Genomic DNA, 71,481 nt, shown 5'->3' on the forward strand with positions numbered 1-71,481 from the left:
TCAACGTACCTCTTGGCCACTTTTTTTCTCATTCATTCGTCAACATAGCAATAAAGTGCAGATTGTCCAGTCTACTCTTCACACCTCGAACACTACTGATCTTTAGCCAGATATTTTCCTGGAATTTTTTTATTCATTTAATTAATTTCACAAACTGTTTTCCTTCAGACATATTAAATGGAAAACAGTTTGCGTGAATCTAGTCGCAATAAATCTTTTTATCTAATTTTATTTTTTTCTAAAAAAATAAAATAAAGAACACGCCCAACTTTTTTGTTTTTCTGTTTTGTTGTTAAGGCATTGGAAGATTTTTTACCACTCCTCCCTCACTCTTTGCCCTACCGGTCATCGAAAAGTAAGAAACCGGCCGTGTTTGAAATATCAAACCCAATTTGTTAAGCTTCTTTGTTTATTTTTACTAGTCCCGAGTTATGATATCATAATAGAATATTCGAGTGTTATGATATTATAATAGAATATTTAAATTATCATCTAGTTATTTATTGTTCGATCTCTAATTATGATATATTTATAAAAAAAAATTCAAAATAGAAGGAGCAATCAAAAGATATTAGACTTCTGAGATGATCGTCACATACACTTTTCGATTTATCCTGGTGGTCGGTGGAAAATTTCAATGAAACTGGACAATCATTTCAGGGATAGTCAATGATACTAACTGAGATTATCATTTTTTATCCCCGAGGTCATGGTGCCGCGATAGGATATCCAAGTTGTCACCCAGATACTCGGGGTTCGATCCCTAACTATGACGTATTTATACGAATTTTTCCTCAAAGTGGAGGGAGCAATCAAAGGATGTTGGACTTTTGGATAACTATCGCGTGTGATTTTCGATTTATCCTGATGATCAATAAAAAATTTTAATTGAAATTATTATTATTATTTTTTAATTTTTAGTAATGGCCATGTTGAAAAACTAAAAATTCATCCACCATTGGAGATGCCCTAGGCATCCACAACGAAGGTTTTTTACGACTCTTTTATTTTTATCGTTCCTTTGTGCATGTCATCACAAATTAAGAAATTGGGTTCATTTTTCAAACTATTTTCTTGATCTCTCTCTTCAATTTTGGTGGAGTCACACAAAAAGCCAAAAGCCTTCCTCACCAATCGAAATGTTCTAAGACCATCTCCAATCATAAAACTCATTTTGGTACATTTTCACCACTAATTTAGAGTGTTTCAGCCCCAAATATTTTTCCACTCCAACTAATACATGTCATTTTCTGCCCTAAATAAAATATTTTTTAGGATATTCTATTTTTTCATCTTATAATTATTATTCAAGATACATATTAATATTAATTTGTTAAAACACTAATTTTAAATTTAAAAGTAAAATATGTTGGATCGAGAAGCGCTAGGGGGGGGTAAATAGCGCTCGTGGCTATTTCGTTCGATTATCGAAAAACTATCGGAGTTAAAACGTGCAGCGGAATAAGTAGAAATAAAATAAAGAGACAACACAAAGAGACAGGTCGATTTTACTTCGTTCGGAGCCTAAGTCGACTCCTACTCGAAGGCCCGCGATCCTTGATCGCTTCCGATGGGCAACAACTATAAGCTCGTTAAAAGATAGCGTCTTTTAGAGCAGCGTGTTGATGAAGGATCACTTAGAATTCGTTGTATCTTGAAACTGCACCTCAACCCTCCTTTTATATGCGGTTCCGGGCGCCTGGATCCCTTCCGAGCGCCTGGAGTGTGACGTGGCCAACCAACCAGGATGCTCCACGTGGCGAAGTCGCGCAGGGGATAGAATTTGGTCCCGGGCGCCCGGACAGCCTTTTTCCAGCAGGTTCCTCACCTGCAAACAAAGGTTAGTCCGAGCAAAATACCCTGCAAGACAATGTTAGAATATGATAAAACACAGTAAGTAATAATTGACAGTCTTCGGACTGTCCGAGTCTGACTTTGGATTTCCTCCCGGAAACCCTAGGTCGACCCGACGCCTACTGTTCCCTCTGCGGGGAACGCGTCCTCACCTACTCCACTCAGGAGATTACCTGTTGCCATTCGATCCTCCAGATCGACTGGACTTTTGCTCAGCACTCGATGCTTCCGGACTTTCTGCTGGACATCCGCTTCCCCGGCTAGTCCAGTCTTTCACCTGGTTCGCGACACCAGGACTTTTCACCTAGGGTTACCACCCCCTAGGACTTTTGCCTGAAGCTATCGACCTGCCAAGACTTTCTGCATAGGGTTACCACCCCCTATGACCTAGGGTTACCGCCCCCTAGGGTTTTCCCTTTGCCTAACCGCAGCTAGGACTTTCCTGAAATCCTCAAGTAGACTTGTTAGACTAAAAAACATCTTAACTTTGAATTCTTTGTCGTTATCAAAACACGAGTTCGATCGTCGGATGCTTCCCGCACCAACAATCTCCCCCTTTTTGATTATGGCAACACAAATTCGAAGTTAAGTAAACAAGCGAATAGATAGTCATTTTAAACACAGACAAAATTTGCCAAGTATAGATGAACAAGGTAACTAAAGTAAATTTTTCCCTATATACTCCCCCTTAACTTTGGCTCCCCCTTAACTTTTGCTCCCCCTTAACTTTTAACTTGAATTTTATGTTTACATTTTTGCTATTCTCCCCCTTTGCCATAACTCAAAAAATGGGCAATGTATAAAGAGTTGTACATGATTAAAGTTAGCAATGTTCAACAGAGTTTGGAAGTTAAGGTCAATTGGAATTTAAGTTTTTAGGACAAGATTATTCATTTAAGTTCAGTTGGTCCTTGAGTCCAAGCACAAGTCATGTTTATATATTAGGTATCAGAGCCATAGAGAACAAAACATTCTTGAAAAAAGAAGTTGAGTATCTTTTGCCAACTGTCTAACCTTTAGTTACTTGCTGATTGTCTATAGGACAATAGCTTTTACTAGGTTAGTCAAGTTAAGTTATTTAGGTCCAGATAGACTTGACTAGAGCTGGAGAACTTTAACTTGATTAATGTTTATTGCGTATTTAACGCCCGGACTCATATTGATGCACAGATATAAGCATTCTTGAGTCCAGGCTATACCCTATGCATCTCACGCCATTCTATGTTTTTCAATCACAATCAAAGTAAACCTAGGTGTTTTGTGAGATGCTCTGTTTTAATTCTAGGGGAACATGATATCTAGGGGAAATCCAACTTTTGAAAGTCTAGTAAAATTGGAGTTTTGAAAACTGTTTTTCCTAGAAGTTATAAAAAAAATGTGACTAAAGGCTAATTTATTAGATTAAGGTATAGTCAATCAAGCCTGAAAAGAGAACTGTCCATTAGACTAAAAAGTCGACATAGATAAAAGAGTCATAATAGAGCTGCTACAAGTTGTAATAGAGTCATAATAGAGCAACAGTAGGAGCTACTGAGATGATGAGGGAGGTGGTCCGGAACCCAGCGACCGGAGTAGTGTCAGGATCTCAGTGTGACGAGCCCGGTCGTCCTCTCGTAGATCTCGGCGTAAGTCGGAGAGCTCCTGTCGTACGTCTCGTCGTAAGTCGGAGACCTCCTGTCGGACCTCTCGTCGAAGATCGGAGACCTCTCGTCGCATGGACTGATGAAACTCGGAGTTCTCGTGCTGGAGACTCGACATAGCCCTCTCTAGTCCGGAAACTCGATCAGCGAGAGTGCGGGGAGCTGGGTGTGGTGCTCGAGGTGGTGGTGGGGCAGGAGCAGCCTCCTCAGGAAATAGTGCCAACATGAACTCATCATGCTCTGCCTCCTCCGCTTGCTGGTGCTGTGCCCCCCTACGCCAGGACATGGTACCCTCATCGTCTATATGGATATTTACTAGGGAAAAGTTCCTAGCTCCTATGATGTCAAACTCGGTCATGTAGCGGATATCACCTCTGGTGACATCAATGTCTAATGAGGACATGTAAGCTGTCAGAATATGACAATAAGGCATATGTACTCGTCTGCTGGTCACATATCCAGCTGCATAAATAATAGTGGAAAAGATGTGAAGACTGATGTCTATGTCTAACCTCTGACACAGGGCATAGAGCAGGAAGGAGTGAAATGGACGCATCACTGTAATGTCGTGAGTGGTTAGCGGTAGAATACAAAGTACTAGAACCCTATAGAGGGCGTAGTCCTGAATTCTAAGGTTAAGTGACCTAAACTGGGTCTCAGTGGGATCCCGCTGGTCCTCAAAGAAGGACGAATAGATCGTATCGAGGGTAATATGTGAGTAGGGATCTCCAAAAGGTAGCTCCCTAGGAGGATAACATAAAAAGGTGCAGGATGACTCTCGTAACCCTAGAAACTCACGAATGGTGGTGGGAGATAATGTGATATCTGTGCCAACTGCCCTAGTGGTATAGGAGTAGTCGTCTACTTTCACTAGGTTGTTGTAAAATTCGGCACATAAACTTATGTTTACTGCGCTGGTGCACTCAACTAGGTTTCGCAGCCTATAGTGGTTTATAGTCTCGAAGATTGGAATACAAGAGCGTAAAAAGAACGATCTGTCTATACATTTGGTTCTGATGGCCATGTAATTTGTTGACATAAACTTAATCCTAAGTTCGTCGGTGGGAAACCTAGGTCAATGCTAGGGGTAGAGGGCCCAGCACCAGACTTAGTACGCTTTCTAAATTTCAAACTAATATTATACTGAGAAATAAACAAGCATTATAAGAAATAAAGTTTAGGAGGGGTTAGACATTTTACCGAGGAGCCATTGATAGAAATTTTAGAACTGACGACCTCGGTTGAGTCACGACTCCGTATTAACCCCGAAAAATTTAAATTTTGAAAGTCTTCGCAGGTAAGCCAAGAAGCTTTAAGGAAAACTTGGGTGCAAGGGTAGGGGACGCCTCCTGCCCCCTATTTATAAGGGAGTCCGGGCGCCCGGACGTGCGCCCGCCCCCGGTTTTTGACCTTGGTATTTATATAATTATTATTTTTATTATTCTTATTAATGTTTTAATTAACTTAAAGATGCTTAAGTAAACTTGATTCTTAAACATGTTTAATTGAGAATTAATTCAAATTTTGAAATTAATTTTGAAAGGATTTTTACATAATTTTGAAATTAACTTTGAAAGGATTTTTAAAAATGATTTTGAAATTAACTTTGAAAAGATTTAAATAATTTTGAAATTAATTTTGAAAAGTTTTTTAAATAATCTTGAAATTAACTTTGAAAAGATTTTTAAATAATTTTGAAATTAACTTTGAAAGGATTTAAATAATTTTGAGATTAACTTTGAAAGGATTTTTTAAAAATGATTTTGAAATTAACTTTGAAAAGATTTTGAAATTAACTTTGAAAAGATTTTTAAATAATTTTGAAATTAACTTTGAAAGGATTTAAATAATTTTGAAATTAACTTTGAAAGGATTTTTAAAAATGATTTTGAAATTAACTTTGAAAAGATTTTGAAATTAATTTTGAAAAGATTTTTAAATAATTTTGAAATTAATTTTGAAAGGATTTTAAATAATTTTGAAATTAACTTTGAAAGGATTTTTAAAAATGATTTTGAAATTAACTTTGAAAAGATTTTGAAATTAATTTTGAAAAGATTTTTAAATAATTTTGAAATGATTTTAAATAATTTTGAAATTAACTTTGAAAGAATTTTTAAAAATGATTTTGAAATTAACTTTGAAAAGATTTAAATAATTTTGAAATTAACTTTGAAAAGATTTTTAACTAATTTTGAAATTAATTTTGAAAAGATTTTTAAATAATTTTGAAATTAATTTTGAAGCGTTTTTTAAATAATTTTAGTTATCTCACCCGATCTAAATTGTCAATCAGGGAATCCTATAATTGATGTGAGATGATTTATTGTTGAATTCAAGGGTCTGGTTTAACTTTGTGTTAGATTCAGGTTTAGCTTTGGGTTCAACAAGTAAGCATTCTTTGGATAAACTTCTGGGCTATGGTGAGTCACAAGGAGCTCATTAAAGTAACAATGCCTTCGAGGTTTCCCAAATAGTCCTACCCACTGAACTTAGTACAAAACCTTGGTCTAACTAGTTAGGATCCATTTAAGGGTAGCTTCGGTCAGTTCCACTTGGCCAAATGCACCAGGTTGAAGCCATATCTTCCTAGACATGCGATGCCCAAGCTTCCCTAACGTACCATCATCCAAAAACTTCACCAGTACTGTGGTTCAAGTTAAACTTATCCCGTTTTAATCTAAGCTTAATTACCCTGCCGGGTAATCTACTCTTGTTTTACCCATTTCGGGTAGATTAGGTGCAGTTACCCTGTCGGGTAGTTCAGTTGGGGGTGCCAGCGAGTCTGGATCCTCCATCTATTTTTATTTTTGAATTAATTTCGAATTGAATTTCAAATTTAATTTAATTTCAAATTTTTATTTAATTTAATTTTGATTTTTGAAATTTGAATTTAGTTTATTTTGGTTTTGAGTTTTGAATTTTTTTTTTTTAAATTTTGAGCTTTTATTTAATTTAATTTTATTTTGAGTTTTGAATTTTGAATTTAATTCATTTTGGTTTTGAGTTTTGAATTTTTTAATTTAGTTTAATTTTGAATTTTTAATTTAATTTCAAATTTTTATTTTGGTTTTGAGTTTTGAATTTTTTAATTTAATTTTGAGTTTTTAATTAAGATCGTTTTCATTTTAGCTTTTCCTGGATCACGACCTCGATATGGTCTGTCGAGGTAGTATATTTGATCCTTCGGAACCCAGTATTGGCCAAGTCTAATTTGATTGATCAATTTGGACTTGGGGACCCATGCTTGGACTGATTTACTACTTTGTTTGTTTATTAAGGATAAATAAGATTTATATTTCTTTTTACTTTTATATCCTAGCCCAGTTTTATTGTAGGCGGCTCTTTGTGTCCCAAGAATTAGATCCAAATTCTTGGAGCCCAGAGAGAACTTTTCTAAAGTAATTTTTAAATCTTTTAACTAATTTTTTAGATTTGAATTTTCTTTCTCAAGTTGTTGTACTTGAGTTGAATCTTCAGTTAGAGATTTTGAGTTAGTTACTCCTTTAAGAATGGTTACTTCTTTTAAAAGTGACTTAATTTTCAAATTTGACTTGGCTAATTTGCGAAGTAAATAATTGACTAAATTATTAAGCCTAGGAATACTTACAGCGGAGTCTGGCCCTTCGGAAACGGATGTGGATCCGTGGCTTTGCTCGGAGTCAGCTTTTGACTCGCTCTCGGATTCGTTGATCTGGTCCCGGGCCATCAATGCGAGTAAACTCGTTTGGTCGAGTTCGTCCTCCGAAGAGGATTCGTCCCAGGTTGCCTTTAGGACTTTCCTTCTTCTTTGCTTCTTGGCTTCCTTTTGATTGGGGCAGTTGGCTTTTATATGCCCCTTTGGTTGCACCCGTAGCAAGTGACTTCGAACTTTGTCTTTGAGTTCTGTTGAGCCTCCTTGGATTGAACTGCCTTCTTCAGATCTTTCTTGTTGAAGCCCTTCTTCTTCTTGTAGAGTTTCTTTACAAGATTCACAAATTCTCTGGCCAGTTCATCTTCTGAATGTTCTGAATCGGGTTCGTCTTCTGATTCCGATTCAACTTTTCGCCGTCCTCTTGATTCCCGTGTTCGACTCGTTCCTGCAACCAAAGCAATCCCTTTCTTGGATGGCTGTGCATTAGTTTGTTCATGGAGTTCGAATTCACTAAATAATTAGTCTAATTTCAAGGAGGACAAATCCTTAGAGACTTTATAGGCATCTACCAATGATGCCCATAGTGTACTCCTAAGAAATGAGTTAAGGGCATACCTTATTATATCTCTGTTTTCTACCTTCTGCCCGATTCCATGTAAAGAATTCAAGATATCTTGAATTCGGGCGTGCAAAGAGCTTGCCGTCTCGCCTTCCTGCATTTTCAAATTGTATAGTTTATTTAGTAACAAATCACGCTTACTTACCTTGGTTTCCGAGGTGCCCTCGTGTAGTTCGATCAGTTTCTCCCATAGTTCCTTTGCGGAGGAGAATGGACCGACTCTGTTGAGCTCTTCTTTGGTCAGACCGCACTGGATGGTGCAGGTAGCTTTGGCGTCGGCTTCCACCTTTTTGATGAATGCGGGCTCCCAGTTCTCACAGGATGTCGGCTTACCGTCTGTACCAGTTGGTAGTTGCAGTCCTGTTTTGACGATCATCCAAGTGTCGAACTGGATCTTTAGATAAATTTCCATTCGCCCCTTCCAATATCCGAAGTCTTCTCCGGAAAATAATGGGGGACGAACGGTGCTAAATCCTTCTTGTTGGGCCATTTAGATCTAAAAAAAACAGAAACAACAAGATCTATTCCAAGACTAAGTCTTGGATTAGTAGTGCGGGAGTAAGGAGAAAATAACAGGCTCAAGTGGTATTGACCAGCTTTGAGCAGAAAATCGATTCGTAAAAAGAAATTAGAATATAGCTATGAGGCTAAATTCTAATCGACTCCGAACAAAACCACGAAAAAATTGTCTCAAATAGTGATTGCACTGATTCAAGACGACCCCGCTCTGATACCAATTGTTGGATCGATAAGCGCTAGAGGGGGGGGGGGGTAAATAGCGCTCGTGGCTATTTCGTTCGATTATCAAAAAACTATCGGAGTTAAAACGTGCAGCAGAATAAGCAGAAATAAAATAAAGAGACAACACAAAGAGACAGGTAGATTTTACTTCGTTCGGAGCCTAAGTCGACTCCTACTCGAAGGCCCGCGATCCTTGATCGCTTCCGGTGGGCAACAACTATAAGCTCGTTAAAAGATTACAATTATGAGTACAAATAAAAGCTATCAAAAATTATACCGACAACAAGAGATGCTAATTCTGAAGCTTCGGGTCGTCGGGTACTTGTAGTAGCACTTTGGAGCGTCTTTTAGAGCAGCGTGTTGATGAAGGATCACTTAGAATTCGTTGTATCTTGAAGCTGTACCTCAACCCTCCTTTTATATGCGGTTCCGGGCGCCTGGATCCCTTCCGGGCGCCTGGAGTGTGACGTGGCCAACCAACCAGGATGCTCCACGTGGCGAAGTCGCACAGGGGATAGAATTTGGTCCCGGGCGCCCAGATCCATCCCGGGCGCCCGGACAGCCTTTTTTCAGCAGGTTCCTCACCTGCAAACAAAAGTTAGTCCGAGCAAAATACCCCACCCGGACCTCCGGGCGCCCGGACAGCCTTTTTCCAGCAGGTTCCTCACCTGCAAACAAAGGTTAGTCCGAGCAAAATACCCTGCAAGACAATGTTATAATATGATAAAACACAGTAAGTAATAATTGACAGTCTTCGGACTGTCCGAGTCTGACTTTGGATTTCCTCCCGGAAACCCTAGGTCGACCCGACGCCTACTGTTCCCTCTGCGGGGAACGCGTCCTCACCTACTCCACTCAGGAGATTACCTGTTGTCATTCGATCCTCCAAATCGACTGGACTTTTGCTCAGCACTCGATGCTTCCGGACTTTCTGCTGGACATCCGCTTCTCCGGCTAGTCCAGTCTTTCACCTGGTTCGCGACACCAGGACTTTTTACCTAGGGTTACCACCCCCTAGGACTTTTGCCTGAAGCTATCGACCTGCCAAGACTTTCTGCATAGGGTTACCACCCCCTATGACCTAGGGTTACCGCCCCCTAGGGTTTTCCCTTTGCCTAACCGCAGCTAGGACTTTCCTGAAATCCTCAAGTAGACTTGTTAGACTAAAAAACATCTTAACTTTGAATTCTTTGCCGTTATCAAAACACGAGTTCGATCGTCGGATGCTTCCCGCACCAACAAAATAATGTACCAAAATTCATACATAATTAAATAAAAAAAAACATCCATTTTAAATTTAAAATATTTATAATATTAAATAATATAACAAATATTTTAAATATTACTTATTTAAGTTAATAACTAATATAAATTTATAATATATAAAATGCACATAATAAATTTAATTAAATTAAATAATATTAATTTATAATATTTAGGAATATTTTAAATATAAATTTAATATTATAATAGATTATATTGAAGGAAATAGTTTTCTAAAGTAGAAAAGATAGGGAAAAAAACTCGCACTTGTGACGTTTAGTTTAAGGGTTTAGGAATGAAGGAATCATTCCCAAACTTTATATTTGGTTGATGGGAATGGAATCAAGATTTTGAAATAAAACCTAAAAATATATGTATTGATGAAACTCACTCTTCCCTTGGATTTTAATAGGAATGAGAATAAAAATTAAGTTTTGGACAAAAATATTTTTAATATATTTGTTCAATTTTACTTTCTCTCTCCTCATTCTCTCATGATATTTTCTCTCTCCTCATTTTCTCTCATCATATATTCTCTATCATTTTCTCTCTGTATTTTCTCTCATTACTCTCTCTCCTTATTTTCTGTCTCTTTATTCTCTTCTATCATATTTTCTCTTTCATCATACTTTCTCTCCCATTACACATTCTCTTCTCATTTTTTTCATTTCACTTTCTCTCTCATAATACTTTCTCTTTCTTCAATTTCTCCTACCACACTTTCTCGTATCATTTTCTCTCATCACACTTTCCCTCTCTTCATTCTCTCCCATCACACTCTCTCTCCTCATTTTCTCTCATTGCATTTTCTCTCTCAACATTCTCTCTCTCCTCAATCTTTACTCATTTTCTTTCGTCACACTTTCTCTCTCTTCATTTTTTCTTATCATACTTTCTCTCTCAACACATTTTCTTTCTCGTCATACTTTTGCTCTTCTCAATTTCTCCCTATCACACTCTCTTCTCATTTTCTCTCACCACACTTTCCCTATTTTCATTTTTTTTCCATCATACTTTCTCTCATCATTCTCTCTTATCATATTTTTTTCTCCCATTTAATTTTCTCTCACATCTAATTCTAATTTCTCTTATTTTTCTCTAAAGATAAAAAAAAATTAAGTTCATTTCCATTAAAAATATTTAATTAATTAAATATTATTTTTAAAAATAATACCTAACCTTATACTTATTCTTATTTTATAATATTATAATATCTATTCTCATTCTAATTTCACTAAAAGCCATCTAAATTTAACTGACACAAAAAATACAAATTTAAAGTATGTTTAGTGGCTTTTTTTATATTAAAATGGTGTAAAAACGGACTGTTATAATTACTGCAGCCAAATGTATAATTACTGCAGCCAAAGGTAGGGTTGTAAATAAGCCGAGTCGAGCCGAGCCGAGCCGAGCTTTACGGTGTTTAAATTTATTTGATAAGATAATCGAGTCGAGCCGAGTCAAGCTTAAAATGAACCAAGCTTTTGAAATGAGTGTTCAAGCTTGGCTTGGTTTATTTTTTATGAGCTTGAGCTTGTTTGAAACTTGGCTTGAGCTTGGTTCGTTTAGATGTTATCAAGCTCTCAATTAAAGCTTGGTTTGAGCTTGGCTTGAGTTTGGTTCGTTTAGATGTTATCAAACTCTCAATTCAAGCTTGGGTTGAGCTTGGTTCAAGCTTGGTTCGAGCTTGGTTTAAGCTTGGTTTGAGCTTGGTTCGTTTAGATGTTATCAAGCTCTCAATTTAAGCTTATTTGATTGTTTGAAACTTTTAATTGTTTGATTGGTTATTAAGATTGATAATTTAAATTTATTTATTCATTTTATTTTATTATTTATTTAGCATATTGAAAAGAATTTTATTAATAAATATTGTTCGTGAACATTGTTCACGAATGTTGTTCGCGAACATTGTTCACGAACGTTAACGAACTGAATACATATGTGTTCAAGCTTGTTTGTTTAGCTTAACGAATTGTTCAAGATTATTTGTTTAATTAATCTAATGTATATTGAACGAACATAAATAAATTTTTATCAAGCTGAACACTAAATTTGTTCATGAATACTTGATTCATTTATCGCCTAGCCAAAGTTCCTGCGCCACAAATGTATGTCACCACCTTTTTTTTATTATTATTTGATAAAATTATTATTTAAAGAAAAATCTAATAGTGCGAAAAAGGACGGACGCACTTTGTTGATGTTTGGTGGCTGCGTGGCAGAAAAGGGCAGCACTTTTCGCATCTAGTGGCCAGAAATTTCTCTCTATCCTGCCCAATTTCTGTGGTTCCAGATATTTTCTTTTTACAGATTTTTTTTTTTAATATAATTTGCCCTCCCAATTCAGCAATTTTTTGTGGCTGCAGATATTTTGTGGAGATTTTTTATTCTTCCATCTCCGTCTGCCATTTAATTCAATTTGACATATAAATTTAAATTATTCAAAACTAATTAATATTATTAAATGATATTAAATATTTTAAAAATCCATTCATATTTTATAAAATTAAATATAATAATTAAAAGAGGTTATGAGCATTTTGAGATCCATCTAAAATTTAACAAATATTTTTAAATTTTTTAATAGTTATCTATCCAATGATAAATCTCATCCATATATTAATATATCAGTTAATGCTCACTCTAAATATTAAAATATAAAAAAATATTATTTAATTTACATGATTCTTTAATTATTTTCCCCCTTCCTTACTAATTTTACTAATTTTTTAAGTGGAAGAGTTTTTAAGTGTAAGAGTAAGTGTTGGTCGGGAAACACTTTTATCATATAGAAGTGATTATTGGTAAAAAAAAATTTTAAGTGCATTCAGACTCTAAACTAAAGAAAAGATGTTCTATGGAAATAAATCGAGCTAACTTTTTTCTTAATTTTTTATCATAATACATAAAATAAATTGAAATCGATGTCTCCATTAGTCGAAAAAATATAGATAATTGTATTTGAGAACGTTCGATTCCATATTCCATAGGGTGTTTCATTTCTATGTGTCGTTTCAATGACCCATAGTCACCCTTGATTGAAATTTATAGGATGTTTTGCAATATTTACATTTTACACGTAATTCTCCGAACTGAAGAGTGACATTCTCAAAATATTTAGTAAAAATAAATAATTTTAAAGGAGTATCTTGAACCTTAAAAGTATCACCATCAATACTTCCTTGTGTCTTGAGTGTCAAAAGTTGCTGGAGCTATAAATTAAATATTGTGATCTACATTTAGTTTGATTATTTTCTTGCCCCTTCGTGAAAGAAATGATGAACCTTCTTCTATTATAATTATAGAATTGAAGGCGAAAGTGATCAAAATTCTAGAATTGAGAATGAGAGTAGAGAAAATAGTGTGAAAATGATGAAATGAACTACTTATTTATAGAGTTTGGAGAGTAACGAACACTAAATTATATGTTGGTACAATTGTTCTCGGGTCAAGATTGACCAAGTTGACTAAGCTGGAATTAACTCGAGTTTGAGTTTGATGTTTGCCAATATGTGGGAGAGAAGTCAATTATGTCAAGGAATGATCGAATACTTGATTGAGAAAGTCCTAACTAGAAGTTAGACAAGAGAAAGTTCTAATTGAAGGTTAGACAATAAAAAGTCCTAATTGGAGGTTAGACAATAGAAAATTCTAATTCGAGGTTAAGCAACGGAAAGTCCTAACTGAGGTTAGGCAAAGGAAAGTCATAACTAAAGGTTAGACAACAAAAAATCCTAACTAAAAGTTAGGCAAGAGTAGGAAGTCTACTGAGTAACTAGTTTTAACTGGGGGTCAAGAGAAGTTCTAACTGAAGGTTATGTTGCAAAGGTGAGTAATCTACCGAGTAATTAGTCCTAACTGGAGGTTAAACAAGGAAAATCCAATGAAAAGGTTGGCAAGAGAAAAATCCAAGTAGGTCAATAATGGTCGAATATTTGGTGAGAAAATCTAAGTGGCCCAAAGGTTGACTGAACACTTGGTGATCGGAAGTTGGCAAGGAAAAATTCAAGTGAATCAAGGAGGACCGGACACTTTGTGAAGAAGCCCTGACCGATCAAGGTTGATCGAATGTTAGGTAACGATAAGTTCCAATGATTCACGAATGACTTTAGGGTTGGGTAAAGGAACCCTAAACTTGGGTTTATATTTTAAGATTGAGCAATCGATTAGTTCAATCAATTATGAGCTTTGCAAGAGCACAGTGAGGATCGGAATCAATTGGGTGATGTGTTTTCGTGAGAGCACAGTGAGGGCCGAAATCGATTAGTCAATCGATTGGGCTTAGGCCAATCTATTGAGTCAATTGATTGGAGTGTTTTTCGCGAGAATAGAAAATTTTTGAATCGATTGGGTCAATTAATTAGAAGTTGTCAATTGATTGATATGACTCATCAATCGATTGGACGAGCGAAAAAGAGCCATTTTGTAGGTTTTGAACGATTGAGGTAACGTGATAATTGATTGGGGATGAGACTAATCGATTAGGAGACATCGAAAAATCCTAGAAAAGGGTTTTCCGTGGAGTTTCTTTGAAGCCAGTTCTTGAGAAGTTTAAAGTGAAGTGTTGTTGCATTTCCAACCGATCAAGAAGCATTTCCAAGTAAGAAGAATGTAAGATTCATGTAAAGTTGTTTGTATTTATTGTATTTGCTTACATTTCTTGTTGTATTCCCATGCTCACGTTTGTACGAGGCTTCTCCACCTTAGAGAAGAAAGTTTCAAAGTAAAGCTATGAGTAAGTAGACCCTTGAATTAGTCAATTCAAAGAGGTGGATACCAAGAAAAATCCAAACATTAATATTGTGATGATTATTCATTTCAAGTTTTCACGAAACGAGCTATTCATCATCCCCTTTAGTTCATACATGTCCTAACATTATGGTCATTGATAAAAAAAATGATCAAATAATCTCAACTATACCAAAAAAGAAAAACCCTCTCCTTAATGGCTAGAACCACCCGTTAATCGATGGTTCAAACGATTATAATTAAAAAAAAAATTGAACGGCCGGTTTATTTTAACAGTTTGAACCGCAGATTTGAATTGACTGTTAACCACTGGTTCCGATGATTAATTGGGCCCCTAAATCATAATCGAACTGAGTATAGTTCAGATTCAGTTAATCGATTCGATCCATCCATCGATCCATTCATCGTCCACTTCTTAAGCCGACGTGCTTGATCAACTCCCACACAGAATGGATTAGCCCTCCTCATGGTACTTTTACGAATGTTCAGTCGCCGTCATGTGTATTATTGTTGCTTGCCTCGTTCCTTCCCTTTACTTTGTCACCTAGCCTTTGTCCCCTAATTACTCGCCCTGCTTCTCGTTGACCCCACTTGGTTCGACTCCCTCGATCCAATTTGCTCCTCAATAATCGGCATAGAAAATAAAATTAAAAATCCCTCTTCTACGCAAACCTTAAACTAATGTTAGTTTTCTTTTTTCTTTCTTTTGTAGTGTTGTTACTTAGATTTTGAGCCAATAATATGCTTTAGAATTTTTATTTTTTGCTACTTGATTAATAACATTTGGGATGAAAAAATAATTGGTTTCATAGCTCATCTATTTGTCATCGAGTCATGACTTCAGTATTTTCAAGTTTAGATTGTTAGTTTTAAAACTTAAAAGTTATTTATTTATTTTTTATTCGTGATTTTGGTTAGATTATGACTTGATTTAGAAATTATATATTATTTTTTACCAATTTGATAATAATTACTAATTAGAAATCTTAAATTAGAGGTTTTATTTTTTACTTGCGTGGTAAAGTTTGGGCAATTTTTTAAAATACATTTATTATATATATTCTTATAATTTATTATTGTTAATCAAAAGTTCATTTTTTTTATTATTTCATTAGGAGACACTATATTTAATGGACTATCATGCATAGATTTTTAAAAAAAATCCAGAGCTAGAAAAATAAAATAATAAGTTACAGTTGAAAATTTTGATTTTTAACCCCTACTTACAAATCCTGAAATAAAGATTATAACTTATGCTTATATAATGTTGACATTGGGATTAAGTTCCAAGGATATATTTGTAAAAAGGTCTATGTCAACTTTTATGCTATGAATTATCAAAATAAAAATTCAGAGAAAGTCAATTTAAATGGTTCAATCTTTCATGATTTAAGGAATTTGATGATTGATATATATAATATAGAAAAAGATGTTATATATTATTTGTATTGCTATATCTTCAAGATATTTAAGGGAAAATAAGTGGGAGGAGAGACTTTTGCTAGTGAAGGATTCACAAATTAAAAGAGTAAAGATAACTTAAATATTCATTTGGCCAGCATAACAATAAAAACCTTAAAACTATCATATTCGTTCAATGCTTGGATTGATTGTATTAGAGTTTTGTTGTGAAAAGAAAATTCATTTTAGGGCTACAACAAAACTGAAGGTAGGTTCTGTTAATCCAGATAACTTTTTATCGAACTAGAGTTTTTGAGTGTTGAGATTAATGATTGATAATAAAAAAAACTCCTAAAAATTACAAGTTAACATCACTTGATATTCATAATTAAAGATATAGTGAGTGCTTGTGCAACTAAAACAATTAATGTTATTGTTAGAGATATTGGCGATTCATTGTTGATCTCTATTTCAGTTGATGAATCTTGTGATATTTCAAGAAAGGAACAAATACTAGTTTTTTTTTTTGTTGGAACAAACAATCTATTGCCGGAGATTTTTGGAGATTTAGTTGAATTTAAAATTACATAGAATTTAAATTCAACTTACAATAGAAATGACATGAGCGGATAATCTCAGGCTGCCAGCAGAGGCTGGTTTCTGCTACGTGCACGAAGAGCGACAGATCAGACTCAGTCGTCGAGTGACCAGATTTGTGTTACCAAGCCGAGCAGTCGAGAGCATAGAGTCCGATTGGACAGAGTAGCCGTCCAACCAGAGAGATCGACCGAGTAGTTGGTCGGACGGGCAGTTAGGTCGGTCGGGCAATATGGCCGAGCGGGCAGAAAGGCTGACCGGGCAGTACGGTCGGGCAGTAAGACCGATCGGGTGATATGGTCGGGTGGACGGACATGCCTGGCGAGAGGCAGGTCGAGCGAGCAGACAGGCATGGCGCGAGGTAGGCAGGCTGGGCGGACAGACAAGTCTAGTGAGAGGCAGGCCGGCGCGGCGGGAAGCGACATGCCAGTCGAGTGAAGCGACGGGCTAGGCGTTTGGGCGAAGCGACAGGCCGGGCGTTCAGGCGAAGCGACAGGCCGAGCGATCAGAGAAGTCGATCGGGTGGACGAAGAGACCTACCGAGCGAGTGGAGAGGTCGGTCGAGCGAAGGAGCCAATCGGGCGGACGAAGAGATCGGACGAGCTGACCGAGCCCTGCGAGAGTCGCAGTTTCCTTGAAACAGATTCGCCCCACCTCTGGTTGTGTTTCGAGACTTACTCGGGTAATCTGTTTCCCAAGATACAGTGGTTGACTGTGATTCCACCAAACACTAGTGGTCACGATGAACTGAGTGACACTCGATGTAGGTCCCTTTGGAGGCCGGTAAGAGGGGAGGGGTAAATTGTCCTGAAAAATAAATTCAACCTTTCTCGGATTTTCAAATAAATAGCACTTGTAATTAAAACAAAAGGAGACTAATAAAAAGAGAACAGACACAAAAGAGTTACTTGGTTTGCAATTAAAGGATTGCTAATCCAAGGAAAGTATGACGCACTATCTGACGATCTCCTTCGGGCGGAGTAGTCTCTTTACAATGTTGACAGCACAAAAGAAAATGTAGAACTAAAAGAACTGGATAACAAGTGAGTTAATTGAATTGTGACAATTAGTGCTATATTTATAGCATTGTTCGGGGCGCTCCGAAGGGTTCCGGGCGCCCTGGGGGAGATAAAACTTTATCCCGGACGCGTCGGTTAGCGTCCACCTCATTCGTGATGAAATTAGGTTTCGGGCGCTTGGAACCCCAAAGTCAACTCCGATTGACTTTTTCGGTCGGGGTCCTCTGTTCCGTTTCAACTCGTCTCGGTCCAGGTCTTCAGCTCCGGCTCCATTAGCTTAGGTGATCTCGGCCATTCGGAATATGGCTCACCCGAACCCAAGTTCCGGCCTTCTCCTCGAGCAGCCTTCCTCCCCCATTTCTCGTCCCTCAAACGTCGCGTGCGTTCTTCTCGTCCACGGATATACTCTTCCGCGGTACCACGTCCCTTGGACGCACTGAGCCCGTTGGCTCTCTCCCGTGCCGTCCTTCTCGCTAACCTTGTCTTCCGCTCGACTTCCTGTGCTCCTAAGTTCCTGCACACTTTGACACAAGGGTTAAACCAAACATGACCTAACTCAACTTGTTTGATCACATCAAAACACCTTAGGGTTTCAACACTCGATTGCTTTCACAGACACTCCGTCGAGCAGGAGTTGGAGGGTAACGAAGCTTTCGCCTCCTTATACAGGAGCTCAGATCTAACAGTAGCAAAAATATTTACGTGCGTTCTTCTCGTCCACGGATATACTCTTCCGCGGTACCACGTCCCTTGGACGCACTGAGCCCGTCGGCTCTCTCCCGTGCCGTCCTTCTCGCTAACCTTGTCTTCCGCTCGACTTCCTGTGCTCCTAAGTTCCTGCACACTTAGACACAAGGGTTAAACCAAACATGACCTAACTCAACTTGTTTGATCACATCAAAACACCTTAGGGTTTCAACACTCGATTGCTATCACAGACACTCCGTCGAGCAGGAGTTGGAGGGTAACGAAGCTTCCGCCTCCTTATACAGGAGCTCAGATCTAACAGTAGCAAAAATATTTACGTGGCAAAATGTTGGTTGTTCCACTTGGGCAAATTTTGCTCCTACCAGTCCGGCATTCGGCGTGCGCATGTCGTGTCCGCACATGAGTCAACATGGTTTAGTGCAATTCTAGCCCTGAATTTGCACCCCACCCTCTACGCACCCACGAGTGTGAGAGAGTCTCTCCCCACCTCTCCCCATGCTTTTGTTCACATTCTCAATGTATGTGAATCAATATAAATCAACCAACATGCCATGAAACTCCCAATGTGGGACTAAAGCCCCATTTACAATGGAACTTCTTTGCTCTTCCACCTCTTCTCTATACACATCACTTATATCCAACATTTTTTTGAGTTATGTGAATAGTAGTGGCGTGTAAATGTATGCTTTATTGGAATTGAATATGTTACTTGTACTATAACACTCCTATTGAAAATTATCATTGATAAGATATTTTCTAAATATAATTTAAGTATGTCTAAGTTGAGAGGATAGAACTTTGATGGAACAAGTAATATGTAAGGTAAATTTAAAGGTCTTAAAATACCCATTTTAAATGAGAGCCCGTGCCCATTTTACATATATTGTTTTGCATATCAACTTCAACTAACTCTATAGTTGTGGCTAAGAAAAAATCTTCTGATTTCTAATTTCTATCGTATTATTGGTGATGTGGTAAATATTGTTAGATCATTTTGCAAACGCTCTGATCTTATTTAGGAGAAAAATTTAGATTTTATTATTGAGACATAGGAGAAAGGTGATATTTAAAGTGGTTGGACATTTAATCAAGAAACTATCCTTCAACGTGCTGGAGATACACATTGAGAGTCATATTATAATTCTTTGATAAATTTGATTTTTATGTTCTCTGTTGTTAGTGATGTGCTTAAAATAATTTTAGAAGATGATTATAGTTCTCCTGGTATAAGTATGCAAACACCGACTCTAAAGTATGAGAAATGATGATTGATATTCATTTTTAGAAATAGTTAACTATTTTTCCAACAACATTATATTAATGTTCTCAAAATGGATGATATGCTTGTACATTAAGCACCACATGGCCATCCTCATCACAATCCACCAAAAGTGACAAGTTTGCATCATTATCATGTTGATATATTCTATGATGTTATTTGATCATGTCCGGAATCTGAGTCAGATGTTAGCCGGATGAACTGTTGCGGGTGTTGACGGAGGGGCTACTAGAACACCCTTCTCGTATGCGCCTACAAGAATGGACTCCCACATGGCACTGACAGACGACGATGATTGAGCCGGCGGTACTTGAGCTCTACGCACACTCAGACAAGTACACAGAATGTTAGAAGCACGAAACTAGGGAAAAAGTCCTCTGAGCAGACCCTCCGACGTTTAAGTCAGGTACTTTTTCCCTAGAAGAACAGTGTATAAAAAAGAAAGAAAAGTAGAAGTCAAGTGGGAATGTGCGAGAGAGCGTACCTGCACAAGGGAAAGGACCTCCCTTTTTATATGACAGTGCATACCTTTGGAGGCTGACCGATGTAAGAGAATGTCGGATATCAGGACCTGTCTGGTGATGAACAACACGTGACATCTTCCTGTAGAGTAGAGGAAGGTTTCATTCGCAGGTGACCGCAGACCGTTGGAATATTCTCTGACATTCAACAGTTATTCTCTGACAGACGGTTATGATTCCCTGACTTATTGTCGTGTAGCACCTTCTAAACCGACCTTTTGTCCCGACCGGGTATGAATAGGACAGCTCAGGCTGATATGTCGGGTATGACACCTGGTCTAAACCTTGAGGGGTCGAGAGCTGTGGTGAGATCGTCCAAGACCCGACCAGGAGTTGGCTGATCGAGAGTTAACTTACTGAGAGAAACATGTTTGGATGTAACCGAGCCGTGAGAACCCGATCAGTCAGATCCAGATCAAATATTACCCTCGATCGCCCACCATGCCTTAGACCAGGGTGTCTCAGATCTGGGGTCCTGGTATGTGAAAACTTGACTGGGAACCATGTTGCTGACGTCGTCACACGGTCCTACTTCTTCTTTCCTTAACTGTTGACAGCCACACCGTCTTGACCTTTGACTAATACGTCCTTTTGACTTCTGACTGTTACGTCCCCTTGACTTCTGACTGCTACTTTTTCTTGATTTCTTACTATCACGTCTCCTTAACTTCTGACTGCCTGACTTTATTTGACCCCACCATTATGCACCGTATCATTATTGTTATGCAACTTCAATAATTAAATGATCGTTTTTCTTAAGCAACTATGAAATTACTCCTCTATATAATTTATTTTTGTCCACAAAACTCTTTTGGATTTTTGATAAGAAAAAATTAATGCCATTAGTTGAATTTTATCTACAAGATTTGATCTCATCATACTTGATGATCAACTTGAAATTTATATATGTGATATGTGTTTTTACAAAATATTTTAAGGATTGAAAAATCTTGATGATCTTTTAGATAAATTAATTACGTCAAAAAACAATATAGTATACCTGTTGATTTATAAGTTTTTGACATTAATATTAATTCTACGTAGAGTGATTATTTTATTCTATGAGAATTATAAAAGATTAATTGAATAAGTGATAATTAAATTAATAATATATATATATATATATATATATATATATATATATATATATATATATATATATATATATATATATATATATATATATATATATATATATATATATATAAAAGAGTTCAACGTTCCTCTTGTCCACCTTTTTTTTTTTTTTTTCGCATGAATTTGTCAACATAACAATAAAGTGCAGATTATCCAGTCTACTCTTCACACCTCGACCACTAATCTTTTTCAAGCCCCTGCCAGCCAGATATTTTCCTGGATTTTTTTATTCATTTAATTAATTTCACAATCGATTTTCCTTCAAACATATTAAATAGAAAACAGATTCCACGAATCCAGTGGCCGTAACTCTTTTTATCTAATTTTATTTTTTTTCCCTAAAAAAATAAAAGAAAGAACACGGCCTACCTTCCATTATAAATAGGCAGCCAAAGGCTCCTGCGCCACAAATGTATGCCCAAAGCCTTTTTTTTATTATTATTTGAAGCAAAATCTAGTAGTGCGAAAAAGGACGCACGCACTTTGGCTGCGTGGCAGAAAAGTGCAGCACTTTTCGCATCTAGTGGCCAGAAATCTCTCTCTATCCTGCCCAATTTCTGTGGCTCCAGATATTTCTTTTTACAGATATTTTTTTTATCGTTTGCCCTCCCAATTCAGCAATTTTTCGTGGCTGCAGATATTTTGGGGAGATATTTTATTCTTCCATCTCCGTCAGCAATTTAATTCACCCTTATCTCAAGAGTTCTGCCCGGTTCCTCGTCATCACACGGCATTGCACTTTATTTTCTTGATCAATTTTTTTTTATGTAACTTTAAATTGCATCGGCTAGAAAATGAAAATTTAAAAATTAAAAACAGACGCCTCAATTTAAAAGAAAGATGTTGTTTGTTTTATGTTTTTTTTTTGAAATTATAAATAATTTTATTTTAAAAATATCTTTTAATCCTGTACTATTGTAGTAATTAGGGCTTACACCGTTTAAAAATTATCTAGTAACTATTAGAGACTGCAGCAGTTAGACAATAACTATTATTACTATTTTAAAATGATTTTCATTAATTTTAATTAATTTTGATAAAATTTAAATAATTTTAATTAAATTGGGATATAATGATAATATTAAAAAATTTTAAATTCACCTTAAATATATTATAGCAGATATTAATAATTTTTATATATTATAGTAACTATTAAGTAATTTTTATATAATCTAACAGTTATAGATGATAACTGCTCCAATAACATCTAATTAAGAGGTATTTTGGAATAAAATAAGAGGTGGCTATGTTTTTTTTTTTGAAGAGGTTGAATTTATGATTTGTAATATTTGGGCGGGATTTGTACCAAAATAAAAAAAAAAAGTCAAAATCAGTCAAGATTGAACGAACCGTTATGACGAATCAACTGCAGTTTTGACTTTAGCTCCCACCACGTTGAGAGACGCGTGTCGGAGTTCCAGTGGCGTGAAGCCGCCACCTGTGAGAAATCGAACCGGCGTGCGGGCCGCCGAATCACGTGCCTCCTCGCACACCGGCGCTACGTGGCGGAAAAGGAAAAGGGACCGTCGTGGGTCCCACCGCACTCCCAACTACTGGCCGCTTGTTTTCAATCCGCTTCTCGTGGCCACGGAAATTTCGAGTCCGAGTAATTTGAGTGGCTCGCGAATATTTATGTTTTTTTTTGTGTTAATTTTTTTTATTATTATTAATTGGGCGGATTTTATTTACTTATTTATTTGTAAAGTAACTGACGACGAGTGCTTAAGTTGTTTCCCGAACTGCTCTGGAAAAGGGCAGGAATCAAAGCGGACGACGAAGGAGGCGGCGAGGGTTTGCGATCCGATCTCTCAACCTTTCCGGAATCGAGATCGATGCAGGCGAAGGGGAGAAGCTGCGAAGGCCTGGGAGGAGGGAGAGGGAAAGGGAGACGGAGAGGGAAAAGTGGAGAGGTAGTTGCTACCGAGGAAGAGAAGGCAGATCAGGTACATAGATCACTGCCGCATAACTTTCGTTTCTTTTCCCCCCCTTATTTTTGATCGCCGTTTTTTAATTTAATTGATTTCTAGTTCGACGAGGGCGCTGAGTTTTTTTTAGTGATTTTGGAGCATTGCTGTTGGTCTCTCGCTTGTTGTTGTGTTGTTGGATTGAATACTGTTGATGGAAATATTGGAGTCTAGTGACTTTGGGCTTCTGCAACAGCGAATGGCCTGATTTGATCTGAATATTTCGGATAGCAGAAAATTATAAGAGCTAGGTTTTCAAACTGGTTCGGTTTGATAGGCTTCGATTGAAGTTTTTGGATTGAGCTTTGATATTTTACATTTTGTTATGAATTTCTCATCTTTTTGTTTCTTTAATAAATATTTCTATTTTTTTTAATCGAGTTTAGAAGTGATTAATCCTGGGCTGGTTGATTGTGTTTTTGTAATATTTTTTAAGAAAAATTGCACTAGAATAAAATGTTATTCTAGATATATCGTGTGAGATAGTTAATTCTATCTATATATAACTATTTTGTCCTAATCTAGATGGTCCAATATAGTTAAAATGACTCCAAGCCAATAATAGTTATATATATCTACTAAATTGCCGCCGACATATTTATTATTGTGATTGTTAACAAATACAAATAAACCGATTATATAAAATTTATTGGAATACTACTTCTAAAAGCCTAATATGTTCTTAAGTATATCTCCTTTTTATATTAATATAAATATGCCTAATAGATATCTACTAAATTGTTGCCGAGATATTTATTATTGTGATTGTTAACAAACATAAATAAACCGATTATATAAAATTTATTGGAATACTACTTCTAAAAGCCTAATATGTTCTTAAGCATATCTCTTTTTTATATTAATATGCCTCTTTTTTATTATTGTGATTGTTAACAAATACCAATAAACCGATTATATAAAATTTATTGGATACTACTTCTAAAAGCCTATTATGTTCTTAAGCCTATATTAAGTAAATCAAATTTGTACAGAAAGGACAATTTTGAGGACAGCGATCTAAAATTAGTGCTATCTATCTCTTTTCCTCCACAAATTGGATTGATTTTTAGAGGCAGAGGAAGTGCACAAAACCGAGTATTTGGATTTGTTTATCTAAATTCTCTCCTGATCTTGTGGTGAGGTGTCATAAAATGCATAAAAAACTAGCCCGTACTAGTCTCTCCGTCCCTTTTTTGATATACGGAAAATAACTCTGTAATTTGTGTGGCCACTATGACTATCAGAGATCTTAGCCAATATTTTTTCTATCTCAGTTCTTATCCACTAATGCAAAATCTAATCAATTCCAAATCAGATTAAACTGCGAGCTCATCATCCTCTATATCTTACGAAGAAACTAGTTTTTCTTTGCAAAGAGAGAAGTTGTTATTAAGAAAGAGAGTGTTACCAACAACGCTTACTCCAATGGTCATGCAGATGCAATTTAGATTTTTTTTTTCCCTTCTTCTGTCTCTGTGTGTGTGTGTGTGTGATCCACTTTATTTGATGATTTGCTTTGAATTATCTTTTACATGTATAAGCATTTTTATCTGCATTAAATCTTATAAATGTTGCTCTGATTATGAGAGCAGAGAGGCTCATACGTATCTGTTCTTTGTGAATTCCAGGAGAACTGTTTTCCGTCAATGACAATGAACGACATTAATCTTCCAAACAATCTGCTTTTTGTTAATGTAAGATCATCTGCTGACCAGACTCACTCAGAGGATCTGGCAGTATCAGCATCAGATCCACTGATTAGGGTAATTTTCTCAGCTAAATGTTCAGAATCATGTGATGATTTTTCACTGCTCAAATAGATTCTGAATGGATTGTTGTTCTTCATACTCATTAGGTGAGGAAACCTTACACAATCACGAAGCATCGAGAGAAGTGGACTAAAGAAGAACATGAAAAGTTTTTGGAAGCTATTAAACTTTATGGCCGTGCTTGGCGTCGTATACAAGGTACTTCCCCGTTTGTATTGAATTATCTTCCAATTGGCTCTAGATTTTCTTCTTTTTCCTGATTAAGAGTCTACATGCAGAACATATCGGCACAAAGACTGCCATTCAAATCCGAAGTCATGCACAGAAGTTTTTCTCAAAGGTGTGCTATTATTTTTCCAATAATTTCTCTTTCATTATCTCATCACTGCTGTTGTTGCCTTTTCCCTTTAGATTTGCAATAAAATTCCTGATTTCACCTTCAAATCTAGGTCGACCGCAAAGCAGATACTGGAAAGTCGATTGACATACCTCCTCCGAGGCCAAAGCGAAAACCACTGCATCCATATCCTCGTAAGCTAGGCCATGGGTGCACTGCTACTGTTCCAAATGCAAAGTCACCGGAGAACTCTTCCTTCACAATTCCTTCATTCTCCGAACAAGAGAGTGGTTCACCAGTCTCAGTGCTGTCTTTATTCAGATCTGATACTTCTGGTTCATTCTTCTCAAAGACTCGAAGCATCTGTGCATCACCATCGTCAACTGTGGTCGGTTTAGACCCGATGGACGTTTCAATGAGTGACTCAGAGAACGGATGTTGCTCCCCAACCTCATCAGCTTTGATAGACAACAAGATTTTAGTGCTGGGCCTGGAAACTAGCAGCTCAACTAAATTAGATGAAGCTATGCCGGTACATACATCAATCTCTCTGATAGATCTTTTCTAATTCATTTCAAGAACAAGCTTTTATCAACGTTTAACTGTCATTACAGGTGCCCGACATGGATCCGAAGGATAGCAACACTTCAGTTGAAGCACAACCTACGAGCGTTAAACTCTTTGGAAGAACCCTTCTCATCTCCAACTCTGGAAAAGCATGTTCCTCTAATGATCAGAAAACCAACATGGACACCCATATCCAAGCTCCATCGCTCGCGCACATATCATCCTGCGAAGCTTCATGCCGGCTCACAACAAGCAGTATTGCACCGGATGCCGCAGCGCATTCTATGTGCCACTTTCTGGAGTTCCAAGCTCAAGGTGTCCAAATGAACTCCAACGCCGAAGTATTTGCCCCAGTGCCCTTCTGGAGTTTTTTCGGAAGCAGACTATCTCCTCTCCCATTCACCACCACGCAACAAGACATGAGGGCGAAAAGAAAGGCACCGCTGAACGCCACAGGACATCTAACTATGGAGAAAGAAAATTATAATACTGATACAAGCACAAGCTCAAGCTCAAATTGGAATGAAACTAAAACCGCCATCGACGATGTCAATCGTTCTGTCGAAGGGCAAGGGGTTTCAGCATTGCAGGTGCACAGATGCAGCACCACCCGCAGACTAAAGAGAAGCAAGTACTCGGCTTTCTCGCCTGTCGAAACAACAAACCAGTACATGAACAAGGAGCTCAGTGCCCTAACATAAAAAAGTGAACAATAACAGGGATTACTCACCTACTTCAGTAGATAGACATGCTAACCAGATGCTGTGCTGTAGGGAAAGAGTCTATGACTGTGTTCCTTTTTTTCGCATCTGTGATTAATTTTTTCTGGCGTATGCATCTGCCCTTTATTATTATTATTATTATTATTATTATTATTATTATTAGTTTTCACTTTGCTGTTTGTAATTTAAGGATTATATTATGTTAGGCACTTGTGGCCTGCTGCTTGTACACATGCAACTTGCTGTGCTTTACTAAGAATTTGCTAAAGTGCTTACCACTGGGATTGCTGACATTGCAGATAAGATCTTGTTTTGAAATTTTTAGGTTATCACGTATAATTTTAATTATATGATTATCAGATAATCATATAATCAAAATAAAATATAATTAAAAATTAGTGATTAAATTATTATTATTATTATTATTATTATTATTATTATTAGTTTTCACTTTGCTGTTTGTAATTTAAGGATTATATTATGTTAGGCACTTGTGGCCTGCTGCTTGTACACATGCAACTTGCTGTGCTTTACTAAGAATTTGCTAAAGTGCTTACCACTGGGATTGCTGACATTGCAGATAAGATCTTGTTTTGAAATTTTTAGGTTATCACGTATAATTTTAATTATATGATTATCAGATAATCATATAATCAAAATAAAATATAATTAAAAATTATTTGATTCAACCTATATAATATAACAAAAATTTATTTAGTTGAAATTTTTAATAAATAATCAAATTTAATATTTTATTATATTATCCTCAATTACAAAATCAATCTTACGTTTTTCTTTTTGGGTTTTTACTTTTGTTCCCTGTGTTTTTTTACTTTTCATTTTTACATTTTTATGTGTTTTTTTTTTACTTTTTTCAATTTTTTTCGTTTTATGTGTTTTTTTACGTTTTTTTAAATTTTTTTATGTGTGTTTTTTTTTAAAATTTTTTAATTTGTTTTATATTTTTTTAATTTTTAATTTTTTACGTTTTATTTATTTATTTATGCCCTTTTTCTTTTTATAATTTTTTTCACATTTTTCTCTTATCGAAGGATATTTTTACCAAAAACATTCGTTAATCCTGTAATCAATAAAAATCTTAATTTTTCAAAAATTTTTGATTCCGGATTGTATGTTCCTTTTACTGATGTGTAAGACTATGGATCGATAATCATTAATTTTTTAAATCAAATAAGATTTTTGTTAATAACCTTAGATAGATAATTAAGATTATCAAGGATAATATTTAATTAAATCCACCCTTAGACCTTAGTCCATATCTTTTGGGATGATTGAGGTTTTGCTACTTGCATGTCAAATAAATGAGATCGGATTTCTTGGTTAAAGAAAATAGATCAGGATATGGTCTATAATCAATTGTAGTCAGATCATAATTATGATCTGACCGTAATTAGGTGTGAACCATCCCAATCTATTTTTTTTTATCTGATGTCATTTAGAAAACAGATCTCCAAATAAATTGCTCCAATCGACGGATTGAATATTATTGGTTTCGCCATTACCTGCCGCATTCGACCCTGTTTTAATTAGGGGAATTTCATTTTACAGGGGTTTGTTTTCAAATTATTATCCAAGAATTTTAAAATTTAGATAATCAAAATGCTCCCTTTTATTTTGTTAAACTTTTATCATTTTACCTCTCTACGTTTATATGTATTCAATAAAAAAATCAATCTTTTTTATAATTCAAATGTTTAGATCATACGACTAATTCAAAAGAGACAGTCTTTTTCCTAATTTGCTTGTTGAAAAAATCTAAAATAATTTTATTTTTCTCTAATTCACTTGTCGATTAAACCTAAAATATAATTTATAATCTAAAATATAATTTGTGTATTCAAAAGTCATCTTTTAAAAATATTCATCTCATTTAAAAAAAAATCAAATTATAAACACATGAGCTTGCTTTTATCATCGCAAACAGTGTGCTGGCAGACTGGCAGTTATTTGTCGCACATGATGTTGTCCTCGTTTGCTTATTACTTGTTACAAATAAAATTATTATCCAGAAAAACATTCATTAAAAAAATCTATTTATATTTTCAATTTTTTTTAAAAAAAATAAATACCAAACAAATCCAAAGGCAAAGCCATCAAATATGAAAATCCGCAAGGTGGCCGCCAAAAGCGTCGGATCGAAGACAGACACGTCACTGATCCGGACTAAGCAACCCAAACAGATCTCAACTCTACAAACCAAATCGAACGAACAATAAACACCATCCCACGGATCCCTCCTCTCCTCGCTCTCTATAAATCTCCCCCGCCCACAGCCTTCGGCCGCACCGGCTGTTCACCTTCTCGAATTTCTTGTACTTCTTCTACCTCGTTCGTCGACATGTCCGGCCGTGGCAAGGGAGGCAAGGGGCTCGGCAAAGGCGGAGCTAAGCGCCACCGCAAGGTCCTTCGCGACAACATCCAGGGCATCACTAAGCCGGCGATCCGCCGCCTCGCCCGACGCGGCGGCGTCAAGCGCATCAGCGGTCTCATCTACGAGGAGACCCGCGGCGTCCTCAAGATCTTTCTCGAGAACGTCATCCGCGACGCCGTCACCTACACCGAGCACGCCCGCCGCAAAACCGTCACCGCCATGGACGTCGTTTACGCCCTCAAGCGCCAGGGCCGCACCCTCTACGGTTTCGGCGGCTGATACTTTCCTATTCTCCAGGGTTAGGGTTTGCACTAAGATGTAGCTCCTGAATCATGTAATCAAACATGTGAATGCGTTTTTTTTCCTATCAAGGATGCACTGCTCAACTCGTTTAAATTCCCTACAACTGTTCTTGTGAAAATGCATCAATCAAAGAAGTAATGCTACAAAAGGGAAGAATTTGATGAAGAAACCGCTCTGTTCCGCGAGCTTAAAGTGATCGTCAAACCATCGATATGCACAACACTATTGTAGTATATAAAGTATTAGAAATTGCTCAGATAAATCTTATATCAACAATTAAGTAGGATCGTCACAGAACTCTAAGCTGAGCGAGAAATGCAGCACACAAGTCAAGAAACAATAGCTGAGGGCCACTCACCCTCTGCAGATCGAGGAGATATTTGTCTTCCTTGGTCTTGTAAAGCTGCATGATACATGAATCCATCGACCAGTTTTTAAAATCCAATATGATGGTTATTGGTGGTTAGAGAGAGGATGATCGAGGAAGGTTTTTACCTGCATTTCAAACTTTACCACCAAAAGCTCTTTATCAGCACCTTCAGTTTCGATAGCAGCTTGAGAATCAGCAAAACCTGGGAAATAACGGCACTTCATGTTGTAATGCCCAATCTGTTTCCAAGAAATATTCAGCTCTTGCAGGGCTTTGAGCACCTCCGTCATGATCTCACGAGGATGGGCTCGAGACTGGATGATCAAAGTTTTGCATATTAAGGACTAATCGAACAACTTGATTTAGAGAGGGGAGCAAATGAGCACCTGAAGACCAAGAGCCCATTTCCTTTCAGAAGCAGGGGAATGTGGTGCTCTTGGATTAATCATCCCCTGTTGTTCCATGTAACCAGGTTGGCGATGTGGAGCTGCCATGCCACTTGAATTGGTATTCAAATAATCCTGCAAAACATGTATTTAATCCTGAATAAGCAGCCAAATAATTCGCAGTTGCGTGATCGAGTTATAACAGTTTGAATACCATGGTTTCTTGAAAATCACCACCGAGATAGCCACTCGTCGTGCGGAAATGATTGTCCACAAGCAAGTAGTAAGAAACAGTTGCCTGATTATGAACACTGATGGATTCAGTTATAGTCCCATACTATGAAGTTGCTAACTCAAGGAAGCTCTTTGATTGAATGAAATACCTCATTCTGTATCCTGTTATGAAGAGACTCGACCAACTGGTTCTTGTCGAAACCCATCTTAGTCACCTCCAGAAGGATGTCTTCATCGATCTGTAAGGATGGTCAACTGTTTGTCAGAAAGATTGTAGAATCTTCAAATCACCTACTAAAAACCAGAAGACAACCTTGCAGAACAGTGAGAGATTTTAGAATCTTCAGCTACCAACTGTTTTCACACTTTGCTGTTTGGAGACTATTCTTTGCTTATTACTTAAACAACATTCTTAAAAACTAAATATTAGAATGAGAATTCCTTAGAAATAACTACTTGGAGTTCTTATCTGAGCTATCACAACCTAACAGAAACAAGTATTAACATATTGTCATCAACCAAAGCAATAATAACCAATCAGAGTAACAACTAAAAACTCCCCACCTTTTTAGCTTGTTGTGAAGTATCTGGTGGAGGAACAGCTAGATAGCGAGGAAGACGAATCTTGAACCATGCATGTTCACGGATCTGAGGAATGGTTATTCTCTTCATAGGATCAACAACCAGCATTTTAGGAATCAAATCTCGGGCAAGAGCAGACAAATGGCTAGGAAGAGTATATATACCTCCCTAGATTATTGACAATAGTGAATCCGTCAGTGTATTATGTTTATGGATGGTAAAGAGATTGTGTATTGTTATAGGATTTCTTGCCTTTATCTTCTTGAATAAGTTTGGAATATTCTCATCGTCAAAGGGAAGGGTACCACAAAGAAGAGCATACAGAATGACACCACAACTCCAGACATCAACCTCAGGTCCAGCATAAAGTTTTCCAGAAATGACCTAAAGAGGATGAACTCATCACAGTACAAATCAAAGTAAATGGAGAAATGAAACATGAAACATCAAAATTTCTAAATACCTCAGGAGCAGCATAATTTGGGCTTCCACAGCTAGTCTTCAGAAAATGGCCATCACGCATAACGTTACTTAAGCCAAAGTCAGCAATTTTAACATTGCACTTTGAATCCAACAACAAGTTCTCTGGCTTCAAGTCCCGATGAGCAACCATGTTTCTGTGGCAGTACTCAACACCAGATATAATCTATTTGGTGAAGACATATGTTTTTGACAACAAAAGAAGGAAAGGAAGTCAGGCGTGTTTCAGTTATTAGAGAGGGAAGTCAGGCATATTTCAGATTATTAGAGGGAAGTCAGGCATGTGCAGAAGATTAGAGAATGTACTAAAATTTATCAATATGTACTAAAACTGACATCAATATCAATATGCCGTTGCCATGTAAAACAACACAAATTCTCAATGAATCTTCAACGAAAGACACACTGAACAGGAAAGAAAACAGAGACTAATTCTTGAAAGTATCTGGAAAAGACAGATTTTTCCTGCTTTTAAACGTGCTCAACCAAAACATGTGCCAAACAAACAAAAATAGACTACCAGCCATTAGATAATGAAATGGGAAATTTGATTTTTCAGATGCATCCAAGGACAAGGTACGAAAAGCATGAAATTCTCAAGTACCTGTTGGAAGAAGCGGCGAGCTTCAACCTCCTGTAACCTTCCTTTTTCAACAATATAATCAAATAGCTCGCCGGATTTAACATACTCCATCACAACAAAAATGTCTGAATGTGTCTCAATCACCTCATAAAGTCGTATAATATGCGGATGCATAAACAACCTTAATATTTTGATCTCTCGTCTCACTGCAAAACAAAAAAATGTCACCTAGAAATATCAATTAAACAATGTCAACATAGAGTGTAAATACTGAAAAGAAATGATGACGTATATGGAACTTATGTCTGAGTTTCTCCAACACATCATATGGCAAAATCAAAGTCATGGACATCTAAGAATATTGGTTGTTTTAAGTGTATAACAAGATGGTGTTGCATGTCTTAATCACTGATCTCAGAAGAGAGAAGAAAATCTTCAAATTACTAGTTGTTTTATTAATGCTTGAATGATGAAAACAATAAGAAGCCTATCCATAGGCATTACAACAATCCCATAAGAATCTAAGGTTTCTAGATGCATTAAAAGTGAAACAATAGACTTAGTTTTATGCAGTAATAAGATAAAATTTAAAAAAAAAATCTAATTTATTAAATAGTCTATTTTTATTGCACTATTTTCCACCAGCAAACACTCAACTTTGAATGAGTTGAAGGACATCATTAATAAAATATTCCTCAAGTAGAAATAAAATATAAAATTGAAAATCAGACCATGATTTGACTTGTTTTAACATAACATGTTTATGACATCAAGAGTATTATGGCCAATGATCCTACTCCATCTTAGACAAATTTTAGTCATGTTTTAAATTAAATTTTGTGACCTTGAGTAATTATCTTACTAATAATACATTTTTTGCATGCTTTCAATTTGCATCATTAGATCCCTATATCTAGGTTGTTTGCAGTGAAAAAGATCATATAAAGAAGAGAAACAGATTAGGAACATTTGTAATGAAATATAGAAAATTGTGAGAGTGCATTCATACCTAAATGATAAGAAAGGACATCATAATATTTTACATTCTCTAATTGAAGAGTGTATGTTGTGCATTAAACGATTGTTGTGTTATAATATTCATGTCAAATCTGTCTCCTTTGACTTATGCTTCAAGATCATGTATTTTACCATGTCATGCGTGAGAAACTAGGAAAACATTGTATCAAGTATGCCTCGTGGTAACAAGCCATCTGTTAAGATAGTTATATAAAAAGGCATCTGAGAGAAAAATGTGTTATTCATCTCTGAGAGCATATAAATCTTTCTTATATCATTTACTTGATTTAGGTGCAGAAGAATATTAATAAAATTATAATCGTAGATGAATAATTGTAATCATCTGCAGGGAAAAGAAGTTTATGATTAAAAAATTTAAAGCTTCTTTTGAAGGATTCCAAGAGCCCAAGCTATTGAATTACTAGGTCCAATGAGCCTAATCCAGACTAACGACACGAGCACAAGTAAAAGGCATACACAATAAATGAAAGACAAGCACCAAAAGGCTGTTGGTCGATATGGCTAAAATGGGCAGAAGCATATTGCAGCAAAGGCATTGGCAACCAGCTAATGCTCTGATGAGGATACCACAACACTAAGGAAAATTCAGGCTCCCTCATTAGTCACTTGGACAGTCGAAAGAAGGTTTCCTTGGTACATAAGCACTATTATAAATAACTTGGCATAATTATTTGGTTTTAACCTAGTTCCAATGCCTCATTTTATTATGGTATTAGGTCATTGCATATATTCCAAGACTTGAAATTTGATGTGTGATTAGGTCCACTGGCTTTGCCATTACAGACATTATATGAACGTAGATATGAAGAAAGTGAAGGTATTTTTAAGAATATATGGAATTAATATTCCAGTAGTGGATTCTTCATTGATTGAAGAACTGATAACAAAATTTTACCTGTAAATTGTGCAATGGGAAGTAGATTTTATTTTTATCCATTAGCTGTTCTCCAATAACATGAAATACACACAATTTAATTGGATAGATCGCTAGATGAACTTGCTACACATCATACAAACAGATGATAGAACTCTAAAAAACAAAAGAATAGAAATCAACTGAATTTTCTATAGAAAGTTGCCATATTCGAGGTGATCATTGTGAACCTCTTATAAATGATACATCAAACCGCTAGCAAAGTGTTTATTGATATTTTTTTTAGTAGCTCAATAAATATATTCAAAATGGAGGAGGATCTAGATAACAAGAACATGAAGAGAAAAACAATCCTAGCAATGCCATACCTTTTTCTTCCATTTCCATACTCTTTACTTTCCGACGGTTCAGGATCTTGATAGCAACCTTGTGGCCGGTCAACAAATGCTCTGCAATTTTAACCTTACCAAATGATCCAATGCCAAGAGTCTTTCCTAGCTTATAATTTTGCAAGACCACATCAGCGCTGCTACCTCTACCAGATCCTTCCATTTTGAGTCTGAAATAATATCAAAAGAAAGCAGTTAAGCGTGTTTGCTCACATCATTTAATTAGGAGATGGAGGTTGAGCAAGCGTACAAGCTTAACAATGAAGAAATTTCAATAGTTTAACACAATTGAAACTGTAGGTGCAATCAAATTAATGCCGTGAAAAGAACAAAGCTCAAACCCATATATTAGGTGACAAGAAATTTTTTTTTTAGAAGATTTCAACCAAGCATAAGTAACAATCAAATTCTTATAAAACTGCACAGATAAATGCCTATAGACTGTAGAAAACAATCGATGGCAGCATGTCATAATATAAACTTTCCAGACTAAAAAACAAAAGATAAAAATAACAACTACGATCCAAAAGGAATGAAATCCGCATCACACATATAGCTTAACAACGAAAGGAAATACAAGCATCGCATCAGCTCATCACATATTTCCAAAATTGCAACATCGCGGAAATGAGAAGGCAAGGTTTTTCATATTGGGTTTGAAAGGGAGGAGGGGAAAGGAAAGCAATTGCAGTACCAAAATCAAGCAAAAAGAAGCAGAAAACCCACCCGAATCAACAGAGGCTCGCTGCTACCGGCGTCCAAGAGAATCGAGGAGCGGAGAAGGCGGCGAGGATCGGATCTAGGGTTTTGGGATTCGACGAGGAGAAGGAAGCAAGGCGAAACGAGATCGATCTGAGAAGTTGCGCAGGAAGAGAGAACCGACGATCGATGGAGGGACGAGATAATCCAATCATCGACGCGCCATCGTGGCCACCGAAGGCTTCCCCGTCCAGATCGATTTGCGTTGCATTTATTTGTTTTGTTTATTGCAGGAAGGCGACACACTGTTGCCCTCCGCATGTCCATGACATTCGATTGGGTAGGTTTAGGCATGTTTACTTCGGAGGATGGAACTCATTGCTTGCTGATAAATAATTTATTAAGAAAATAAAAAGAGCACTCCTTTTATTTCGTAAAATAAAATTTTCCCCTTTTAAACATCTGTTTTTAAGTCTTACAAGCTAATATAAAAATAGGATTCAATTTTTTTAATATAATTAAATATAAAAATTCTTTGTTTTGTTACACTAGTTATTTGAATTCAAAAGCTTTTTTAGAATTTACAACGTGTTCCCTCTAATTTAGCACTTATGATACTAATACTTATTGATCAACTGGTAAGTCGACTAGATTCGTAAAGCATTTCACTAATATACGAGGATTTAAATTTATATAATTATACTACAGCGAGGAATTTAACTCTGTTACTCTTATTTTGAACGAGAAAAAGTAGCACCTCGTAAATTCTACAAGATAGCGAATGAACAATATGTTCTACCGTAGTTTTTATTGTTTTAATACAAACACAATGCATAACTGATGTACTCTAGCTATTCCTCAAATAAATATGTGACAATGGCACTTCATGCATTCACTAAGATTGACTGCCTCAGAGAAGATGGCCTAACTAGAGATCTGCCATATGCAATAAGGCAGTGGCAGAGCCATAAGCTTCTTTGCTTTGCTAACATAAGCTCGCTTAGTGTAATCATTCGATTCAATTTCACACAGCATCTGTCTATACAGTTGCAGAGAAGCCCAAACCTGCAAGAAGCCATGATAAAAGGTGATGCAATAACGAGTGGCACATTGGCTGTCTTGCTTCGATCCGAAAGGACAGTGGTCTGCTAGTGGAATTTGGAAAGTAGCAGTGTGATCTTACTATAGGGATGTAAATGAACCAAACGATTCACAAGTTATTCAGAGGTCTAGATTTGAGTTGACAATTTTATCGTGCCGAGCTTGAGATTAAGGATATTCGGCTTGTAAACTCACGAACATGTTTGTTTATAGGCTCACAAGTTCAGGGTCGAGCTCGGCTCATTTAAAAGGCTCGAGCTCGGCTCGTTTAAAGGGCTCGAGAACATGTTCATTTATAGGTTCGTGAACTTAGGCTCGAGCTCGGCTCGTTTAAAGGGCTCGAAAACATGTTCGTTTATAAGCTCGTAAACTCAGGCTCGAGCATGGCTCGATTAAAGGGCTCGCGAACATGTTCAACGGTGTGTTGAGTTTGAAAGTTTAATGTAGTAATTTGGGATGTTGAATAATGTGTTGAGTTTATATTATTTTAATTGTTAGATTTTTTAAATATTTATTCAAATGAGTTTTCGAGTTCGCTTAATAAGCTTGCAAAACGAGCCCAAAAAGGAGCTCTAAAACGAGCTCGAGCTCCTTGACAAGTTAGACTCGTTAACTATGATAATCGAACTAATAACGAACCGACCTCAAACTGTTCGCGAGCTTAGTAATTCCAAAATGAGCCGAGCTCGAGCCAAAATATAACTTAAACGAGCCGAGCTTAAGCTTAATACTGTTCGACTCGGTTCAGCTCGTTTACATCCCTATCTTATTGGCTATCGCCTATCAGTATAAAGTGTAAAGCCATAGATGAAGAACGCGCTCTGTTCTACGAGCTTGGTGAGGTTCAAGCCATAGATATTTACAACACTATTGCAGGATAAAGTTTCTCAATTTGCTCGAGTGAATTCTATATCAACTAAAACAAGTTTAGAGAAGCAAGTAAATCGTTACAGGACCCTAAGTTGAGTGAGAAATGAAGCACACAAGTCAAGAAACAATAGCTGAGGCCCAGTCACCCTCTGCAAATCAAGGAGATACTTGTCTTCCCTGGTCTTGTAAATCTGCATGATGCATGAAGCCATAGGTCAGTTCTTAAAATATCAAATGATGGTTATTGGAAACGAGAGGATGATTGAGAAAGGTTTTACCTGCATTTCGAACTTTACCACCAAAGGTTTTTTATCAGCACCTTCAGTTTCGGCAATAGCCGGCTCATTATTGAGCATACCTTTGGAATCAGCAAAGCCAGGGAAATAGCGGCACTTCATGTTGTAATGCCCAATTTGTTTCCAAGAAATATTCAGCTCTGGCAGAGCTTTGAGCACCTCTGCCATGATTTAACTAGGATGGGCTCGAGACTGGATGATCAAAGTTGTTCATATTAAGGACTAATCGAATGCCTTGATTAAGAGGAGAGGATCAAATGAGCACCTGAAGACCAAGCGCCCATTTTCTTTCAGAAGCAGGGAAATGTGCTCTTGGACTAATCCCCTGTTGCTCCATGTAACCAGGCTGGCGATGTGGAGCTGCCATGCCACTTGAATTGGTATGCAAACAATCCTGCAAAACAGGTATTTAATCCCGAATAAGCAGCCAAATAATTCGCAGTTGCATGAACGAGTTATACCAGTTTTAAATAACAAAACAGTGAATACCACAGTTTCTTGGAAATCACCACCAAGATAGCCATGGGTAGGGAGGAAATGATTGTCCGCAAGCAAGTAGTAAGAAACAGTTGCCTAATTATGAACACTGATGGATTCAGTTATAGTTCCATACTATGAGATTGCTGACTCAAAGAAGCTCTTTGATTGAATGAAATACCTCATCCTGTATAGTGTTGCAAAGAGACTCGGCCAACTGGTTCTTGTCAGTCCTTCTGAAATACCTCCATAAGGATGTCTTCATCGATCAGCAAGAATGGTCAACTGTTTGTGATAAAGATTATAGACTTTTCAAGTCGCCTACTAAAAACCAGAAGACATCCTTGAAGAACAGTGAGAAAGATTGTAGAATCTTCAGCTACAACTGTTTTCATACTACTATTTGGAGACTATTCTTTGCATTACTTAAACAAAATTCTTACAAACTAAATATTGGAATGAGAATAAATTTCTGCTCTATTATTTCATTCCTTAGAAATAACTACTTGGAGTTCTTATCTGAGCTATCACAACATAACAGACACAAGTATTAACATATTGTCATCAACCAAAGCAATAATAACCAATCGGAGTATCAACTAAAGTCCCCACCTTTTTAGCTTGTGAAGTATCTGGTGGAGGAACAGCTAGATAGCGAGGAAGACGAGTCTTGAACCATGCATGTTCACGAATCTGAGGAATGGTTATTCTCTTCATAGGATCAACAACCAGCATTTTAGAAATCAAATCTCGGGCAAGGACAGACAAATGGCTAGGAAGAGCATATATTCCTGCCTATATTATTGACAATAGGTAATCAGTCAGTGTATTATGTTTATGGATGGTAAACAGATTGCATATTATTATAGCATTTCTTGCCTTTATTTTCTTATACAAGTTTGGAATATTTTCATCGTCAAAGGGAAGGGTGCCACAAAGAAGAGCATAAAGAATGACACCACAACTCCACACATCTACCTCAGCTCCAGCATAAAGTTCTTCAGAAATGACCTAAAGAGGATGAACTCATCACAACACAAATCAAAGTAAATGGAAAAATGAAACATCAACACATCAAAATTGCTAAATACCTCTGGAGCAGCATAATTTGGGCTTCCACAGCTAGTCTTCAGAAAATGACCATCACGCATAACGTTACTAAAACCAAAGTCAGCAATTTTAACATTGCACTTTGAATCCAACAAGTTCTCCGGTTTCAAGTCCCAATGAACTCAACACCAGATATAATCTTTTTGGCGAAGACATAGGTTTTTGACAAAAAAAAAGGATGAAGAAAATTGGGCATGTTTCAGATTATCAGAGAATGTACTAAAATTTATCAATATGTACTAAAACTGACATCAATATCAATATGCTGCATAGACAACACAAATTCTCGATGAATCTCCTGCAAAAGACATACTGAACAAGAAAGAACAAAGCAGAACACAATTCTTGAAAGCATTTGAAAAAGACAGACTTTTCCAGCCATTAAATGTGCTCAACCAAAATATGTACAAAAAAAATAATAGTCGCCATTAGATAATGAAATGGGAACTTTGATTTTCATATACATCCAAGGACAAGCTATGAAAAAGCATGAAGTTCTCAAGTACCTGTTGGAAAATACGGTGAGTTTCAGCCTTGTAACCTTCCTTTTTCAACAATATAATCAAATAGCTCGCCAGACTTAACATACTCCATCACAACAAAAATGTCTGAATGTGTCTCAATCACCTGATAAAGGCGTACAATATGCGGATGCATAAATAGTCTTAAAATTTTGATCTCTCATCTCACTGCAATATAAACAAATGTCACCTGAAAATATCAATTAAACAATGTAAACATAGAGTGTAAATATCGCAAAGAAATGATGATGTAAATGCAACTTATGTCTGAGTTTCTCCAAAGCATCATATGACAAAATCAAAGTCATGGACATCTAAGAATATTGGTTGCTTGATGTGTATAACAAGATGGTGTTGCATGTCTTAATCACTGATCTCACGAGAGAGAAGAAAAATCTTCAAATTACTAGTTGCTTTATTATTGCTTGAATGGTGGAAACAATTAGAAGAAGCCGCTCCAGTAGGCATTACAACAATCCAATAAGAATCTAGCAAAACAATCTAAAGTTTCTAGACACAATAAAAAGTGAAACAATAGAATTAGTTTTAAGAAGGAAAAAAGATAAAATAAAAAAAATAAAGATCCAATTTATTAAATGGTATATTTTTTGACTGCACTGTTTTCCACCAACAAACACTTGACTTTGAATAAGTCTAAGGACATCATTAATAAATCGTCAAGTAGAAATAAAATATAAAATTGAAAATCATACCATGATTCAACTTATTTTAACAATTTAACCAATGATTGAAATACCATTCCGTGCCGGGCGGGAAGGATGATTTTTACTGTTTTGACAGGAGTGAAACCGGCACAGTATGCGTGATAATTCCGTGTGCGTCGTCAAGTTTGTCACATGCGCCTGTCGCACGACAGAAGGTGGGTCAGAGGCATCCCGGATGCGTTGTCGGACGCCTCCTATCTCACCAAAAGCGTCCGCAACGCGTGATGCTATGTTCAAAATTAAAATTGTGATTTAATTAATTCAAACAATTCCCAAATTAAGTGTGTCATTTTGAAGAGACTTTCATAAACCCTAATTAAATTATCCTAATAAAATATATAAAAAATATATTTAATATTTTTAAAAAATTAATAAATTTTATTAATTGATATTCTGAAATTGTTTTTATTTTTATTTTTTAAAAAAAAATTCTAAAAAATCAAATTTATAATATATTATTTAAATTATTAATTAATTAATTAATTAGTTAATTTATATAATTATTATACATAAAATAGCATCTTTGTATTAATTTATATAATTATGATTATTTAATCTGGACATTAGAGAACTATAGAGTTAACCTAATCAGAATGTTACAAGAACCAATGCTTCCATCTGATTCCTTTTGGTATTAGTAAGGTAACATATTATGATGTATCAATTTTAATTCGAGTTATTGATAGATCAATTTTCTTTAATGAAAACTATATTTAATTATTTTTCTAACAATATTAAGTTGTTCAATAATGGAGAATTTATATAAAATCAATATACAACTTATTTTTAAATTATACACGATAACATATTTATCTAATAATTACTATATATAAATTAAAAAAATATAGAAATAGTACGACACGATACAATACCGAAACCGAATCATTCTAGTTTGGGATTGAAACTTTGGCATGGGTCGACATTTTAAACCTTGATTTTAACATAATATGTTTATTACATCAAGTGTATTATGGCCAATGATCCTTCTCCATATTAGACAAATTTTAGGCATGTTTTTGGTTAAATTTTGTGACCCTGAGTAATTATTTTGCTAATAATATGTTTTTTTTTGCATGTTTTCAATTTGTATAATTAGATCCCTATATCTAGGTTGTTTGCACGTGCAAAAGACCATATAAAGAAGGGAAACAGATTAGGTACATTTATCATGAAGTATAGAAAATTATGAAAATGTGTTCAGACCTCATAAAATTTTACATTCTCAAATTGAAGCATGTATGTGCATTAAATGATTGTTGTGATACATATTCATGTCAAGTCTCTCTGAGAACATATAAATCTTTCTTATATCATTTACTTGACTTAGGTGCAAAAGAATATTAATAAAATTATAATTGTAGGGGATAAACAGTTAATGATTAAAAAAAAACTCAAGGCTTCTTTTGAAGAGGTCCAAGAGACCAAGAGAATTAGCAGATTCAATGAGCTTAATCCAGACTAACGACATGAGCATAAGTAAAAGGCATACACAATAAATGAAACACAAGAATCAAAAGACTGTTGGAGGATATGGCTGAAATGGGCAGAAGCATATTGCAGCAAAGGCATTGTCAATCAGCTAATGCTCTGATGAGGATACCATAACACTAAGGAAAATTCAGGCGCCATTATTAGATTCACTTGGACAGTTGAAAGAAGGTTTTCGTTGTACATATGCACTATTATAAATAACTTGGCATAATTATTTGGTTTTAACCTAGTTCCAATGCCTTATTTATTATGGTACTAGTTCACTGCATATAGTCCAAGGCCTGAAGTTTGGTGTGTGATTAGGTCCACTGGATTTACCATTACAGACATTTATGAATGTGGATGGGGAAAATAAAAGGTATTTTAAGAATATATGGAATTAATATTCCAGTTTTCATCATTTGGATTCTTATTGACTGAAGAGCTGATAATAAAATTTTACCTGTAAACTGTGCAATGGGAAGTAGATTTTGTTTTTATCCGTTAGCTGTTCTCTAATAACATGAAATATCCACATTTTAATTGAATAGGTCACTAGGTGAACTTGCTACACATCATACAAACAGATGATAGGGCTCTAAAAAACAACAGAATAGAAATCAACTGAATTTACTATAGAAAGTTCGCCATATTCAAGGCGATTATTATGAACCTCTTATAAATGATACATCAAGCTGTTAGCAAAATGTTTATTGATATTATATTTAGTAGCTCAATGAAAATATTCAAAATCGAGAAGGATCAAGATAACAAGAACAAGGTAAAAAAAATCTTGGCAATGACATACCTTTTTCTTCCGCTCCCCTGCTCTTTACTTTCTGGCGATTCAGGATCTTGATAGCAACATTGTGGCCCGTCAGCAAATGCTGTGCAAGTTTAACCTTACCAGATGATCCAATGCCAAGAATCTTTCCTAGCTCATAATTTTGCAAGACCACATCAGCGCTGCTACCTCTACCAGATCCTTCCATTTTGACTCTGAAATAATATCAAAAGAAAGAAGTTAAGCGTGTTTGCTTACCTCATTTAATTAGGAGATGGAGGTTGAGCAAGCGTACAAGCTTAACAATGAAGAAATTTCAATAGTTTAACACAAATGAAACTGTAGGTACAATCAAATTAATGCCATGAAAAGAACAAAGCTCAACCCATATAACAGGTGACAAGAAAAAAACTTCAGGAGATTTTAACCAAGCATAACTAACTTAAATTCTTATGAAATTGCACAGAGAAAACTATAACAGGCCCCCCAAAATTCCTCCTGAACATTGCCTATAAACTGTAGAAAACAACTGACAGCAGCATGTCATAATAGGAACTTTCCAGACCAAAAAAAAAAAAATTCATGATCCAAAAGAAATGAAATCTGCATCACACATATAGCTTAACAACGACAGAAATGAAACCAACCTGAGTCAACATAGGCTCGTTGCAACAGGCGCCCAAGAGAATCGAGGAGCGGAGGAGGCGGCGAGGATCGGATATAGGGTTTTGGATTCTGCGGAGAGAAGGAAGCAGTTCGAAACGAGATCGACCTGACGAGTCGCGAAGGAAGAGAGATCGGGCAATAGATGGAGGCGCTGCAAGTAGATAATCCATCCATCGACTCGCCATCGTGGCCACCGACGGCTGCCCGTCCGGATCGATTCCGACGAATCGGCCGGCGTAATATTAATTTGCGCTGCATTTATTTGTTTTGTTTATCGCAGGAAGGCGAAGGTGACAGTGAGCTTTATGACGGCCAATTTCATTGCGATCATCAGCTTCATGTTTTTCTTCCGTAGGGTACAAAGCAAAGGCGTGATTTCGTAGAATAATTTTATTTATTTTTAATTTTTAATTTTTTAAAGTCTTTCAGGCTAATATAAATATAGGACGCCCCGAGTCGGACTCGAATAGCATGTCAAAATTCAAAACAATAACTTATATATATAAATTATGTGTCACACTAGTTAATTGTTTCTGCCCAACTTAAACTTCTTTGGACCCGAATCCAAAAGCTGCTTTAGAATTGAGAACGTGTTCCTTCTGATTCACCACTTATCATACTGATACTCCACTGGTAACTCTGCAAGATTCGAAAAACTTTTCACTAAGACTATGTTTGATTAGGTGTAATATAATCTAACTTGTAATGTAATTAAATTTGTAATGTAATGTAATCTTGATTACATTACTACGTTTGGTAATGTAATGTATGTAATCTTTGATTACAAAGATGATTACATTCTTTTATTTAGTGTCCATTATTTTTTATAAGGAATGTAATTCATATTATTATAAAATGATAAAAATATCCTATAACCTCTATCGGTGGTCGCCACACCTCTGCCAGAGTTTGCGGTAGCCATCAGATCGAATTACATAGCATTTGCTTTGTAATCAAGATTACAAATCTTCACTACCTTTTGTAATTCAGATTATATTACATTACAAGTTTTAAATCAAACCAAATAAAATAATCGACTTTGTAATGTAATCTGGATTACATTATAATGTAGATTACAGGCTACCAAACACAGCCTAATATACGAGGATATAAATATGTATAATTATACCGCCAAGAGGAATTTAACTTTGTTACTCTTATTTTGAACGAGAAATAGTATCACCTCGTAAATTAGATAGGATAGTGAATGAACAATCTGTTCTACTTCAACAATACCATACTTGTTATTGTCTAACATACAAACCCAATGTATAACTGATGTGTTCTACCTGTTCCTCGATAGGATAGTTATGTACTAATTTACCAGCTTATGTTTTATCTTCATGCTTTCACTAAGTTTGACTGCCTCAGAGAGGATGGCCTAACTAGAGATCTTCCATACGCAATCGGCAGGGCCATAAACTTCTTTGCTTTGCTAACATAAGCTCGCTTGGTGAAGTTATTGTAGTCGTTCGCTTCAATTTCGTCGAGGATCCGCCTATACAGTTCTAGAGAAGCCCAAACCTGCAACAAGCCATGAGAAAAGGCAATGCAATAGAAAGCAATGAGTGGCGCATTGGCTGTCTTGCTTCCATACAAAAGGACAGTAAGTTGGTCTGATCTTACCGGCCAACGACTAGCTTGATTGAGTTCGGTTACACCAATCTCAGCTTCTTGGAAGAACACTCTTGCCCTCTTGATTTGGTCCTTCATGAAACTCCTCCATTTGTCAGTCACCTTGCCATTAAAAATGTCCTCATCTGAAAGACCAGCCTGAGCAAGCTCATCCTGTGGCAGATAAATCCTCCCTCTACTAGCACTGAGAGTGAGAGAGGGAGAGAGAGAGAGAGAGCATAAGCTCTAAGTCGATAACTTATTAAGGATCAAATTGAGGAATTTGTAAGAAATGATCATGACTTACTCTTCCCCAACATCCCTGAGAATGTTGGTCAGTTGGTTTGCAATCCCTAAAGCCAAAGCTGCACTGTACACACTCTCTGTTGTCGCTTTCGACTCTTGTGCGATGCCCATCACAGGAACGCTCATCAATCCGACAGTTCCAGCGACGTAGTAGCAATAGAGATAGAGTTCGCTGAAGTTTTTATATCTAGATTTCTTTAAATCCAATCGCATTCCTTCAATCATGTCTCTAAATGGCTGAAAATCCAAACAAACAACAAGTTGTGTGCATCGGTTATTTGATATAGTAGCTCCATTAAAACAATGCCTTAATAAAAGTTGAATGCGTGCCTGGATATCGACGGGGTACTTTCTAACGGTATCGGAAAGGGCCGCATCGAGCATGTCATATGGCTGGCCTGAAAACACATCCTCCAGCCTCGATTCCCATCGGTCTAAAGCAGTAGGTGTGATTTGTGAAGCATTTGGACCATCTACAAGCTCATCGGTCCTCCTACACCACACTGAACACATCATGGCAACGTTATGCCAATGCTGGTGTTTGTGTTAACAGATTCAGTTTATCGAGTCGGTTAACAGAATCTGTTCTGTATTATGCAATAGTTTAATGGTTTAAGCAAGGCCGTTTTGGCATTGATAGCTTCGAAAGAACGGATCGAAACAAAAAGCATCGAGTATGTTGTGGTATACCATTGTTTAAGCAAGAACATGTGCAAACAAGCTATGTCTTATTCTAGCAACGTAGAATGCGATTTTGGCATGATTGTTGGGAGAAAAGGATCCAAACCAAAGCTTATAAACAACCGCTCTTCATATTCTAATGGATTATCTTGTCGTCTACTGACAGATTGTAGATGAATCCGAGCAATTAACTTATTAAAATCTCTCTAAAATTACGAAAAAGGAAATTTCAAAACAAATTATTGCATCAAGATTGCTTACCATAGATTGCCCAGATAGCCTTTCTTCTCTCAGGAGTCATGAGCAGTGTCCCTGAACGCAGAAGCACAGAGAAAGCACATCAGTAAGAGTAGTGGAGGTCAGGAGGTGCAAGTTCCATGAACCTCGAGTGCTCACCCAAGTAAAAGGTCTTGGCATACTCTGCGCAGACTTCTCCACAGCGATCGTAGGCATCCTCCAACAAGCCCAGTGATCCAGGAAGTGGCGTGTCCTGCTTCTTCGCATCGACGGCAATGTTCAAGCTCAGCTGCCTCTTCACCAGTGCGGCCTGCTTCAGAACTACGTCATAGACCTTCTGCTCCGAGGAGACCACGATCTCCCCTCCGGCGCTCGTCAGCAGACTCGCAGCGCAGGGAAAAAGTGAGCTCTTTTCTGGCTCAAACCCCACGCAGGCGTACTTGGAATCAGCATAGAGCGAGCGCAAGCTCCACCTTCGATTCCTTCTCTGGATCTCCCCGTCATGATTCATTGCAGGAAACATAGGCACCTTTCCCTGTGACCGATCCCCTTCTCGAACTGCTTCCAAGAATCCTAGTCCAACACGCGCATCCGCGGGAGAAACCATCCGCAGCAGCAAAGTTTCCATCTCGATCTAAAAGGGTGATAGATGATTACTTCTCTTTGTTTCCTCCCTGTCGGCTCCCTTTTTGGACAGGACCATTAAAAGGGGGGAATCTTTACCCTGAAAAAGAAAGAACGAACTTTGCAAAGTCCATGAAACTTGCAAACCCCGAAATCGAAACATAAACCAACTAACAAAGAGGGAGATAGCTTCTAAATCTGCTGTTCTCTACCTCGTAAAGAAAAAACACTCATCGACTCACCGCTTACTTCCATAAAATCTGTCAAGTCGCCATTAGAGCTCAACTGGAGAGCTTCACTGGACTTCTCCCGCGTTTCCCCTCCTCCGCTCTCCGTGGACTCTGGGTGGGGCGACGGCTTCCTGCTCGAGTGGGTGCGGTAGGGAGGGAAAGGTGGTGGAGAGGGACACGTAGATGGAGACGACGAGGGGCGATCGCGCCATGCGAGAGGAGCGATAGGGTTATCACATGGATACTGTCGCGGCAAGTGCGGCGGGGCCACGTGGACCGCGTCGGAGGTGAGTCGGACAGCGGCTTGCGGAGTGGACAATTTAGGACACGGCTGACATCACGACTTGAGACAGGACGCGCCATTTTGTGCAAGTTTTGCCGGTCTTGTTCGCGTATCGTGAGGTAGTCCCGTGGTTGGCGTGCGAGGCGGGGCCGAGAGCTATCAATGATTAATGCCGACGCCGATTCCCACTTGACTCAGTGGAGTCGAGTTATTGTTACGCGCAAAGATATCTGCTTGCCAGGTGGAATTCGTTTGTTGGGCAAATATTCGGGTTGAAAATTGGGTAAGATAGAAAGAGAGATGGAAGGTTTTCGTACTGTAGCGTAACGGGGAGAGTTAGGTCTCCACTAAAGGCTGATTGGACGGGCAAAAGAAAATATATATTAATTATAAAATTTTCATTAATGGGAAGAAAATTAATTTTCATCTGCAATGCTTAAAATTTAAATTATGCAAGTTAAATAATCAAGTGAATTAAATATGAGACATGACTAAACGAGCGATTGTTAAAATGTCCCCGGACCACGTTTTAATCGTCAGACACTTCAACTGTTACCTAAATATTTATTATAGGATATTTTTATGATAAATTTAAGAATATTGACGGTCTAGATAGATAATTATGAATATTTTTTTATTTATTCTAGTAGTTAATAAATTTTTTTTATGAGATCGGATCGATGATCTCTAAAATTAATCAGTTTTGATGTGATTTTTCCTTCAACCCCCATGTGTTTCATGGAATAAAAATCATGTTAAATTGTCAATCAAGTCAAGATGAGGTGTAAACACACAGAGTATCGTATCTTAAAGAGAGACTTAGGTTTAACCCACTCTTCCTAGACACAAATCCTCAAATACTCAAAGTTTGATTAAGTACAAATTCATTGCAATGACCTTTGTCTCGATTCTTGATCCCGACATTCTCTTCAATTCAATGTCTAATCCTGGTGCCTCAATTCCATCTCAGTCTGTGTTTTAGCTATGAACTCCCTTTTAGTCTTGCCCTCAACAACCGTCATTCTCTCGTCTCAGTCTTGGATCATAACATCGTCTCAATCTCGAATCCCGAGATCCTCTCAATCTCGGATCCCGAGATCCTCTCAATCTCGGGTTTAGCTACTGACTCTCTCTTAGTTCTAGCCTCAATGGCTGTCTTCCTCTCGTCTCAGTCTCGACCTCGACAACTTGCCTTTTTTCATCTCAGTTTTAGCAACTAACTCTAACTTCAGCTCTTCTACATCTCAATCTGAGTGACTGACCTAGAATCCATCTCCATCTCATTCTTAGCGAGTGATCCCGGCAGCGTCTGCCCCGCTTGGCTCCAATCACTGACACTACCCCAGCTCAGTCTTGGGTCCCAACTTTATCTACTCTCAAGATCACTTTAAAATAGTTACATTCCCTTATCCTCAGATCTAATTTGATACGGTGCATAATGGTGGGGTCCGATAAGGTTGAGCAGTCAGAAGTCAAGGGGACGTGACAGTATGAAGTCAAGGGGGTATGACATTCATAAGTCAAGGGGACGTGGCAGTCAGAAGTCAAGGGGGTGTGACAATCAATAGATATGGAAAGAGAAGATAGAACTGGATGACGACGTCAGCAACAGGATTCCCGGCCAGGTGCTCACAGATCAGAACTCCAGATCTGAGACATCTGGCTAGACAGTCGGGGTGATACCTGACCTGGATTTGACAGGTTGGGCTCTCACGGCCTAGTTGTACTTAGGCCTAGTACTCTCAGTAAGCTAAGCTCCCAGTCAGCTCTGGGACGATTTCTCCACGGCTCCCGGTCTCCCAAGGTTTAGGTCAGGTGTTATATCCGATTGATTATCCCGAGCTACCCTATTCATGCACGACCGGGACAGAAGGAGCTACATGACAACAAGGTCAGGGAATCATAACCGTCTGTTAGAGAATAACTGCTAAGTGTCAGGGAATATTTTAACGGTCTGCAGTCATCTGCGAATGGAACCTTCCTTCAGTCTACAGGAGGATGTCACATGTCCTCCATCACCCGACAAGTTCTGACACCCGACATTCTTTGACATCAATCAGGCTCCAGAAGGTACGCACTGTCATATAAAAAGGGAGGTCCTCTCCCTCACACAGGTATGCTCTCGCACATTCGTACTTGTCTTCTACTTTCTTTCTCCTTCATACACTGTTCTTCTCGGGAAAAAGTATTTAACTTGAGCGTCGAAAGGCTTGCTCCGGAGACTTTTTCCCTGGTTTCTGGTCTCTAACGTCCGTGTACTTGTCTGAGTGTGCGTAGAGCTCAAGTACCGCTGACTCAGTCATCGTCGGTCGTTAGCATCATGTGGGAGTCCATTTTTGGAGGCGCATGTAAGAAAGGTGTCTCAGTCACCCCTCCGTCAACGCCAGCAATAGCGCACCCGACCTTCATCCGACTCAAATTTTGGACAGAATCAATTTGACGCCATCTGTGGGAACTTTCTTCACCTGTTCTGGACCGTGAAGATGGAGGATACCAGACGAATCACCGTGATCATGATGGCAGGGGAGTACAAACTGTTCAACGAAGCTAAGAGACGAGCAGCTTCCGAAAAACAGACCACTGCTTCGCAACCCTACAAAATGTTTGCCGTTTCTAAGGACCCGACCCATGTTTCGGATAGAGGGTCTAAGAGGAAGTACCCAGAGGAGTTCCCTCCAACCTTCTATCGGGAACCAGTGTTGGTGCAGCTGGGCCGACAAGAGGGGAGGGGTGAATTGCCTGCAAAATAAGAATTACCCTCCTCGTACTTTCAACTCTAAAATAGCAACAATAAAAATAAAAACAAAATAAAAGAAAGGAAAGAAAGACGACTTAGGGATTTAACTTGGTTACAACCTAGGTGGTTGTTAATCCAAGACTGTTGAACAGCTCTACTAGAAACGCCTCCTTCACTGTAGGCGGAGAAGTCTTTTTACACACTAAGCAAGCTCAGATGTTTATAGGAATTGAATACAGAGTTGAATGATTAATTTTTTAGCTCCAAGGGCCTTTATATAGCTCCTAGAAATCCTATCTTGAGTCTTGAGGGTGCCTCCAAAGGGGTTGAGGGCGCCTCCAAGTGGATAAGTGGATAAAACTTTATCCATGCTCAAACGACCATGTTGACCTAGTTAAAGGCGCCCTCAATGCTGTTGAGGGTGCCCTCAATGTTGTTGAGGGCGCCCTCACTCTGGTGAGGGCGGAGGCGCCTCAACAGTTGTTGAGGGCGCCTCCAGTTGCTTTTCCAGCACTTCTTCGTCTTTACTTTAACTTCTGAAGTCACGATAGCTTGGGTGATTGCGGCCAACCGAAATAGGGCTCACTCGAACATAATTTCCAACTTTCTCCTCGAGCAGGCTTCCACCCCGGCTTCTCGTCCCTCGAACGTCGTGCACGTTCTTCTCATCCACCGAAGTACTCTTCCGTAACTCGTTCGTCCTTCGGACGCACCGAGCCCATCGGCTCCCTTCCCATGCCGTCTTTCTCGCTAGCTGAGTCTTCCGCTTAACTTTCTGCGCTCCTAAGCTCCTGCACACTTAGACATAGGGATTAAAACCAAATATGACCTAACCTAACTTGGTTGATCACATCAAAACAACCACGGGGTCCAACACTCTCCTCCTTTTTGATGTGCATCAACCCAAGTTCAAGTTAGGGGGAAAAACAGACAAGTGGTAATTTAAAGAAATTACTAAACTAACATTTTAAGTATAAGGTTTGTAATAATAGAATTTGCAACACTAAGTAAACAGAAAAATATTATCTTATTCTTAAAAAAAATTTAATATTATCTTGTTCCAAAAAAAAAAATTAAGTACCAATTTTTTTAAAAATATTAACTCCCCCTAAACTTGTTCCTATCTCTCTCCCTTTGACCACAGCAAAAAACGGGGTAGGAATTTTTCAAAATAAATTCTAAGTTAACAAAGAACTCTAACTTTTAGGCAATTTAAATAAAGTATTTTTTTGAGAAATTTCCAACAAATGTTAAAAAAAAACTTGTTAAAGCATTGTTTAATTCTTATTTTCATGTTTTACCAGTAAGTTAATTAAACATTTTATTTCAATATTTTAGCTTCTAGGCAATGGCGAGACACTTGGCCTTCTTGGTTATTGGAGCAACAACCACTTTTTTAGACAAAGCCTCATAAAGAAATTAACTGTTTAATTTTTCTTGCTGAAAGCGCTAACTTACAAAAATTTAATCTAGTAAAGATTTTCGAACCCAGTATAGGTTCTTTCCTGCTGGATTAATAAAAAATTTAGGGGTATATAATTTCTGGAAATTTTTCTAAGTTATCCTTGGTGATATTAAATATACCAATTTAATTTACCATAACTTTTAAGTTTTAATTTTTGAAATTTATTTAAGCATGCATGATCATTTTTCAATTTTTCAATTTTTCATTTTCTAGATTATCGTACATTTTTAGAGGGCATGCTTTTGCTAAGTTTAACTTTAACTCATTATTTTTCTTTTCTAATTTAACTAAATCTTTAGTAAGCACTTTAATAAACTGAAAGGACTACTTAAGAGTTAGAGCACGTACCTTACTTACCTCAATTTCTGATGTTCCCCCTTCATCGCAGCTTTCTTCTTTTGATGATCCTCCCCCTTCATCTATGCTCATTTTTGAGCTGGTCTCATCTTCTTCAACTTGATGGTTGGCCATCAGTGCTAATCCCGAGAAGGCTTCGACTTCATATTCAGAGGATGATGATTCATCCCATGCAGCCTTCAGCCTCTTGAGTTTAGAGGACGACAGTCTTTGGGACTTCTCCTTGTCCCTTTTCTTCAATTTTGGGCAGTCATCCTTGATGTGCTCTTCCTCATTGCAGTTGTAGCATCGAACTATCCTTTTGTTGCGTTGATGCTTTCTTGTTTGCGATCTAAATTTATTTAACTTCCTTACCAATAGCGTCGCTTCAGTTTCATTGATTGACACTTCAGAGTCGGGATCGTCCATCTCGGCTTATATGCCAACATTGTGATTTGACTTCTCTATTTGTTTAGGTTCTACAATTCGAGATTCATGAAGTTCAAATGTAGAAAATAAATTTTCTAGCGTACTTACCTCAAAGTCCTTAGAGATGTAGTATGCATCTACTAAGGATGTCCATTCTGGAGTTCTTGGGAAGGCATTAAGTGCATACCGTATCAAGTCTCGATTTGTTACCATTTCTCCGAGATTGCTTAGTTGAGTTATCAGCTCCTTAGTTCTCGCTTGGAGTTGCGCTACCTTTTCGCCATTGTTCATCCGAAGATTTGTTAGCTGAGTTCGGAGGATGTTGCGCCTTGCTAACTTCGCTTCTGAGATGCCTTCGTGGAGCTCCAGGAATTTTTCCCAAAGGTCTTTGGCGGAGTCGTAGCTTCCGATCCGACTTACCTCCTGGGATGGCAGGATGCTGAGCAGATGGAACTCTGCCTTTCCGTTAGTCACGAAATCAGCTTGCTTCTTTTTCATCCAATTGTATTCTTCCTTGTCTTTAGGGGTTGTAAAACCGTATTTCATAATTAAAAGAATATCAAATTCTGTTTTGAAGAATACCTCTATTCGGCGTTTCCATGTTGCGAAGTCTCCAGTGAATTTCGGAGGATGAATGCTTGCGCCAACCATCATCTTGATCTTGATGCTTCAGTCGGCGGTCAGTTCTTCTGAGGTGGTCTGGCTCTGATACCACTTGTTGGTGCAGCTGGGCCGGCAAGAGGGGAGGGGTGAATTTCCTGCAAAATAAGAACTACCCTCCTCGTACTTTCAACTCTAAAATAGCAACAATAAAAATAAAAACAAAATAAAAGAAAGGAAAGAAAGACGACTCAGGGATTTGACTTGATTACAACCTAGGTGGTTGTTAATCAAAGGCGGTTGAACAGCTCTACTAGAAACATCTCCTTCACTATAGGCGGAGAAGCCTTTTTACACACTAAGCAAGCTTAGATGTTGCTAGGAATTGAATACAGAGTTGAATGATTAATTTCCTAGCTTCAGGGACCTTTATATAGCTCTTGAAAATCCTATCTCGAGTCTTGAGGGCGCCTCCAAAGGGGTTGAGGGCACCTCCAAGTGGATAAGTGAATAAAACTTTATCCGCGCTCAAACGACCATGTTGACCAAGTTGAAGGTGCCTCCAAGGACATTGAGGGCGCCCTCACTCTGGTGAGGGCGGAGGTGTTGATTGCTATACCTGGAGACCGCTCTAGTTCCCCTGTACAAAAATTTTGTATACGCATAGAACTTTCCTAGCTACCCTTGTGCTCTACTGAAGTTCAACTTGGATTGCAAACAAAACTTAATATTATTAATCCAAGTTGTCATTCAAAAGTTAAATTTGGATTGGGAACGATACTTAACATTCTTACTCTAAATTTAACCGATATGTTCTTCTTAAGTTAAACCATATTACAGAAGTTGATCAAATATCCATTTCAAGGATCGGCTTCCAGGTCAAACGTGGCGAGGCACATGACCTTCTTGGGTATGAGAGCATCTACCACTGCTTAGACAAAGCCTTTCAAAGAAACCGGATATTTAAACTTCTTAAGTAACCTAGGTTTAATTACGAAGACCTCAATAGAAGCACAATATCGAAACATGAAATCGAAACAAAAAATCGATTACAAAAATGATAATTAAAAAACCGATAGCCTCTTGTGTTTGGTTTTTCAAGATCTATACAAAAGATGAACTAGTTATGATGCGTAATTAAATAACTAGTTATACCTTTTATAGCTTATAGACCTCACGATCTTCTATTGTATTCCTCTTCTTATCTCGGACATCGTGTGGGCGATGATCTACCAAGACGAGACTCCACCAAAACCTTCTTCTTCCTTCCAAGTTTCGGCCATCAATAATCTCCTAGAGATGAAGAACTTCGTCCACCAACCAAGCTCCAAGGGATGCTAAGAAACAATGCCTCCTATCTCTCCTTCTTCCTCTAACAAGATCCGACCACCAACAACTCCTAGAGATGAGATGCCACCAGCCACCAAGGAAGAAGAATAGGGGAAGAAGAGGGCCGACCACCACCAAGGAAGAGAGGAGAGGAATAATAGATGTGTTCTTGTCAGGTGAGGCACCTCTACCCTCTCTTTTATATTCCTTGGTCTTGACAAATAAAGAAAGTTTTAAACATAATTAAAACTTTCTTATATTTTTTGCCAATGTCTAAGAAGGAAAATTTAATTAAAACTTTCTTATAAACCTTTAATGGTCGGCCCCTACATTGTTCTCCAAACAAGGAAAGTTTTAAACAAAAAAAATTAAAACTTCCTTAATTGTTTCCGGTAAGAAATTAAAAATTTTCTTTCTTTAAATCCCTTCATGGTTGGTTATAAAAGGAAAGTTTTATAAATTAAAATCTCTCTTTTAAAATATGTGGATGGTTACAAAAAGGAAAGTTTTATCAAAAATTAAAATCTTCCTTTAAACTACAAATAAGGAAAGATATCAAATCTTTCTCTTAATCATTTGTAGAAAGCTATATAAGGAAAGATTTATAATTTTAAAACTCTCTTTTAAAATCATGGCTTCCACATAAGGAAAGATTTAAAATTTATCAAAAAATTAAAATCTACCTTTTAACTACAAATAAGAAATGATATCAAACCTTTCTCTTAATCTTTTGTAGAAAGCTATAAAAGGAAAGATTTATAATTTTAAAACTCTCTTTTAAAACCATGACTTTCACATAAGGAAAGATTTAAAATTTATCAAAAAAAATTAAAATCTTCCTTTTAACTATAAATAAGGAAAGATATCAAACATTTCTCTTAATCCTTTGTAGAAAGCTATAAAAGGAAATATTTATAATTTTAAAACTCTCTTTCAATGTGAATGTGGCCGACCACCTTTGCTTGGGCTCCAAGCTAGGGCCGACCACAACTTGAACACATCTAACCTTGGTTTGGCCGGCCCTAGCTTGGGCTCCAAGCTTAGCTTGGCCGACCACCTTAAGGTGGGTAAGCAGTTGAGTTTGGTGGATATAAGATGATTCGGCGGTAAGAATGGGGGGCCCACCCTCTGAAGGGTCCCAGCCTAAGGACAGATGGAGGGCTGGCCCAGCGGATAATGGTCCGAGCGGAGCTATAGATAACCCATCCATGGGCTTGGGTTTCTGACGCCAAGGCAGGAGGATCTAAGGGCCGAGCAGGAGTCCGCTCGGCTGGGACCTAAGGGCCGAGCGGGTGGTCCGCTCGGCCAAGATAAGGGCGAGGGTACAAAGGTAGCCGAGCGGCCTATGCGCTTGTCTCGAGATATGGGATGTCAGAGAAGGCATGTCTGATGATTAGGCCGTACACAAGATTGCACGATGGAAGATCTTGCCGTCACATCAGGGAGAGGTGGATACAGTAGCAGTATGGCCTCATATATGTTCTTCTGACAGGCCCATACTTGGGTATGGTCTAAAGCAGATGACTGCTTCGATTGACGTGCCTGGGCTCTTTCGATAGTTCTATATAAGGCCTCCATTTCTTCACCAGAGGTACGCGCGTCTGGATCTCTGAAGCCACTTCTTTGCTATTTCCTCGCCTGACTTGAGCGTCGGAGGGCCGTCGCCGGGACACCCCTCCCGGCTCGGTTCTGTTGCAGGTTCGCCGGAGCACTCGAGGATCCAGCAGGGAGCGCCACGTCCCCAGCGTCCGTTGACTCCTAGTTCAGACAGGATCATAAGACTTTATAAATAAGATGCTACAATAGAGATCAAGAGGAGGAATTAGTTTTGGTCTCCCGATGAGCTTGAGCTTCCTGTGTTCGCCTCGAACACCCAACTCAAGTTCATCAATAATATCTCATTCCACTAAAGAGTTATTATTGCACTACCGCACCAATCTCATATTACTATATGGGCTCCTTCATATCATGAGTGTGTTAGTCTCCCTGTGTTTAAGATATCGAATGCCCATTAATTAAATGAGTTATTGACAACTCACTTAATTAATATCTAGCTCTAAGAGTAGTACCACTCAACTTCATTATCATGCCGGACTAGGTCCACCTGCATGGTTTATATGACAATCCTTATGAGCTCCTCAAGCGGACATCATCAACCTAGATTACTAGGACACAGTTTCATTCTATAATCAACAACACACCATATAAATAATATCATTTCTCAACTTATCGGACCTATTGATTTAACGAGCTAAATCACACCCTTTGATAAATCAAAGAAATAAATATTATGTATACGTGCTTGTTATTATATCATGATTAAGAGTACACACTTCCATAATAACAGATGTATTGTTCTTTTATATAGTCAGTATAAAAAGATAATACCTTAAATGGTCATGCTCAATACACTCATAGTGTACTAGTGTAATTTATTAGTCAAGATAAACTAATCCCTAATTACACTACAACCACTCCAATGGTTTGTCCCATTCCATATTGGTTGTGAACAACTGTTTATAATTTATAAGGAACTGATAACATGAATTTCTATGTGTCTTCTCACACCATGTTATCTTCAATATAAATTCAATGGACAACTACACTTCGCATAAATGTAGATATTTGAACAATGTGATTCTTAAATGTTTATACAGAAAGCTAGACTTTTAGTATATACTCTAATAGGAGGCGTCTCAACAGTTGTTGAGGGCGCCTTCAGCTGTTTTTCCAGCACTTCTTCGTCTTCACTTTAGCTTCTGAAGTCCCGATAGCTTAGGTGATTGCGGCCAACCGAAATAGGGCTCACCTGAACCCAATTTTCGGCCTTCTCCTCGAGCAGACTTCCATCCCGGCTTCTCGTCCCTTGAATGTCGTGCACGTTCTTCTCGTCCACCGGAGTACTCTTCCGCAGCTCTTTCATCCTTCGGACGCACCGAGCCCATCAGCTCCCTTCCCGTGTCGTCATTCTCGCTAGCTGCGTCTTCCGCTCAACTTCCTGTGCTCCTAAGCTCCTGCACACTTAGACACAGGGATCAAAACCAAACAGGACCTAACCTAACTTGGTTGATCACATCAAAACAACCACGGGGTCCAACAACTAGTCCTAGACTGCTATAATAAGAAAGAGCAGTTGCAGGCCTCTATGGCGGAAAGCTTCCAACCTAGGGACTCAAAGAAGGGGAAAACTATAGTCCTCAGGAAGTAGCCTCGAGGAGAACTCGATGAGCAAGTGCTCTTCTCTTTAAGGGTACTAGAGAAGAAGTTACCAAAGGGGTACAAGCGCCCGACCATTGGAGAGTATGATGGCAGCAAGGATCCGGAGGATCATCTTTGCAAGTTCCAGAACGCTGCGCTATTGCATCAATACAACGACGCTATTAAGTGTCGAGCGTTCTTGAATATCTTATCTAGCTCGGCATAGAAATGATTTGATGGATTGCCGAATGGGTCCATCACCTACTTCCATGATTTTAAAACTATCTTCCTGCGCCACATCGCCAGCAGCAGGAAGTACCAAAAGACAGATCACTGTCTCTTCGCTCTTAAGCAAGGGTCGGCCGAGCCCTTCAACCAGGTGGCTCAGGACATCCCATCTACTACCTCAGAGATACTGATGAGCGCCTTCTCTCATGGATTAGTAGAGGGGGAGTTCTTCCGAAATCTCATCCGAGACCCCGTGAAGAGCTTCGACGAGATGCTCGGGAAGGCAGCTAGCTATATCAATGTGAAGGAGGCTCAGACTGCTCGACACAAAGCAGACAAGGCGCCTACTCCTGCCAACAAGTCAGAGAAGAGGCTGCCCCAACCACCAGCCCATCCTCTTCCACACGCTCAGGATGCCCGACCGCCCTTCCCTCCCGGTCAAGATCCCAGGCTGGCCCAACGTGTGGCAATCATTCAAGCCCCAAGGCCCGAGCAATGGGAATTGTGTTACTGCACTTACCACCGGTCCCACACCCATGCCACAAGTGATTGCTTCCAGTTCGCCTGAGATTTTCGACGCGCAGCTGAGCTGGGCCTGCCTCCATCGGAGATCACACCCAAGACGCAGCAGAGGATGCTAGCTAGTCAACAACCCGTGGTAGGTCAGTCTGGTAGACCCTTACTCGACAATGAGGGGCAAGGAAATCAACAACCCGTTTGCAACCAGGAGCCAGGGGAAGTCTGGGAAGAGGAGAACAGGGGAAACGTGACCATCCGCGAGATAGGTATGATCTCAGGAGGGCCCACAAATGAAGACTCCGCTAGGGCTCGAAAGTCTCACGAGTGGCGCTTGGAGATATATATTATAAGATGCAGTAGGGAACAAGTTGCAGGGCCCATTATCAGCTTTGGCCCACAAGACCTGGAGGGGCTGGAGCTCTCTCAAGATGATGCCCTAATAATCAAGGTTGTCATCGCCAACAGTCGTGTGGACAGAGTTTTCATGGATATCGGAAGCTCTGTCAACGTGCTATTCAAGAGCGCCTTCGAGAGTATGCAAATTGACGCTAGTGAACTACAGCCCGTGGCTACTTCATTGTATGGTTTTATCGACAATGAAGTATGACCCATGGACTAGATCAAGCTAGCTATATCTTTGGGTAGCGAGCCCTTGGTGAGGACGTGGAGGAGCACCTTCATAGTGGTGGATTCATCGTCCTCATACAACGTCATCTTAGGGAGACCAGTACTGCACAAGTTCCAGGCGGCAATCTCTACATTTCATCAAAAGATCAAATTTTTCGTGGGAGACCAGGTTGGGGAAGTTAGAGGTGAGCAATTGGTCTCTCGCAGGTGTTACATTGACATGGTAAAGGTGGAGGCTCGCAAAGCTCAGCGAACTCAGGATGGGGGGATCCACGCCATTTAAGAGGAGCCTTTGCCTATAGCAGAGGAGTCTATCCCTTGGGAGGAAGTCCAACTCTATCCTGATCATCAGGAGAGCCTGACCCACATATCAAGCGACCTGCCTATCAAAGTCAAGACAGACCTGGTCCAATGCTTGACCCGCAATAGGGACATCTTCGCTTGGTCCCCTAAAGAGCTACCTGGGGTCAAGCCCGAGGTGGCTGAGCATAGGTTACACCTTTTGCCTGATTCCTGACCAATCAAGCAGAAGAAGAGGAACTTCTCGGTCGAGCAAAATAAGATCATCTGAGCTGAGGTGGATTAGCTCAGGAAGGTAGGTCACATTAGAGAGATACAATTCCCTTCCTGGCTCTCTAATGTGGTCCTAATAGCTAAACCCAATAATAAGTGGAGAGTCTGCATCGACTTCTAAGATCTCAACCACACAAGCCCCAAGAATTGCTACCTGCTACTCAGGATTGATCAAATGGTGGATTTGACCTCAGGATGCGAAAGGATTTGCATGCTGGATGCTTATCAAGGATACCACCAGATTCCTTTGGCGCAGGAAGATCAAGAGAAGGTTAGCTTCATCACGGCAGACGGTATCTTCTGTTATACCATCATACCTTTTGGATTGAGGAATACCGGAGCTACCTATCAAAGGATGATGAATAAGATCTTCCGGGAGCAAATAGGACATAATGTGGAGGTCTATGTGGATGACATCCTCATCAAGTCCACTTTGGCCATAAATTTGATTACAGATATAGAGGAAACTTGTGGCATACTACGGCAGCACGGGTTGAAGTTAAATCCATTAAAATGCTTATTTGGGGCTCGAGGGGGAAAGTTCTTGGGATACCTTGTTACTGAGCGACGGATTGAAGCTAATCCGGAGAAGGTCCGGACACTTTGAGATATGAAGGCGCCTCAGAATCTGAAGGAAGCTCAAAGTTGGTGGGCTGAATAACTGCCCTATCCCGGTTCATATCTCGGTCTGCGGATAAAGCCTTTCCCTTCTTCAAAGTACTCAGGAGAGCAACCAAGTTTCAATGGAACGAAGAATGCAGCCATGCCTTTGAGGAGTTAAAGAAGCACTTGGAGACTTTACTCTCGTTGTTCAAGCCTGTTGCTGGAGAACCACTCTGGATTTATCTGTCAACCATCCCTGAGGTCGTGGGGGTGGTGTTGGTGAAAGAGCAGGATGATGTACAACGGCCAGTGTACTTCTTCAGCCATTTATTAAAAGGGGTTGAGTCTTGATACACGTCCTTAGAAAAGTTGATTTACGGATTGGTACTCATGGCTCATCGTTTAAGACCCTATTTCCTGGCACACCCCATCACAGTCTTGACTAACAACACCATGGGGAAGACTCTCACTAATGTGGAAATAGCAGGTCACCTCATCAAATGGACTACGGAGTTGGGAGAATATGACATACAGTACCTAGGGCTGTAAACAAGCCGGCCGAGCCGAGCTTTGGGGTGTTCAAGCTTGTTTGATAAGGTAACCGAGCCGAGCCGAGCTTAAAATGAACCAAGCTTTTGAAATGAGTGTTCAAGCTTGGCTTGGTTTATTTTTGATGAGCTTGAGCTTGTTTGAAGCTTGGCTTGAGCTTGGTTCATTTAGATATTATCAAACTCTCAATTCAAGCTTGACTTGATCTTGGTTCGAACTTGGCTTGAGCTTGGTTCAAACTTGGTTCAAACTTGGTTCATTTAGATATTATCAAGCTCTCAATTTAAGGATGTTTGATTGTTTTAAACTTTTAGTTGTTTGATTGGTTATTGAGCTTGATAATTTAAATTTATTTATTTTATTATTTATTTAGCATATTTAAAAGAGTTTTATTAATAAATATAGTTTGTGAACATTGTTCACGAACGTTGTTCACGAATGTTAACGAGTTGAACACATATGTGTTCAAACTTGTTTGTTTAGCTTAACAAGCTATTTAAGCTTGTTTGCTAATCAATTTTGTGTATATTGAATGAATATAAACAAGCTCTTACCAAGCCGAACATCAAGCTTATTCACGAACGCTTGGTTGATTTACAACCCTAACAGTACCAACCCCGGACTACAATTAAAGCACAAACTTTGGTAGATTTCCTAATGGAGGTTCATCAGCCTGACTCCGAGGAAACTTGAAAGATCTATGTAGACTGATCATCTACCTAGCAAGGAAGCGGAGTTGAGATCCTCCTGATATCCCCTTAGGAAGACATCTTGCAGTTGGTCGTCCGGTTGAATTTCAGAGCATAAATAATTAGACGAAATTGTAGGATCGAAAAGAATTTAGATATCTCCACAATGACATGATATTGTCCACTTTGGGCCTAAGCCCTCATGGTTTTGCTCTTGGGCTCTACCCAAAAGGCCTCATGCCAATGGAGATATCTTTCTCTTATAAACCCATGATCTTTTCCATGTGTTTTCAATATGGGACTATGTTTGTAACCTTGCAACCCCAACAATCCCCCCCTCAAACAAAGGACCATGGGCTTCCCACGTCCGATCCTTGACCCACCAGGTCTTCCTGCCCCTCAGTCTACCCGACCTACTAGGACTTCCTTGCCTAGCCGCAACTAGGACTTCTTGCCCCTCGGTCCATCCGACCTACTAGGACTTCCTGCCTGGTGTCTGGTCCTTTTGATCTGAACATAGGAGCCCCCACTTTCTTTGTTCGAGGTCAATATTGTACTCACATGGTTCAATCAGACCATAGCTCTTGTGCATAGTCGGCGGTTAAACCTTCTGGCAGTCCGGGCTCTGATACCAATTGTAGGATCGAAAAGAATTTAGATATCTCCACAATGACATGATATTGTCCACTTTGGGCCTAAGCCCTCATGGTTTTGCTCTTGGGCTCTACCCAAAAGGCCTCATGCCAATGGAGATATCTTTCTCTTATAAACTCATGATCTTTTCCATGTGTTTTCAATATGGGACTATGTTTGTAACCTTGCAACCCCAACAGAAATATGAAGCACTATTGGTAGGGCTGCAAGTAGCTCGACATATCAGAGCTGCTCGGGTGGTTGTTTATTCAAACTCTCAGTTGGTAGCCTAGCAAGTAGTAGACAACTTTGAAGTTAACAGTGACAAACTGTAGATATACTGGAAGGCATATGAGAGGATGAAAGAAGATTTCAAAGAGGTCACAGTGACTAAAATTCCCCAAGTAGATAATCAGAGAGATGATGAATTAGCTAAAATGGTCAGCTCTTTGACCACTTGGGTGATGGACAGGTCAATAGCCCAGACCTTCCTGATATCTCAGATAGACCTACAGAATAATATTGAGAAACTGATCGACTGGAGGGACACGATGATCATTTATCTTTAGCAGGGCGTCTTACCTACTGATCTAGAAGAGACCAGGTTGATTAGAAAAAGAGCTCATATGTATACCCTGATTGAAGACCAACTGTACAAGCCAGCATTCTCCAGACCACTACTCAAATGCTTAGGAATGGAAGAGGCGGAGTATGCTTTGCAGGAAGTACATCAAGGATGCTGTGGCAACCATGCAGGAGGGAGGACATTGACCCAAAAAGTATTACTGGTCGGGTATTTCTGGCCCACTCTGTAGAAAGATGCTCAAAGACTGGTGAACATTTGCGTATCCTGTCAAAAGCATTAGAACCTGACCTATCAATCGAACGACATGCTGAAAACTTCAATAGTCTCATGTCGCTTCGACCAATGGGGCATAAATATTGTGGGACCATTCCCGATATGCTAGGTCAGAAAAGATTTTTGCTCTTAGCAGTGGATTGCCTTTCTAAATTGGTAGAAGCAGAAGCCTTAGCCAGGATCACGGAGGAGCAGTTATTCAATTCTTATGGAAAAACATCCTCTGTCAATTTGAAATATCACATAAGTTGGTGTCAGATAATGGAAGACAATTCCAATGTCGCAAGATCCAGGCTTGGTGTCAAGGGTTCGGCATAACTCAGGTCTTCACATCCATAGCTTACCCTCAGAGTAATGGGCAGACTGAGGTTACCAATAGGGAGATAGTTCAGGGGTTGTAAATCAAGTTGGATCATGTTGGGCGCGATTAGGTGGAGGAGCTGCCCAACATCCTCTGGGCCTACCACATGACTCCCTGAGAAAGCACAGGATTTACCCCATTTCACATGATCTATGGCAGTGAGGTTGTGGTGCCCATAGAGGTTGGGATGCCCTCAGTGAGAAGACTGCTATATGATGAAACAAACGCCAAGCGATGACTTTCAGAGCTACATTTGATCAGTGAAATCCGCGAACGGACATCTGCCCACTTAGCAGCAAACCGACAAAGGATGTGTTAAAACTATGATAGAAGGGTTGTTCCCCAGTTATTCGGAGAAGGGAACTTAGTATGGAAGAGGACAAGCCCGTAGGGGAGGTAACCAAATTAGCACCTCAGTGGGACGGTCCTTACAAAGTTCTCAAAAGGTTAACATCGGATGCCTACTATTTGCAAGACACTCAGGGTAGGAAACTAGACCATCCCTGGAGTGCTAATTATCTCCAGCTCTATCGTACTTAAGTTAGTGCTTTGTAAGACTTTAGATCGAGGTGTTAGGATGTATACTAAAAGCCTAGCTTTTGGTATAAATATTTATCTAGAAATAAGAATCACATTGGTCAAATGTCTATATTTATGATAAATGTAGTTGTTCAATTAATTTATATTGTAGATAATATGGTGTGTGGTGTTACACACAGAGGATCATGTTATCAGTACCTTATAAATTATAAACAGTAGCTCACGACCAAGATGGAAAGGAACAAACCATTGGAAGGTCGTAGTGTAATTATGTATTAGTTTATCTTAACTATATAATTACACTAGTACACTTAGAGTGTATTGAGTAGGACCATTAGAGGTCGTTTCTTTTATACTGACTTTATAAAGAAACAAAGAGCTTAGTTATTATGGAAGTGTGTGCTCTTAATCCTAATATAATAACAAGCACATATATTTCATATTTATTTCTTTAGTTTATCAATGGGTGAGATTTAGTTCGATAAATCAATATGCCCGATAAGTTGGGAAATGATATCACTTATAGTGTGTGTTGTTGATTATAGAAGGAAACTGTGCATGTCCTAGTGATCTAGGTTGATCATGTCCCCAAGAGGAGCTCATAAGGATTGTCATGTTAAACCCTGCAGGTGGACTTAGTCCGACATGACGATAAGATTGAGTGGTACTACTCTTGGACTAAGATATTAATTAAATGAGTTGTCAGTAACTCACTTAATTAGTGGACATTCAACATCTTAAATACAGGGAGACTAACACACTCATAATAAGAAGGAGCCCAAAATGTAATTTGGGATTGGTGCGGTAGTTCAATAATATTTCTTTAGTAGAATGAATTATTATTGATGGAATTAAGTTGTGTGTTTGGGGCGAACACGGGATGCTTAATTTCATCGGGAGACTAAAACCAATTCCTCCTCTCGGTCCCTATCGTAGCCTCTTGTATATAGAGATTTATACCCACCACATACCCACCTTCTTACCCAACTAATAGGGGCCGGCCAAGCTAGCTTGGAACCCAAGCTAGGGCCGACCAAGACCCAAAGGTTGAGCCAAGTTAATTGGCCGACCATAGCTTGGAGCCCAAGCTTAATTGGCCGGCCATATTAAAAGGGAATTTATTTTTAATTAAAATTATTTCTTATGTGGATATCATGTTTTTAAAAGAGAGTTTAAAATTTAAATTTTTCCTTTTATATCTTTCTACAAAAGATTAAGAAAAGATTTAAAATCTTTCCTTATTTGTAGATTGAAAGATAGATTTTTATTTTTGAGAAAACTTTCTTTTTAACCATGTTCATGATTTAAAAGAGAGTTTAAAAATTAAATATTCTCTTTTATAAATTTCTACAAAAGATTAAGAAAAGATTTGATATTTTTCCTTATTTGTAGATTAAAAGAGATTTTAATTTTTAGAGATAACTTTCTTTTTATCCACATGTTTAAAAGAAAGATTTTAATTTATAAAATTTCCTTTTTACTAACCAATTATGAAGGGATTAAAATTTTTGGAGAAATTTTTATAAATTTCTGGAGACAAATTAGGAAGTTTTAATTAAATAAAACTCTCCTTGTTTATAGCTTGTGGTGGTCGGCCATTATTATTAAAAGAAGAAAATTGTTTTTAATTAAAATAATTTTTCTTTTTCATGGCAAAAGAATTAAGGAAGTTATTATTAAAATTTCCTTATTTGCCAAGACCAAGGATTATAAAAGAGGGGGTAGAGGTGTCTTCATGGTGAACGACTCTATTCTATTCTTCCTCTCTTTTTCTCCTTGGTGGCCGGCCCTAGCTTCTCCCTCCTCTCTTCTTCTTGTGGCCGGCGGCAACCCCTCTTGGAGCTCTTGATGGTGGCCGGTTCTAGCTAGGAAAAGAAGGACAGAATGGAGTTTTTGTTTCTAGCATCCCTTGGAGCTTGGTGGTGGTGGTCGAACCTCATATCTCTTAGAGTTTATGTGGTGGCCGAATCTTGCTTGGAGAAGAAAGGTGGCTTAGGTGGATTCTCATCTCGGTAGATCGTTGCCCACACAACGTCCGGGATAAGAAGAGGAATACGGTAGAAGATCAAGAGGTTATTTTGCTTATAAAGAAAGGTATAACTAGTAATTGTTTTCCGCATCATACTAGTTTTCTTTGTATAGTTATTTATGGAAATACCAAACACAAGAGGCATATGATTCTAGAGTTTTCGAAATAGTTTTTTCGAGTTTGTGTTTTCTTCTTTTTCGAATTTGTGATTCGATTGTTCTTTTTGGTTAACCTAGAGTTATTTAAGGAAATAAATATTGCTTTCCTTAAAAGGCTTTGCCTAGGCGGTGGTGGTTGCTCCCATATCCAAGAAGACCATGTGCCTCGCCATGCAGTCCTGGAAGCCAATTTTGGAAATTAATATTTATGGAATTAATAACTTAGGTAGATTTGAATCAATAGTATTAAGTTTCGCTTGTGATTCAAATCTAAACTATTAAGAACAGATAAGTTAAATTTGGAATCAATGATGTTAAGTTCCGTCTGCGATTCCTAATTTAACTTCTAAAGAACACAATAGGTTATTTAAGGAAAGGTTCGACACTTGTATAAAAATTTTTGTACAGTGGAACCGGTACGATTTTCCTAGGATTAACCAACACGAGGAGATATGACCGGTCGAGTATAAAATGCCAGGTCGGAATACCTTGGTTTAGAACACTCGCGAATCTTCTCTAAGACCCGATCGGGTCCCCACGCTCGGGTTATATAGCTCATGCTCCACCGAGTCAAGATTAAGGAGAAGACATAACATCTAAAAGGTAGAGTACAATAAAATGTTCATACAGTTCATACATAAATTATTTGAATTCCGCGAATACATCATCAGACATCTCCTTGAGGATGTGACGATGATCCAGAAAATCTTCAGAAGGGGTAGAGGATAGATACCCTTGTTCCTCGAGTTGCTGAAGTGCCCCCACTGTACCATAAGCCATGGACGTGACAAAGCGATCCCCCCACCTGTGCGCCAAACTAAGGGGAGCATAAATACTCCTCCCGGCTCGCTTGTAAGCGGTCACTCTCTCTAGCTTTATAGGTCTCCAAGGCGCTAACAGAGCTTGATAAAGCAGACTGAGCCTGAGACAGCTCTGTCTGCATAGAACACAACTTTGTTGCTTGGGACTCCAAATCCCACCTCTGGTCCATGATCAGCAAGTCCCGAGAACTCAGCTCCTGGGCCATATGCTCCATCTCCTGTTTATGTGTACGCTTGAAGTCCTCTAAAGCTGCAGATCACTAAGTTAGTTCTAATTGAGTCTCTTGATATTTAGCCTCAAACACTTGCAAGAGGGCTTCAAGCCTGCTCTTATCATCTCGGAGATGGCTAATCTCTGCCTGGGCCTCTTCCAAGGTCTGGTCCCAGGAGGTGCTTGCTTTCTTCAAGGCCTCCACTTCTACCCTAAGTCCGGACACGACTGCATCAAGGTCGGATATTTGAGACTTTAGATCTGCAACTTGGTCCTTTAAGATCTTATTAAGCCGATATATGTGTAGGATTGTCTGGTTCAAGCGGAGTGATTGGGCAAACATCTGTTCATAATCACGGAGGAGTGAGAACAGAAAAACAAAGTAGGAGGAGCATAACCGCAAGAAATAACGAAAGCTTACCATAGTGGCGGTTTCAGTAGATAAGTCTACCAAGCCAGGCAAAGTGTGGGTGTCCATCGCCTGCATGGTGTGCTCCCACTGAGATGCTAGGCAACCTCGCAATAAGGTATTGCGAGCAAGAGCGACGAGAGAGCAACACAATCCCCAATCTGTGTGTAGAGTGGCACGGTAGTGGAGATACCGAGGCTTGGAAGAATCTAGAGCAGTCCCGTTTGGGGCAGGCTGAGTGGAAGCGGACCTGGGTTGAGCAAATGAACTAGCCGGGGCAGAAGCAGACCCTGGTTGAACAGAAGGGCCAGACGAAGAGGGAGCAGCCCCAGGATAAATCGTAGGGATAGGTTGAGAGGATGTGGACGGTCGAGGAGAAGGTCTGGCAGGGGCGCTGGATTTATGTTGTCGCCCCGGGTCAATCTCTTCTTCAACAGCCGAAGCCTTGCCTCATTCAGCTTCAGTCCTGGCTCGAGGCTGCCTAACAAGATCGCTCGGGGGCTGTGGATTTGGAACAGATGAAGACGCTGGTCGAGATGATGGGGTGGCAGTTCGGGCCTCGGACGCGAGGCCGGATCCCACCGGTTGGCGTCTGGTCCGTCGTGAGAGCGGTTACTCATCCGAATCTGACTCCTCCGATGAAGTTCGGGGCCGACGAACAAAAAGCATAGGAGGAGCATGCCTTGAAGACGCGGGGGGTAAAGCGAACGCGAGGAGTTGCTTGGGCGACCGACCGAGGAGCAGTTGAGGCGGTTGCCCCTAGGGGAAGGGGAGCCAGGTGCGATAGACCTTCTATCCAATATTATACGCCCCTGGCATTGTAGTTCCATATCGTTCAGGGGAAGAGGCCTGATCGGGGATGCTCGGGCCAGAGTGTCGGCTGCAAGAAGAGTATCAAAATCAGAATAGAGAAATGAAGGCCAGTTGAGGTAGGGCAACCCTTACCTAAGGAATGCGGCAACTCTAAAGAGATGTGACTCAGATAGAATAGAAATAATACATCCACAGTTAGCAGTCTGAGCAGGTCTAAGCGCCAACATCCCAGTTGGGCGGATGCCTCGGTAAAATCGGGGTCTGTCTGAAAATCTCCTAGATGTGGTGCAGGAGGGAGAGCTGAACATTATTGGATAGGCCATTCCACGGCTAGGGGAAAGTTCAGGAAAAAATATTTTTCCTTCCACTCCAAATCGGAGGATGGGAGGGGAACAAAAAAGGTAGTTCGAGTGCAAGCCTGGAGACAGAAAATGCCCTTACTGTGACGATGAGGAGTAAAGAAGCAGTGGAATAAGCAGAGAGTCTAGGGTATGTCACACACTTCGTAGAGGAGAACAAAGTCAGATAAGATTCTTATGGAATTTAGGGTAATTTGACAAAGGGGGATACGGAAATAGCGACTCACTTGGAAAAATAAAGGATAAAGGGGAAGGCGGAGACCGACAACAAACTATTCTTTAAAGAAGGTCACGTACCCAGCCAGAGGCGAAGAGACTCGGTGTACCTCAGAAGGTATGATGATGTGCATGGCCATGGAGATTTCATAGGTGAAGCAAAGATCGTCTAGATCCACGCCGGGAAAGGTCGAAACTCTGGGAGCATAGGTAGGTGCAAGGGAATCCATGGGCTGAGGCAAATGTAAAACGCAAGGGACAAAGCGCAACCGACGCGGGATACAAGAGGAAATCTTACTCTTGAGACGAAAAGTCCAGTAAAACGGAGGGAGAAGGATATTTATAGTTGCCAAGGGGGCATAAAGGGCCTTGTTATTAGCGTCCATCAAGCGGTTCGTATTTAAAGTAGCTGGCGTCAACCATAAATGTAGGAGCAATGCCAGCCGTAAGATCATCCTAGAAAATTGTGCCATGGGAGAATGTTGGAAAAAGAGAGGATGATAGACATGCTGGGGATAGAGATTTGTTGGGACCTTGGGAATATGTGACACTACAATAGCTCTCTCTCGGAACTCGCGAGTACCGGGGGGGGGGGGGGGTAGCTCGATCTCGCGAAATTTAGTCGGGTGCCCTAAAATAGACTGATCGGATAAAGCGACTGATCGGGTCGCCCAATCACTAAACCTGGTCGATACATTAAACATACTAGTTAGATTAGATGGCCAGTCGGGTAACAAAAACCCGACCGATCGTGTGCCTTAACGCCTACACGGAGGCTAAGTCGACGAACCCTCTGTAGGAAGGATGCGTAGTGAACAAACTACTTGAATGTAGCAAACGGGGAGTAGTGGGGGATATATGTGAACATACTCAGTAAACAACACATGACACTAGGATCATCTGCCTAGACATATGCCTATAATAATTTTCAAAATCTAAATACACATTCGTGAAAGAGAAGGATATAAGGCAAGCGCCAGCTATCATCAAAAGACGGGAATGCATCGTCGGAAAGATCTCGTAGAAGGCGACCCTTGTCCAAGAAATCCTCAAGAGGGGCTGACCGGAGGTAGCCTTTCTCACGAAGTTGCAGCAGGGCCCCCACACCTCCGTAGCAAACCATCCGATCGATGAGACTGCCTATCTTCGCTTCAAATACTCCGGAAGCAAGGTAAGTGGCCCTGTACGCTTCTAGATGGGCAGCCTCACCGGCTTAATAATCCTTCAGCTCGTCTTGGGCCTTGTCTCCATTAGCTTGGACCAGGGCCAAATCTTGGTGTGTGGTGGCGGCCTCAGCCTTGGCCTTGGAAAAGGTCCTCCTGCAAAGACTTGAGGGTAGTCTTAGCTACCTCCCATTGCTTCTGAAGAGTGGCTTCCCGGTTAGTGCTAGTGGTCAGGTCTGCCTTCTTTGCCTCCAGATCTTTCACTAGAGCAGTGTGCGCTTCTTGCAATTCCTTCGGCAGCAAAGAGAGGATCACCACCTCATTTTCCTTCTCTTCTAAATCAGCCAAAATTTGGGTGCGCCTCAACCCTTCAGACTTGAGCTTAGACTCGCTTATCTTTAGGGATGTCTGTAAGATCTGCACTTTCTCTGATTTTGCCTGAGCTAGGTCTTGGGCAATTTGAGCTTTTTCCCCGACAGTTTGTAGATAGGACTGCATCGAGTTATCAAAGGTAGTCAAATAAAACATATAGCCAGTTGTAGTAGGGGATTCCAACTCTCGAAGGCGAGTCCTTAGAGACTCGTTCTCTCGTTGCAGGCCAGCCACGTACTAGGATATACTTAAACCTATGGCACAAGTCTGTCAAAAGTAGAGAAAGATTAGCTTTGTCTTAAGGATATGAAAAAGAAGCATGGACAACTTACTGATACTAGCCGAGTGGAGAATAGGTCGGCCAGCTTCAGAGGGGGACCTTCCAAAATCTAGTTTGTAGCGGTCTTCCATGACTCGGCCAGGGCCCCATGAAATTTCACCTGACCACAGTGAGGAGAGGCGCTAGCCGATGGGATAGGGCCCTACACCTACAGAGAAGGCAACTGGAAGGAAGAGGTGAAGACATACTTGCCCTTGGTGCGCTCCTTGGGGCGCGAAGAAGAGGCAGGGGCCAAAGTAGAAGTAGGGGTGGAAGAGACAGGGTCGTGGAATCCTCGGGTTGGTCTCCCATCCGGGAGATAGTTTGTTCCAGGACCAAAACGGGGACAGGAGAGGGCACAACCTTTGTTATTGGAGAAAGAGTTACCCGAGCAAGGGTTTTTGCCTTGGCCTTGGAGGAGATAGGAGGCCTTGATGGAGAAGATTGAACTAATGGGATGACTCGTTTCCTTTTACGCTGGAGGCGTAGACGCTTCTCTGGAGGAGGAGAGGGGCCCCTCTCCTTCGCGGTTGCTTTGATTCCAAGGGGCTCGGGGTCCTCGGACGGTTGAGAGGAGGCCTTCGCTAAGGCGCTGGCCTGTGGGGCATGAGGAACCTCATGTTCCTCCAAAATCTCTGGGCCCAGTTTTTTCAGAATATCACTGGGCAGCTTGGAAGAGTTAATGGCATAGGCGCGAAACATGGCCACTTCTGCAAAATACAAAGAAAATACCTCAGTTAGTGAAGACCGGGAAGTGAGGGAATTGGATCTTATCAAAAGGAGTACCCAAAGGTGTCCAGATGGGGCTGAGCCCACAATTGTATAACAAGCTCTCCCACAGCAGAAAAAGGATTCGTAGTTGCATGCGCTCCAACTTTTCGGATGTTGTGTGGCAGAGTGGTTGATGGTCACATAGCTCAAAGGGAGTGGGAAGAGTATAGCGCCACTCAACTGGCCAGGATGCTGACTCGGGCAATTAGAGCTAAAAAAGTCTAGACTTCCAACCTTTGTTGGAAGAAGGCATCCCGTCAAAATACTTATACCCGACCCTAGACTGCACCATGAAAACACTCGGCTCTGAGCGTTTGAGGGTGTAAAAATGGTGAAATAGTTGCAGGGTCAGGGGTATTCAATATAGGAGATAAAGGATCCCCATTCCGCACATGGCACGGAAGGCATTGGGGGCGAATTGGGACAACGAAACACCAAAATACTTGCTTAAAGAGGAGAAGAACGGATGGATAGGAAAACAAAGACTTGCAAGGAGATGGTCTTTAAAAAAGGTCACAAAACCGGCAGGAGGAGAGGAAGGATGGTTATCTAGCCCCAGAGGACGGAGCTTGTAGGCCTCTGAAAGTTCTAGACTCGATCGAATCACCCACTATTATCCATGTCAGAATGGAAATATGCATACCAGGGCACCTCCATTTCACCGACCATTACAGGATCAAAAAGAAGGGGAGATAAAGAAGAAAGAGTACTTATGGAGG

General features: G+C 39.0%; 4 protein-coding genes and 1 pseudogene across 8 annotated transcripts; 2 read left to right on the forward strand and 3 right to left on the reverse strand.

Moving 5' to 3' along the window:
* Positions 1–22,880: 22,880 nt before the first annotated feature.
* Positions 22,881–26,632, forward strand: LOC122042668. Its single transcript, XM_042602910.1, has 6 exons — positions 22,881–23,105; positions 24,755–24,889; positions 24,982–25,093; positions 25,174–25,235; positions 25,345–25,764; positions 25,847–26,632. The coding sequence occupies exons 1-6, from the start codon at positions 22,995–22,997 to the stop codon at positions 26,498–26,500; spliced, it is 1,494 nt and encodes a 497-aa protein (XP_042458844.1). The 5' UTR covers positions 22,881–22,994; the 3' UTR covers positions 26,501–26,632.
* A 2,174-nt stretch (positions 26,633–28,806) lies between these two features.
* On the forward strand, positions 28,807–29,319 carry LOC122042671 (histone H4). Its single transcript, XM_042602912.1, has one exon. The coding sequence runs from the start codon at positions 28,881–28,883 to the stop codon at positions 29,190–29,192; it is 312 nt and encodes a 103-aa protein (XP_042458846.1). The 5' UTR covers positions 28,807–28,880; the 3' UTR covers positions 29,193–29,319.
* A 110-nt stretch (positions 29,320–29,429) lies between these two features.
* On the reverse strand, positions 29,430–35,150 carry LOC122042669 (serine/threonine protein kinase OSK1-like). The gene is made up of 11 exons (XM_042602911.1): positions 34,879–35,150; positions 34,132–34,322; positions 31,873–32,057; positions 31,252–31,434; positions 31,041–31,172; positions 30,771–30,956; positions 30,356–30,445; positions 30,187–30,270; positions 29,973–30,107; positions 29,712–29,900; positions 29,430–29,619 (listed from the first exon to the last, which is right to left on the reverse strand). The coding sequence occupies exons 2-11, from the start codon at positions 34,313–34,315 to the stop codon at positions 29,506–29,508; spliced, it is 1,482 nt and encodes a 493-aa protein (XP_042458845.1). The 5' UTR covers positions 34,316–34,322; positions 34,879–35,150; the 3' UTR covers positions 29,430–29,505.
* A 1,677-nt stretch (positions 35,151–36,827) lies between these two features.
* Positions 36,828–43,635, reverse strand: LOC122042672 (annotated as a pseudogene).
* A 373-nt stretch (positions 43,636–44,008) lies between these two features.
* Positions 44,009–46,780, reverse strand: LOC122042673 (phytoene synthase 2, chloroplastic-like). 5 transcript variants are annotated; one of them, XM_042602918.1, is made up of 7 exons: positions 46,576–46,778; positions 45,869–46,433; positions 45,734–45,784; positions 45,122–45,294; positions 44,793–45,028; positions 44,498–44,690; positions 44,009–44,395 (listed from the first exon to the last, which is right to left on the reverse strand). In XM_042602918.1, the coding sequence occupies exons 2-7, from the start codon at positions 46,335–46,337 to the stop codon at positions 44,213–44,215; spliced, it is 1,305 nt and encodes a 434-aa protein (XP_042458852.1). In that variant the 5' UTR covers positions 46,338–46,433; positions 46,576–46,778; the 3' UTR covers positions 44,009–44,212. The 5 variants fall into 5 exon arrangements, with proteins under 5 accessions (XP_042458852.1, XP_042458850.1, XP_042458851.1 ...); XM_042602916.1 differs by having other exon boundaries at positions 44,793–45,294; positions 46,583–46,780; XM_042602917.1 differs by having other exon boundaries at positions 44,793–45,294; positions 45,869–46,452; positions 46,583–46,780.
* Between the last annotated feature and the right edge of the window lie 24,701 nt (positions 46,781–71,481).

Source organism: Zingiber officinale, chromosome 2A (genome assembly GCF_018446385.1).
Source record: "Zingiber officinale cultivar Zhangliang chromosome 2A, Zo_v1.1, whole genome shotgun sequence".
NCBI lineage: Eukaryota > Viridiplantae > Streptophyta > Magnoliopsida > Zingiberales > Zingiberaceae > Zingiber > Zingiber officinale.

What these genes read in the sequence shown, in the direction of transcription:
- LOC122042668 (XM_042602910.1), top strand. Translation starts at nt 22,995, where the DNA reads ATGCAGGCGAAGGGGAGAAGCTGCGAAGGCCTGGGAGGAGGGAGAGGG. An exon ending in CATCAGATCCACTGATTAGG is followed by an intron (nt 24,890 to 24,981) that starts GTAATTTTCTCA and finishes CATACTCATTAG; the next exon opens with GTGAGGAAACCTTACACAAT. An exon ending in TGCTTGGCGTCGTATACAAG is followed by an intron (nt 25,094 to 25,173) that starts GTACTTCCCCGT and finishes GTCTACATGCAG; the next exon opens with AACATATCGGCACAAAGACT.
- LOC122042671 (XM_042602912.1), top strand. Translation starts at nt 28,881, where the DNA reads ATGTCCGGCCGTGGCAAGGGAGGCAAGGGGCTCGGCAAAGGCGGAGCT.
- LOC122042669 (XM_042602911.1), bottom strand. Translation starts at nt 34,315, where the DNA reads ATGGAAGGATCTGGTAGAGGTAGCAGCGCTGATGTGGTCTTGCAAAAT. An exon ending in CTTCACAACAAGCTAAAAAG is followed by an intron (nt 30,446 to 30,770) that starts GTGGGGAGTTTT and finishes CCATCCTTACAG; the next exon opens with ATCGATGAAGACATCCTTCT. An exon ending in AATGGGCTCTTGGTCTTCAG is followed by an intron (nt 29,901 to 29,972) that starts GTGCTCATTTGC and finishes TTGATCATCCAG; the next exon opens with TCTCGAGCCCATCCTCGTGA.
- LOC122042673 (XM_042602916.1), bottom strand. Translation starts at nt 46,337, where the DNA reads ATGGAAACTTTGCTGCTGCGGATGGTTTCTCCCGCGGATGCGCGTGTT. An exon ending in TGCCAAGACCTTTTACTTGG is followed by an intron (nt 45,785 to 45,868) that starts GTGAGCACTCGA and finishes TTCTGCGTTCAG; the next exon opens with GGACACTGCTCATGACTCCT. An exon ending in ATCAAGCTAGTCGTTGGCCG is followed by an intron (nt 44,396 to 44,497) that starts GTAAGATCAGAC and finishes GGCTTGTTGCAG; the next exon opens with GTTTGGGCTTCTCTAGAACT.